The sequence below is a fragment of the Sesamum indicum genome, linkage group LG6, assembly GCF_026168435.1.
Source record: "Sesamum indicum cultivar Baizhima isolate 11 linkage group LG6, ASM2616843v1, whole genome shotgun sequence".
Classification (NCBI taxonomy): Eukaryota; Viridiplantae; Streptophyta; class Magnoliopsida; order Lamiales; family Pedaliaceae; genus Sesamum; species Sesamum indicum.
In genome coordinates this window covers 26,986,970-27,052,239 of record NC_142662.1, presented here as the reverse complement: position 1 = coordinate 27,052,239, position 65,270 = coordinate 26,986,970, and the positions used below count along the sequence as shown (strand labels likewise).

General features: G+C 36.3%; 16 protein-coding genes, 2 non-coding genes and 2 pseudogenes across 21 annotated transcripts in view; 13 read left to right on the top strand and 7 right to left on the bottom strand.

Moving 5' to 3' along the window:
• LOC105163146 (kinetochore protein) overlaps positions 1-2,538 on the top strand; it is a 4,566-nt gene extending 2,028 nt beyond the window's left edge. The window contains 8 exon segments of the mRNA XM_088881140.1: positions 231-508; positions 583-717; positions 806-908; positions 911-929; positions 1,038-1,135; positions 1,231-1,322; positions 1,626-1,759; positions 2,055-2,538. Of these exon segments, the coding sequence (XP_088737266.1) occupies positions 231-508; positions 583-717; positions 806-908; positions 911-929; positions 1,038-1,135; positions 1,231-1,322; positions 1,626-1,759; positions 2,055-2,133 (938 nt within the window). The 3' untranslated portion in view covers positions 2,134-2,538.
• A 744-nt stretch (positions 2,539-3,282) lies between these two features.
• LOC105163147 (autophagy-related protein 18a) lies at positions 3,283-7,889 on the top strand. The gene is made up of 4 exons (XM_011081393.3): positions 3,283-4,287; positions 5,446-5,653; positions 7,197-7,323; positions 7,573-7,889. Exons 1-4 carry the CDS (start codon positions 3,367-3,369, stop codon positions 7,661-7,663), a joined length of 1,347 nt encoding a protein of 448 aa, XP_011079695.1. The 5' UTR covers positions 3,283-3,366; the 3' UTR covers positions 7,664-7,889.
• A 3,677-nt stretch (positions 7,890-11,566) lies between these two features.
• On the top strand, positions 11,567-12,598 carry LOC105163148 (glutathione S-transferase). Its single transcript, XM_011081394.3, has 3 exons — positions 11,567-11,768; positions 11,855-11,903; positions 12,004-12,598. The coding sequence occupies exons 1-3, from the start codon at positions 11,622-11,624 to the stop codon at positions 12,447-12,449; spliced, it is 642 nt and encodes a 213-aa protein (XP_011079696.1). The 5' UTR covers positions 11,567-11,621; the 3' UTR covers positions 12,450-12,598.
• Positions 12,599-13,662: 1,064 nt separating this feature from the next.
• Positions 13,663-14,674, top strand: LOC105163149 (glutathione S-transferase). Its single transcript, XM_011081395.3, has 3 exons — positions 13,663-13,909; positions 13,985-14,033; positions 14,112-14,674. Exons 1-3 carry the CDS (start codon positions 13,760-13,762, stop codon positions 14,567-14,569), a joined length of 657 nt encoding a protein of 218 aa, XP_011079697.1. The 5' UTR covers positions 13,663-13,759; the 3' UTR covers positions 14,570-14,674.
• An 845-nt stretch (positions 14,675-15,519) lies between these two features.
• LOC110012166 (pentatricopeptide repeat-containing protein At5g66520-like) lies at positions 15,520-18,795 on the bottom strand (annotated as a pseudogene). Its single transcript, XR_016065870.1, has 2 exons — positions 17,279-18,795; positions 15,520-16,855 (listed from the first exon to the last, which is right to left on the bottom strand). The product of XR_016065870.1 is annotated as a pentatricopeptide repeat-containing protein At5g66520-like (transcript).
• Positions 15,900-17,006, top strand: LOC105163151 (glutathione S-transferase-like). Its single transcript, XM_011081396.3, has 3 exons — positions 15,900-16,046; positions 16,160-16,208; positions 16,338-17,006. Exons 1-3 carry the CDS (start codon positions 15,900-15,902, stop codon positions 16,790-16,792), a joined length of 651 nt encoding a protein of 216 aa, XP_011079698.1. The 3' UTR covers positions 16,793-17,006.
• A 79-nt stretch (positions 18,796-18,874) lies between the features above and the next one.
• On the bottom strand, positions 18,875-18,945 carry TRNAG-CCC (transfer RNA glycine (anticodon CCC)). The gene has a single exon. It is a non-coding gene; the product is annotated as a tRNA-Gly (tRNA).
• Positions 18,946-20,010: 1,065 nt separating this feature from the next.
• LOC105163152 (glutathione S-transferase) lies at positions 20,011-21,195 on the top strand. The gene is made up of 3 exons (XM_011081397.3): positions 20,011-20,236; positions 20,349-20,397; positions 20,526-21,195. The coding sequence occupies exons 1-3, from the start codon at positions 20,090-20,092 to the stop codon at positions 20,972-20,974; spliced, it is 645 nt and encodes a 214-aa protein (XP_011079699.1). The 5' UTR covers positions 20,011-20,089; the 3' UTR covers positions 20,975-21,195.
• Positions 21,196-21,588: 393 nt separating this feature from the next.
• Positions 21,589-22,611, top strand: LOC105163153 (glutathione S-transferase-like; annotated as a pseudogene). The gene is made up of 3 exons (XR_016066019.1): positions 21,589-21,819; positions 21,895-21,943; positions 22,022-22,611. The product of XR_016066019.1 is annotated as a glutathione S-transferase-like (transcript).
• Positions 22,612-23,485: 874 nt separating this feature from the next.
• Positions 23,486-26,842, bottom strand: LOC105163154 (pentatricopeptide repeat-containing protein At5g66520). Its single transcript, XM_020694750.2, has 2 exons — positions 25,194-26,842; positions 23,486-24,746 (listed from the first exon to the last, which is right to left on the bottom strand). The coding sequence occupies exon 1, from the start codon at positions 26,688-26,690 to the stop codon at positions 25,278-25,280; it is 1,413 nt and encodes a 470-aa protein (XP_020550409.1). The 5' UTR covers positions 26,691-26,842; the 3' UTR covers positions 23,486-24,746; positions 25,194-25,277.
• On the top strand, positions 23,622-24,898 carry LOC105163155 (glutathione S-transferase). The gene is made up of 3 exons (XM_011081400.3): positions 23,622-23,932; positions 24,051-24,099; positions 24,229-24,898. Exons 1-3 carry the CDS (start codon positions 23,786-23,788, stop codon positions 24,675-24,677), a joined length of 645 nt encoding a protein of 214 aa, XP_011079702.1. The 5' UTR covers positions 23,622-23,785; the 3' UTR covers positions 24,678-24,898.
• Positions 26,787-26,857, bottom strand: TRNAG-CCC (transfer RNA glycine (anticodon CCC)). Its single transcript has one exon. It is a non-coding gene; the product is annotated as a tRNA-Gly (tRNA).
• A 510-nt stretch (positions 26,858-27,367) lies between these two features.
• Positions 27,368-29,679, top strand: ATCOAE (dephospho-CoA kinase family). Its single transcript, XM_011081401.3, has 3 exons — positions 27,368-27,566; positions 27,674-27,819; positions 29,010-29,679. The coding sequence occupies exons 1-3, from the start codon at positions 27,459-27,461 to the stop codon at positions 29,443-29,445; spliced, it is 690 nt and encodes a 229-aa protein (XP_011079703.1). The 5' UTR covers positions 27,368-27,458; the 3' UTR covers positions 29,446-29,679.
• A 780-nt stretch (positions 29,680-30,459) lies between these two features.
• LOC105163157 (uncharacterized) lies at positions 30,460-33,730 on the top strand. The gene is made up of 3 exons (XM_011081402.3): positions 30,460-31,102; positions 31,191-31,266; positions 31,426-33,730. Exons 1-3 carry the CDS (start codon positions 31,052-31,054, stop codon positions 32,157-32,159), a joined length of 861 nt encoding a protein of 286 aa, XP_011079704.1. The 5' UTR covers positions 30,460-31,051; the 3' UTR covers positions 32,160-33,730.
• A 3,033-nt stretch (positions 33,731-36,763) lies between these two features.
• GH3.9 (putative indole-3-acetic acid-amido synthetase GH3.9) lies at positions 36,764-40,635 on the bottom strand. The gene is made up of 4 exons (XM_011081403.3): positions 40,038-40,635; positions 39,863-39,964; positions 38,824-39,659; positions 36,764-37,463 (listed from the first exon to the last, which is right to left on the bottom strand). Exons 1-4 carry the CDS (start codon positions 40,343-40,345, stop codon positions 36,889-36,891), a joined length of 1,821 nt encoding a protein of 606 aa, XP_011079705.1. The 5' UTR covers positions 40,346-40,635; the 3' UTR covers positions 36,764-36,888.
• A 4,351-nt stretch (positions 40,636-44,986) lies between these two features.
• LPA1 (tetratricopeptide repeat (TPR)-containing protein) lies at positions 44,987-49,524 on the top strand. Its single transcript, XM_011081404.3, has 9 exons — positions 44,987-45,363; positions 45,841-45,944; positions 46,290-46,425; positions 46,562-46,793; positions 46,944-47,101; positions 47,528-47,716; positions 47,954-48,054; positions 48,457-48,553; positions 49,125-49,524. Exons 1-9 carry the CDS (start codon positions 45,061-45,063, stop codon positions 49,197-49,199), a joined length of 1,395 nt encoding a protein of 464 aa, XP_011079706.1. The 5' UTR covers positions 44,987-45,060; the 3' UTR covers positions 49,200-49,524.
• Positions 49,525-52,316: 2,792 nt separating this feature from the next.
• On the top strand, positions 52,317-52,995 carry LOC148787970 (rapid alkalinization factor-like). Its single transcript, XM_088881929.1, has one exon. It carries the CDS (start codon positions 52,386-52,388, stop codon positions 52,734-52,736), a length of 351 nt encoding a protein of 116 aa, XP_088738055.1. The 5' UTR covers positions 52,317-52,385; the 3' UTR covers positions 52,737-52,995.
• Positions 52,996-54,374: 1,379 nt separating this feature from the next.
• TSPO (TSPO(outer membrane tryptophan-rich sensory protein)-like protein) lies at positions 54,375-55,179 on the top strand. The gene has a single exon (XM_011081406.3). It carries the CDS (start codon positions 54,454-54,456, stop codon positions 55,024-55,026), a length of 573 nt encoding a protein of 190 aa, XP_011079708.1. The 5' UTR covers positions 54,375-54,453; the 3' UTR covers positions 55,027-55,179.
• A 564-nt stretch (positions 55,180-55,743) lies between these two features.
• LOC105163162 (2-oxoglutarate (2OG) and Fe(II)-dependent oxygenase superfamily protein) lies at positions 55,744-58,395 on the bottom strand. 2 transcript variants are annotated; one of them, XM_011081407.3, is made up of 4 exons: positions 57,902-58,394; positions 57,784-57,815; positions 56,583-56,789; positions 55,744-56,328 (listed from the first exon to the last, which is right to left on the bottom strand). In XM_011081407.3, exons 1-4 carry the CDS (start codon positions 58,164-58,166, stop codon positions 56,020-56,022), a joined length of 813 nt encoding a protein of 270 aa, XP_011079709.1. In that variant the 5' UTR covers positions 58,167-58,394; the 3' UTR covers positions 55,744-56,019. The 2 variants fall into 2 exon arrangements, with proteins under 2 accessions (XP_011079709.1, XP_088738211.1); XM_088882085.1 differs by having other exon boundaries at positions 56,167-56,328; positions 56,588-56,789; positions 57,902-58,395.
• A 3,249-nt stretch (positions 58,396-61,644) lies between these two features.
• On the bottom strand, positions 61,645-62,426 carry LOC105163163 (nuclear transcription factor Y subunit B-1). The gene has a single exon (XM_011081410.3). It carries the CDS (start codon positions 62,367-62,369, stop codon positions 61,860-61,862), a length of 510 nt encoding a protein of 169 aa, XP_011079712.1. The 5' UTR covers positions 62,370-62,426; the 3' UTR covers positions 61,645-61,859.
• Between the last annotated feature and the right edge of the window lie 2,844 nt (positions 62,427-65,270).

Genomic DNA, 65,270 nt, shown 5'->3' with positions numbered 1-65,270 from the left:
AACAAAAGCAATAGATAAGAGATCACATTAAGCAATGTATGTTTTAACTGAGTCTTGTCGCTAAAGCAAATAAGGTTCTGTTGAAATGTGTCCTATATCTACCCCTTATTACTTGATTCTCCCTTAGTTCCAGAGTATTTGCTAATCAAATCTATTCTGGGGCTGATTTCTTCCTGATGTAGGTTGTGCCTTGAACTGATATTTCATGTACCTAATGCACAACACTGCAGGTGCAGGTCATAGTACAAAAGCCAAGCCCAAATTTTTATTCCGTTTGCATTCACGGATTTCAAAATCAGATGAAGTTAGTGCTGTAGCTGGTGAAGACATGAGCAAATTTAAGGATGAGTCTGAGCTGATTTTTCATGAAAAAGAACCCAAACAGCCAGAAAAATACATAGTCCCATCCGAACTGGCCCATAAATATGATCTGAAAGAGCATTCGATGGTTGAATTTCTAGACTGCTTCCAGGAGAGGAGTGATCTGCCACTAGAATGTCCAGAACCAGTTGAGTTCTTCTCCATTAACTATCATTTCTTCCCTAGTTCTGCATTGTAAATTAAATTATATAGATAATGCAGATTAAGGGAAGAGAACGAAGAGTGCAGATGGTTTTAAAAAGAAATAAGTCTTCATTCGGTTGTAGGAACCTGGATGATGATGATGACCTACCTGAGGCTCTGGATAGTGGGCTTCCCTGTTGCAGTGATGATGAGGTATTTCCAAAGTAACTGGTATTTTTGCAGTTACCATGAACTTCATTCATCTATGTGATCATGCTTGCCTGTTAAATGGTTGCTTCAGGAGAATCCTCAAAGTCTAAAGTCAATGATCCCTAGGAGGACTATGGCAGATCAATTTCATGAAGCTTTGGGGACAGTGTCTGCAGTTGATGAGAGGCCCCACTTGGCTTTCCAAGACCGTTCTGGTAGGTATGGACCTGGTGCTTGTGATATGATCTCATAACTTAGATAATCTAATGTGGCTTATGACTCTGATACATGTTTTTCATACTGTTCATTGATAAATTATGCAGCAGTGGGCTATATGGGAAGTTGCAGCAAGTGATGCTGAGCGAGAAAGAAAAAGATATGGATTACTTCAAGAATATAAGTGCAGGAATCAGTTCCAAAGGTAAAAGCAAATGTTGAACATTCCAGTTGTCAATATATCAGAATTTCTGGCATCTTCCTCTTCTCAGTGTTTTCCCTTTTCCTTCTTCTGTTCAGATGACCGAATGTGCATCTCCATGAGAATTTTGTCAAGGTCTCTGGAAGCAAAGCTGATTGTTTGTTCTTGCGCACCTGTTGGAGAGGGAAAGGTTTGCTTTGCTACCTGAACATCAAACTAGCTAAAGAATGAAAACCATAGTCTAGCTTTAGCAAGCAGTTGCATTTGCTGGAATCATTTCGGAAGCTAGATCCTTACATAGTCTTGTGTGTGTGTACAATCATGGAGTAACAACTTTAAAAGTTCAATTAGAAAAATACTTAAATTTTATGAAAGGAGCAACAAGTTATGTGACTTAGTGACTACATGATTGACTGAACAGATCCACTAGTTTCCATGCATGATCCTCTATAATGACAGAAAAATTACGTGATTACATGTGTTGCCTCTTCAGAAATCATATTGGGAGGATAGCTTGCGTATGAGAATGAAAGGGGTGGCAAGGACTTTGACCATCATCTTCAACCCGAGAATATGTAGTGATGTTGAGCTGGAAGTTGGCAGCCTGATTCTCATACACCCTCCTTGGTATGAGCTGCACAAGCTGTATCCTTTATATTTTTCTGGTCCAGTACACTTCCCCAGATAAGTTGGTTCTGGTACACTTTCTGTACAGTCACTCTGGTGATTTAGAAGAGCAGTGGAGTGGAGCAAAACTGATGTCACAATTTAAACTATATATTTACTAATTTTCATATTATATTTCATACTATCACCATGATTGGAAACCGTTTTTATATCTATGTTGGCAGATCTTGCTTATTCTACTTTCCCTCCCTGGGGGTAAATGCCACGTCTCATGTTGTGCTGTCTTTTGGAACAGGAAGGAGGTGGAGGTGAAGGTGAAGGGGAAAGATGAAATAATCCTTTTGTGCCTATATTTTTCCCAAGTCCAACCTTGACTAATCCTGCTTTTTAGTAAACAAAAGATAGTTGGATGCGACACAGTATTTATGAACTCAACTGGATCCTCGCACCGAGTAAGAGTTGTGAACATGTGAGATGGATGTTGCTGATGCTGCATAACTTTATTACTCGGGAACTTGGTATTACCCTGTTAAAACACTTGGTGTACTCCCATCGCACGGGGCACAGAATTTAGTTCAGAATGGGAGTTCATGGATTTGAAATCCTTTGCAACACATAATTAGCCATACAAAATCAATGGATTTGTTATCATGCATTTGAAATACTTAGTTGCAAATCTTCCGATTCAAATTCAACTTGAAAGAATTAATCTCTGACTCATTCCAATAATTCTGTTCAGAGGGATATTTTAATTCCAAATTTATGAGATTATTTAACAACCTGTTGGGACTTACTATTACCTCTAATATCTTGTATGTTTTTGAGAAAATTATGCTGATCCCATTGTTGTTTCCTAGGTTGTCTGGAGCTATAATATTATAGCATAATGTTGAAAACCTAAAAGGGTTGGATTTTAATACCACACTAAAATGATTTACATTTTCCCTGAGGTTGAAGGATGATTTTGAGTCTTATTAAAATTTAATACTGAAACGTTGTACACTACATTTGTCCATATTCCATGTTTGAAGTCCAAGTATTACTCCAATTTGATTTTTTAAAAAATGCTATTCTGTCATTGGATTCCAATTCTTTGTCCAGGTCTCAAATTTTGGCAGATTCTGGATCAAATATTTTGTCGGATGGTACCAAACTCTTGCTGTGTTTGGAATTGGGAGATTCAAATAGGAGAGCTGCATAAAGATGTATTAACCCTGGGGTCTACTTATCATACCCAGTTCGTGATCGGATCCAGAATTCGAACAATTTAGACCCAAGAGGTTATTTTAAAACCCATTTTGTAGATTGTTTTTTAACAAAACAATAACTCAAAAGTCATAGCTTTGGGGCGAAGCCACATCACCCCGTTTTGGACGAAATCCTACATTACGTGTCCTCTAATTAACCAACAAAATACACTTTTGCTTTCTTGTCCACTCTTCAATTACCCATTTTATCCCTCAATTAACCAGCCGCTGAAAGGTTATAACTGTCAATTCAGCACCCCTCGACCCCCCTTTCTCAACTTTCCTCATCCTTCCGACCTCTTCCACTCGCACGTTTAATCCGCTTCCCTTATTTCCTGTAATTCCATCTGTGTCCCTTCCATGGCCGCCATCTCCAGCTTCTCCTCTCATCCAAACGCTAACCCGAACCCCAATTTCATCTCCCCCATGCTCCAGCCATACCTCGAACAGCAGCAGGAACGGATACAACCTGAACCGCCGCCGGATGACGCAACCCCGCACGACCCCTTTTCCAACAAAGACATCGGGGATTCTTCCGCCACCACCGATGACAACTCCAACACCAGTTCTACCATCCCGAACCCAAGCGCAAACGCAAACGCAAACCCCAACCCCAACCCCAACCCAAACGCAAATCCAGGCCCAATTAAGCTCCTTCACGTCTCTTTCAATCAGGACTACGGCTGCTTCGCTACGGGTACTGATCGCGGATTCCGAATCTATAACTGCGATCCCTTTCGCGAGATCTTCCGCCGTGATTTTGACGGGAACGGTGGCGGAATTGGCTCCGTCGAGATGCTTTTTCGATGCAACATCCTTGCGTTAGTCGGCGGCGGGGATTCGCCACAGTATCCGTTGAATAAGGTCATGATTTGGGACGATCATCAAAGTCGATGCATTGGGGAACTGTCCTTTAGGTCTGACGTGCGTGGGGTCCGGTTACGGAGGGATCGAATTGTTGTTGTACTCGAGCAGAAGATTTTTGTGTACAATTTCGCTGATTTGAAGCTACTGCATCAGATTGAGACGATTGCAAACCCTAAGGGACTCTGTGCGGTATCGCAGGTTGCAGGGTCATTTGTATTGGTGTGTCCCGGGTTGCAGAAGGGGCAGGTTAGGGCGGAACATTACGCCTCAAAGAGGACTAAATTCATCATGGCCCATGATTCTAGAATCGCTTGCTTTACACTCTCTCAGGATGGGAATCTTCTGGCAACTGCAAGCAGTAAAGGAACTCTAGTTCGGATATATAACACCCACGATGGTAGTTTGCTGCAGGAGGTAACTTATTGTAATCGTATGGTCATTATCTTTTCTTAATTTTACTATTGCCTCGTGTTGGGATTGAGTAGATTTGCAGTTAGTAGAGAAATTTGTTCCATGGTTGTTAGTCTGTGCATTAGTAACAATATAAGACTTGTCCAGGTTTTATTGCATTGTGAAACATGAAAAGCATCAGAAGGCAGAAAGCAGGCCAGGTTACGAGGTTCATACAAAATTCAATAAGCTAGGGTGGAAATAATTGCACTGTCAATACATTTGTGCTTGTGATACTTGATCCATTAGATATTTGCAGATGGAAAACTTTTGATATCTTGTGTCCAACTCGTGTATAATTTGGAAGAAAGCTTGAGCTTTAAGGATAAGCCTCTTTAAACATGAGCTAAAGCGTGAGCTCTAGTTTCAGGCCAGTAGAGCTTGGATCAACTGTCAGGCGTTATTAATGCATATTGTGTCACATTGATTTTGGATACTCATTTGAAGGCTTTATTTATATGATTGATAAAGGAAAGGACATGCTGCTGTTGCCGGCCAAAGACTATGGCAAGGAGACAGTGATAAGAGGGGTAAATAGATGATATTACTACTGGGTTCTTAAGCCACTGGGTTACCCTCTCAAGTGATTAAAAAGTTCACTTATGAGTATCACAGCCATTGTATTCTTTCATACTCTATCTTTAGCCCCATCGATCTGTGTCATCTGGTCCTGAACTTATGTATATTTACTATCGCCGGTCCTTGTTGATGCCTGCTGCTAATCCAAGAGTGCGTTAACAAGAATAACTATGATTTCCTAAGTTCTGTATAACTGTATAAGCAGGGTTTATGGTTAAGCAAATTAGGATGCAGTAGCTTCTTTCAATTGGCTCTGTTTCTGGTTGCTATGCCTTCTTAATTCTTATTATTTTCTTAAAAAAAAGATGTCTGTGGTGGATGACTGTTATTTTCTTCCAGGTACATGCACTTTATCTTTTCCTGTGGCCTTGCTTTTTCCTTTTATATTTCTTTTCTGATTTTATGTCTGTGGTGGAATCGTGTGAAAGAGAGTTTGTCCTCTTTTCTTCTGTGTATTGTATTTTCGTTAATCAGTCTGCATTCTTGCTCTAACTGCAAATTCATGAAACAAAGATCTGAAAGAGAGCCACTCAAATACGGCAGGTACGAAGGGGCGCAGACAGGGCAGAAATATATAGCCTGGCATTCTCCCCCACCGCGCAGTGGCTGGCAGTCTCAAGTGATAAGGGCACCGTTCATGTTTTTAGCCTTAAAGCCAATTCTGGAAATGCTGGAAGTGAGAGATCGACTAGTCCTCCTGGTCCAAATCTTTCTGTTGCAACTTCGAGTTCCTCTCTCTCTTTCATTAAAGGTATAGAGTTTCTTGAAGTTGCACACTTTGTGCTACTGATATATTGAAAACTGTTGTTTTCCTTCATGGATTAATGACAAGTGGACTGGTGTTTGCTCATTAAATTTCACTGTCTAAAATCATTTAGAGAAGGTTTGTGTCATGTGATACAATGGGGGACTCATAAATTGTGTGCTTTAAAATCTGACTTGGGAAGGGCATCCAGTGTGTTTGGTCTTTATTAGTAGAAAGAACAATAAGAATCCTCTGGATGATAGGAGATTGTATATTATAACTGTTTGTGGCAGATATGGTAGAGAATTTCTTTAAAGTACCTGTACAATAGACTATTCTGTTACAAAGTCCACCTGGTTTGTCCAAAGACGGAGTATATGCACAAAAGGAAATGCTCGTTATTTCGTTTATGGTTTCTAAGCCAAGTAAAGCTCTGATTGTCTTCAAATGTGCATAGTTTTATTCACCTTTTTTGTTAGCATCCCTATACATGAGTATCAATTTGGAATATCTCATAAATAGTTGTCTGTAATGGTTCTTGTTAGTGTGAATCACCTTTGATCATTCAACGCATGCAACGTTGAAATCTTGATATTGTTTGGTTCAATGTTTTGAAACCCAGGCCGTCTATTGAACCGAAAAATTAAGTGGGTTACGGGTCGTTGATTCAGCCGTTGTCGAACCAGTGATGCCATATTTATGTCATAAATAATTATTAATATTTTAAAAATAATATTCAATAAAAAATAATATTAATATATTTAATAACCTATCTTTTTTTTTAAAAAAAGAATCATTGTTTTTCTTTGAAACATTAATAGTTCAATAGGATATATAATATAATAAAATAAATTTAAAAACAAACTAATAAAGATCAAATACAAGAAATAATACTGCCCATTTTTAAATCTAACAGAAAATCAGATACACTAAATTATCAAAAATAATCTAACATAAATAGCAAAACTGAATTGAGAAGAGAAATTTGGATTTTATATTTAGAAATAACATAAAATAGTTAAACTTAATAAGAATTTTCCTAATTTAAACAGAAATAATGCACATTTTAAAAAATAATCTATTATTCTTTCAGAAATAACATAAAATAATGGTACTTAAATAGAAATAATACACATTTTAGAAGAGAATTTTATCATATTACACTTTATTATTGACCCACCCAGTTCAATCGACCCAGTACCAAGTCATACGGTTCACCAGTTGTACCACTGGATCGAACGGTTTTCATGAAAAAAAGCAGTTTTTTTGGCTCCTCCGGTTTTTTGGTTTCAACTGGCCCATTTTGTGGCCTGGTTGGCGTTTTGGACAGTCCAACTGTCCGGGCGTGGGTTTCAAAACCTTGGTTTGGTTTCCATCATGTTTCTTACTTTTTGGATCTTTGGGTGGGTGCCGGTGTTAGCAAGTGAATGAACTTGCATCCATGCCTCCCCTTCCGTGGATGAATAATTGGCAGTCACGAGTAAGCAGAAGATAAACTGCTTTTTTCCTTTGGCGCTTGTTGGGTCTAAATGAACTTTTAATATGACAGGAGTGCTACCCAAGTATTTCAGTTCCGAATGGTCAGTAGCTCAGTTCCGTTTGCCTGAAGGATCCCAGTATATTGTGGCTTTTGGTCACCAGAAGAATACAGTGGTAATTCTCGGCTTGGATGGAAGGTTAGTTCTCATAATCCCATCAGGACTGCTTCAATTAGTAGGAGCTTTCCCACGTTCTAGTTCATATGCAGATACCGGCTTCTGTTATATCTTCTCTGGTACCCAGTGTCTGGAAAGTCTGGCCAGTGTACCCTTCCCTCCAAAAGTCACCCAACATGCACACCCCTAAGATCTATCTTCAAATGTCATGTTGCCAGCTGTCTCGCTTATTTAGAAAATAAATTCATTTGTAATTGGGATAATATGCAGTTTTTACCGCTGCAAGTTTGACCCAGCAACCGGCGGGGAGATGACACAATTGGAGTATCACAATTTTCTCAAGCCTGAAGAAGCTTTTTAGATGGGCTGGATAATGTGCATATTTTTGCACCGTATGCTCTGGTCATCTTTTTCCCTACTAATTTGTGGATCCATGATCATGTAAATATCGAGTGTAAAATGTAAATTTAACCAACAGTTTGAAGCTGGGTAACCTATGAGGACCTTAAATTGTGAAAATGAAAAAAAAAAAATGTCAGCTGTACAAATTTTATTTGTTTGGAGATAATCTTTCATCCAGTTCTGTACTTGGTATGGTCTTTATGGTAGTGTGGTATATTTGTGGGGAATCAATCTCTCTGGTAAGAGATATAGATGGGTCCAGTGCTGTTTTGTCATTCTTGAAGGCTGGCAAATAGGGTTTTGCGATGGATGTGTATCGTGTTATGTATTGTGAGAGAGATGGCTGAGTATGTTACAAAATTATCCTGTGGACTACATTGGAGTGCTGGCTTGAAAGTGGTGTAAGTAAATATTTTTTAAGGACAATATTTTCATTTAGTGTTTGAGGGTTATTTAATAGTATGAAATATGTATCTAATCGTTTATTGATATAAGGATCAGTTACCAGAGGAAAAAAGATCATAGTATAGCAACTAGCAACAACCTTGGAAAAGACTCGAATATGACAAGGAGGACCAGAAAGATTGTTCTGTTTAAGAGGGCCCCCAAGATCAAGAATTTTTTAGAATGAGATAAAACAGCATGTAAGGAACAATACAATAACGCCCCTGTACGTTGTTGGAATTCATGTGGATTTATGGATCAGACCACATATGATGATGATATTACATAGTTAATTATTCTACTGTCAACATAGTTGAAAACATACTTGTCAAGCAGTTGTAACACCTCTCAACCTACAAACCAAGGAAGGATTGTACTCCTTAACTTACGAACTACTGACAGTATAATATATAATCCCTTAGTGAACCATTCTGAACCTACAACGCTCCAAAAATTCAACCCTTAACTAATGCAAAGATGTTCACACCCGCACTCAGTCCACCAGCTCCAGTGAACCAAGTGTTCTCATCACACACACGTGTTCCAGCTGTGTTATTTGTGCAAATCAAATTGAAGGATCCGCAGCTCTAGTCGGAGGATTCCTATGATGAGACTACGTACGGCTTCAGTTCAGAGTGTACTCTTCACTTGAGCTGGTGGATTGGCTGGGAGTGCAAACATGTTTCCAATGCGATTGATTCAATATAATAATAGTTTGCTACAAGTTTGTGCTTACAAATCACTTAATCAGTGATGGCAATCAAGGTCCACGGACACCCTGTCTCCTCTCCTCAGCAGTACAGAGAGTTCTTCTCTGCATAGCAGAGATACATCCCGAATACCAATTTTTTTTTAACCAAAACCACCTAGAGGTGGGGGGAGCTTTTCGGAGTCCCCAGTCCTTCTATATTAAAACGCCCAAAATACCAATTTGTGCTTCTAGATATGCCAAATGATCAGCACAAAAAGGAACCCTTTATTTCAATCAATGTAATTCGCGTACTTCACCGCCTCGTACCAGACACATAATTTTTGCAACTTTTTCTCTTAATTTAACAATATGTGTTTGCTGGTGCAGCCATTAGGTCAGGTCCCAGGCCTTTGAAGATGGTGACTTGAAGCTCTTTGGTATAGTATTCTTCCCCTCAAAGACTTGATTAATTTGTATTGGTGTTAGGATTTAACAACTAGTTTTGTGTTCATTTTCTGGCACTTCAGAATCGAGGGCTATAACCAAATACATCTTACATGCATATGCTGACATGGGAACCCCACTGATCAAGTCAGAAGTATGATGCTGCTAGTCAGAAACCCAACTGTGAGATCTTGGTCAAGGCATTTAAGGGCCCGACTACTGATGAAGCTGTTGTGGAGATAATGCAGGGTGAATTAGGGAAGGTTCTTGATGTGTACGAAGCCCAATTGGATACTTGGCCGGAGACGAGTACTCGTTGGCTGATCTTCATCTTCTCCCTATCATCAACAAATTGTTCAAAAAAAGGTTAAGTCTTTGTTCGACGAGGAGCAAATTGATGATCATCAATTTGGAGCAAACTGATCTCTTGGCCTGGCCTGCCTGGCAGAAGGTTCTTGAAAGGAGCAAATTGTGATCATTATCAGGTAATTCATGTGTTCCTTACCCTTTCTTGATCAGTTTTATGATATTTATGCTTTGTTGTTTTGGAGAAATCATGCATCACACTCATTCATCAGGCCTGGTCTCCCCGATGATTGTGGGATATTGATGATCAAATAAAGAGATATTGACAAAGCAAATAAAAAAATAAAAGAGATATTGATGATCATCATGTGATGGATCGCTTTCTTTGAATTGTACACCAGTCGCACGACAAGTATGTTGTACTTGCCAGATTCGACCAAACTCGATTTTTGAACCCACTTGGCGAAAAGGAGACCAGCCTGGTACAAACAGTCCCACAAATATTTTTAACAGTATAACAAGTTTTATCCTCTTGGATCACTTACTATCAATATCTTGAGGATATGTACGGCCTACTGCACACCATGAGGTCGTGTTATTGATCTACGGTGTACATAAAATCGTACAATCCAACTGGCATATATATATATATTGGCTTTCCTACATCAAGTACAATTTTTATTACTCCAGTTCTTACGCTCTTTTATTAAGAGACCTTAAATATTCACTAATTTAAGCATTAGAAAGTCGTTACAGGAACCCACGCTGACCTAGCTCTAACCCTGTGTTCTTTTACAGGCTTATTGCATATATTAGAAAATTATTCAAGACATTCGGAATAACGGAGTCTTTAATATCCAATATAGAACATCAAGATATTTTGCGGTAATTTCTGGGCAAAACAAAAATATTTCTGTAGGGGTTTATTTACTATTAAGGATCACTTATCAGGGAAAACAAACCAAAAATAGGGAGGAAAAAAAACAAAAAAATTAAGAGGTAGGTGGGAAACCTTGGAGAAGACTTGTCTCATATATGATAAAAAGAAGATCTAGATTGTTCTGGTTATGTGGGACCTCACACTTTCTAGTGCACCCAAAAATGTAGGACCCCAGAAAACCTCTTAATAATGCATGAAAAGTTATGTGGGATGTGAGATCAAAAAATTATGGCTGGCTTTCAGAAAATGACTTCAAATCTAATGTGTAATTATGGAGGTCTTAATATTGAATTCAAGATTAATTCAACAATTTCCATTATGAAATAAATTAAAGATCAAAATCAATTCGATATTATTTACGTATAATTTGAGGTATACAGTAATAATTATCTGTCTCCTCAAAAAATAATGTTAAAACTTATTTTCATCCATGATTTTGGGTTTACAGTTATTTTTGTCCTCTTTAAAAATAATCTGTCTGAAAGTGAATTTAGTGGTTGTAGTTGGAATTGTGCATTGTTCATGAAATTTTTGGTCGATGCGTCAAACCTAATTTTGATAAAAGTAACCCAGTGATTATATTTTTATTGATTGATATATACTCAGTTAAAAAATTGTTACTGTAGTACGTAAAAGTTTGATAAAACCCCAAATTTCAAAACCAATTTTTCTACATTTAGTCAATTGTTGTAGCGCTGAAATAATTGAAAAATAATGCAACTTGTCAAGCACTCTCGCAACAACTCTCCACCTACAACGCTCCAAAACTTCAACCCTTCAGCTTATGCGCTCACACATCATTGAAAATATAGTAATCATTGTGTCTCAATTTGCTATTAATAAGTGGGAAATTCTCGTTTAAAAATGAATTTGATAATCAAGTTTGAATCAAGTATATGACAAGTACAATATAATTATCGTGTAATATATGATTAATTTGATTCGATTAAAAAAATCTGATTTTTATAAGAATTTTGACAGATAAGTTCAATTATTGACTCACTCTCCACTACTACTATAAGAAACCCAAGCTGCAAATCATGTTTCCACGACCATCCCAAACCTCTAATTTGTGCTCAGAAATTAGTGGTCATGGCAATCAAGGTCCACGGAAGCCCTCTCTCCCCGGCAGCTCAGAGAGTTCTTCTCGCCCTTGCAGAGAAAGATCTGGAATACGAATTCATTCTTGTGGATTTGAGAAGTGGTGAGCAGAAGAAGGAGCCCTTTATTTCAATCAATGTAATTACCCTACTCTCACAACCTCGTACTCCACACATGATAACCTCTGAGTTTGTGTTGATTTAACATGTGTGTTTGTCGTGCAGCCATTTGGTCAGGTCCCAGGCTTTGAAGATGGCGACTTGAAGCTCTTTGGTATGGTATTCTTCCCAATTCAAATAGACTTGATGAATGAATTCGTGTGGTTTAGGTTTTAACAGCTAATTCTGTGTCCATTAATTTGCTGCAAGTTCAGAATCAAGGGCTATAACCAAATACATCTCACATGCATATGCCGACAAGGGAACCCCACTGATCGACCAAGATCCCAAGAAACAGGCCATCATCGGAGTTTGGTTGGAAGTTGAAGCCCATAGGTTTGATGCTGTTGGTCAGAAGCTCAACTTTGAGTTGTTGATCAAGGGATTTAAGGGCCTGACCACTGATGAAGCTGCTGTGGAGCAACTGCAGGGTGAATTAGGGAAGGTACTTGACGTGTACGAAGGCCGGTTGGGTAAGTCCAAGTACTTGGCCGGAGAGGAGTACACCTTGGCTGATCTTCATCATCTCCCGCTCATCAACAACTTGTTCAAAACAAAGGTTAAGGCTTTGTTCGACGAGCGCCCGCACGTCGGCGCCTGGTGTGCCCATCTCTTGGCCCGCCCGGCCTGGCAGAAGGTTCTTGAAGCCTGCAAATTCTGATCATGCACCTAACTCATATACGTTGGTTTCCCTTTCTTGATCAGTTTTATGCTTTAACTTGGAGGTTTGGAGAAGTCATGTATCACAGTATGAGTTCCCTCATGATTATGGGATATTGATGATCAAATAAAAAGAGATCATATTGAAAAGTTGGTTTTTCCATTACCACACATTGATTCCTTTCATTTTCTAGCACAAGACTTGTTCAAGAAGTGGGCACTGGGCAGTATATATTTATATGCAAGTTGATGGGAAAATATATTAAAATTTATGGGATATAATCGAGTAAATTAAAGAAGAGGGTAACATATACTAAAGAAAATGCAAATTTTGCTTCAAATTGACAATAAAACCCTGGAAGCAGCACAGCAGGCCTGTCAACTACTTGGCTTGAGTGGTAGGTATTGGCTACGCCATAATTTCTTTAATTTCCCAACTACCACTACTGACCGACACCGCCCGCTTCATAAATGCCACCGTTTGTTTGAGTTAGAATAACACAACACAACTAACCCGTAATAAAAATTTAGATTCTTAAAAAAAAATTATTTAATACTAATATTTTAACGAAATTACATAAAAAAAAATTTAAACTATTTTTGGTAGAGTAAAATAAAGAAAATAAATATAGTGCAAAATCTTCCCCCTTTTAAAACTAGTAATGCTAATATATGTTGAAAGATATTGATCCACAAAACGCCACTCATCATGGAAAGAGTTTGAGCCACATCTTTCCACCATATTCACACAACCATTCCTAACAAAAATCCTCCATATCTTTATTTTTTCAATTCATCGTCAGATATGTAAATACTTCCCTAAAATATCATCTCATTTTAAAATGCAAAATTCATTCTCGGTTAAAAAGCAAATTTCTCTACTGTATAGTTGATTGACACTAAATTGTTCATTTCTATTAGTTAGAATTCAGAATAACACATAAATCAATTCTTTTTATATATTCAACCTTTTCGAAAATATTTTTTTATAAAATAATATATCAACGAATTTTACTCGATTTATTCTTGAGTAATACTTCAAATTTGGTTCACTTGATGATGTTTTTTGCGTTTTCTTTCTTGTCATACCTGAATAAAACCCCAAGTACGAATTATTATTGATGCCGAATAATTCTTTATCATGTTATTTTTCAAGATATTATTATTGTTGCTATATTTATTTATAATAATAATAATAAGTGCCCTCCCACCCACCCACGTACACACACTCACTGATCTCTCTCTCTCTCTCTCTTATATACATCAAAGTGGGATTGCTTCTCTTTCTTGAACAATTTTGTTTATAGAGTGATGGGAACAATGAAGCTGCACGGGCACCCTATTTCTCCAGCAGTAAGAAGAGTTGCTGCCTGCCTTGAAGAAAAGGGCCTTCCCTATGAGTTTGTGTTTGTTGATTTATCAACTGGTCAGCAGAAGAAGGAGCCCTTCATCTCACTCAATGTAATTAAATCATCATTTTTTCTTTGTTTAAAACTAGTGTTTGTTTCTTGACAACGTTGTAATGGGTTATTGCAGCCATTTGGACAAGTACCAGCTCTTGAAGATGGAGACTTGAAGCTCTTTGGTAAAAATTCGCCTTCAATCCTTTCCCCTGCATTCCTCATCTTTCTCATTTAATTTCCTTGATCAATGTCTTTGGCAGAATCAAGGGCAATCACTCAGTACATCACGCGCACCTACGCCGATAAGGGTACCCCACTGCTACCAACTGACCCCTTGAAACAGACAATGGTCTCAGTTTGGAGTGAAGTGGAGTCCCATGCATTTGATGCTGCTGCATCAAAATTATCATTTGAGATCCTGATCAAGCCGATTCTGGGGATGAGTACAGATGAAGGTGCTGTGGAAGTGCAGCAGGGGAAACTAGCCCAGGTTCTTGACGTGTACGAGTCCCGTTTGGGTAAATCCAAGTATTTGGGAGGAGAAGATTTTAGCTTGGCGGATTTGCATCATCTCCCAATCATAAACAACTTGCTTGGTACCAAGATTAAAGCCCTGTTTGATGCCAGGCCCCATGTCAGCGCGTGGTGCGCAGATATCTTGGCCCGCCCCGCTTGGCAGAAGGTATTGGCGTCCATGAACATGAAGCTCTCCTCTTGATCCGCCCGTTTTTACGGGTTCTATGTAATCAGTAAGTACCATTTATGGAGTTAATAAGCATCTTGTGCTTCTCCAAATAAAGATATGGATTTTGTGGTGTTGGAAGATCTAAGCTCACGTGGTTTCACCTTTCTTTTTCTGCTTCTTATGATTTCTTTCCTCGATTTTCTAACGGAGGAGAACGGAGATCAATCAAGTGCATTTACCTAATCATCTGTTGAGAAATTTTTTACTCAAATCAAATTTAGTTGAATCAAATCAATCACATCACAAATAAGTGTGATATATTTGCTATGTAATTAATCACTTTCTCCAAATTACACACAATCACATGCCAAATGTATTACACTTATCATCACATAATTGGATCAAGTTCGACCAAACTCAATTTGAATTAAAATTTCCCACAAATCAATGGATTTCTTAAAAATAATTAATATATTTTTACGGACTAATATGTCCTATTTACGTTACCCAAGCTAATATTTTTAATTTTATTTTTATATTTTCTCATATATTTCATTTTAAATATAAAAAAAATAAAATAGTAATTTCTTAGTCACGTTGACATACTATATAATTGTTTTTCATCAAAAAAAGGTAATTGTACCTTACCCTTTATTTTATTTAATAAAAAATATATATGTAGCACATTTATATTAAATGAATACAAAATGTAATATGACACGCAGCAAAAAATTTTAACCCATTCATATACGTTGTAATCATTAACAATTTTAAGAATCAATTTGCAACCAACAATTTATAAACTAGTATTAAATAGACAATTTAAAATCTCTAAAACACCACGACTCCTAATTTTACTACATTTAAACAATACATTTCAAACATGCTCTTACTTCATTCGTCAAAACCAAGAAATAGAAAAATAATATTTGGCAGCGGGTACTTGGGAATTCCAGGACATTTGTTCACCTTTACCCAACCACTATTTTTCCAATATTCTTCCATTAATAACACAAAAGACCATTTCTCAAGGAATTTGAATGACATGGGCACTTATGTAATAGATCCCATGCAAATAATACACATACACCTCCATATAAGAATGACGTGTGCACACATGCAATTCTCCAATAGAATTTCATGCAAAATTAAAGGTACACGATGTCTACTGCTATTAAATTATATCTGAGAAGGCAGAAGGAACCTACTTTTAATTAAATTCATTGATTATCAAACTTGGAAGGCTCCCAGCATACTAGAACAAGAAACATCACTATATATAAATACCTGCTGCATATCTCCCTTCCATCTCATCCTTAACAAGCACTTCATCATTTCAGTTTTTTCACCTTCTCAGCATAAAATGGCAATCAAAGTCCACGGCAGCGCGTTCTCGATTGCAGTAATGAGAGTGTTTGCTTGCCTCAATGAGAAAGGGCTGGAGTATGAGTTTGTTCGGGTTGACATGAGGGCGGGTGAGCACACAAAGGAGCCTTTCCTTTCCCTCAACGTAAGCATGCTTCAACTATGAATGCTATTCTCCAGATCTTTGAATGTTTTCATTAGTGGAAAGCTTTCAACATCTTCTCCTTGGTTAAGATGACTTTGCTTTGCTTTCTGCAGCCGTTTGGTCAAGTCCCAGCCTTTGAAGATGGGGACCTGAAACTCTTTGGTAAGTTTTCAAATTTGCAATTACATCATGAGCTATCGGATCACATAAGGTCTCCGTGAATGTATTGGGTCATGTAAGAGAAATCTTCATTCAACAATGTCTTTGGCGTTTTAATGATTTGCAATGCAGAATCGAGGGCAGTCAATCAATACATTGCACATGCTTATGCGGACAAGGGAAACCCATTGATATGCCAGGATCCAAGAAAGATGGCCATTGTATCTTTGTGGATGGAGGTGGAAGCCCAGAAGTATGATGCTCCAGCTGCAAAGTTAACCAGGGAACTCATCATTAAGCCATTACTGGGGATGTCAACAGATGATGCGATTGTTGAAGAGCAAGAAGTTCAGCTGGCTAAGGTTCTCGATGTGTACGAAGCTCGATTGGCACAGTCCAAGTATTTGGGTGGTGACAGCTTCAGTCTCGCAGATCTCCATCACCTCCCCACAATGAACTATTTGATTGGAACACGCGTTAAAGCAGTTTTTGACGCACATCCTCATGTGAGTTCTTGGTGTGCGGATATCTTGGCAAGGCCAGCTTGGCAAAAGGTTGTTGCCATGAAAAACAACCAGCGACTTTAAAGAGTCTTCACGGATAGCACAATAGCAGCTTGTTTCACTGCTCAGTGTTTTTCCTGTAATTTCCTGTTTCACATCTTAAATCAGAAAGGCATATAAAGGGTCTGTCAACCAGTCATAGAACTAATTGTCAGCTTGCTGTCTTTCTAAAATAAAGTTCTACCTTTGTTGTTGCATTTCTATGGAAAATAAGAAATACACCCAACGTTGAGATTCAGATGTAGAATGGCTTGTTTTTTTCAGCATATTACATCCAGTTCTTAGATTTTCTAATGGAGAATCGAATTTCACGGAGGAAACAAAAATGACTGCTATGGCGGAAATAAAAGTACTAAAGCAAGAGCTACAGTAAGAGAGGTGATAATTTTGAAGGTGACTTGACTAATTTTATGTAATATTTCTGATTTAAAGCATTCCCCTTAAGATATGGAAACCGGTTACAGAGTCGACATCAAACCGAAAAGTAAAGAAAATGGAGAATGCTAATACCTGCAAAAACCAGAGAAGCTAAACACAGACATCCATGAACAACATGTTGTTTCTTTGTCCGAATGTCAAGTGCAAGCAAACACTTCAGATTACCAATTCAAGGCAGCATTCCTGATTCTCGAGTTCGACTGCCCTGCTACCAATATCCTTCTTAAGTCCTCTCCCTTTCATCAACTTTCGGACTTTCTCCACATCAATCCATCTTCCCATTTCTGCATACAAGTTAGACAATACAACATAGTATGCAGGATTTTGTGGCTCCAACTCCACAAGTTTCCAGGCAGCAGTTTCACTTAATTCAGAGTTTGCTTGAGCTCTAGAACCTGCAAGCAGAGCCCCCTAAATACTCACAGTAGGCTGAAAAGGCATATATGTGATCAACCTGAGCGCCTCATCCAAAGACTTAGAACGTGCTAAAAGATCGACCAGGCAGCCATAGTGCTTCACACTAGGTGAAAATCCATACTTCCCATCAGCCAAGAAAGAAAATAACGTCGCCCCATATGCACAAGACCGGAATGCACACAAGCACAAAGCACTGTAATCAAAGTCACCTCATCAGGTTGGAACCCTTCCTCTTCCATCCTGAAAAACCACCTAACAGCTTCCTTTCCATTCTTAGATAGAGCTAGACCTTTAATTATGGCATTCCACGTAAAAACATTCTTCTCACTCATTTCCTTGAAAATACGCAGGCCTTCCTCAATCTGTCCACACTTCCCGTACATAATCAATCAAGGAGGTACCCAAAATCACATCCAACTCCCACCCACTCCTTTTCACATGCTCATGGATCCCCACACCAATATCCAATGCCCCATAACCCGCGCAAGCAGCCAAAGCATTCACTGCGGTCACCTGATTACGCATTACGCCTTCGCTTCTCATCCTCTCAAGTGCAATCAACGCATCATCAAACCTCCCAGCCTCATTAAACCCCGAGATCACAACAGTCCATGATACAACATCTCTCAGAAGCATTTCATCAAATAGCTTCCCACACAATGCCATATTCCCAGTTGCAGCGTACAAATTCAGCAAAGAATTTCCAACATAAACATCATTCGTGAAACCCAATTTAGTTACCTGGGCATGCACCGACGTGCCCTCTTTCATAAATCTCAGGTCCGCCAAAGCTTTCAGAACAAAAGGAAAGCTATAATTATTCACAGAAATAGAATTTCTATGCATGTGAGAATAAATTACTGGAGATTTCTGAGGAGCACTGGAATGAGAAAAGGCTTTGAGAAGAGTTTTGCAAACGAGAGTGTTGGGGGGATTGTGCGGTTGTTTATGTAAAGGGGGAAGGCTGCGGAGGTAAGGAGGTTCAAGGAATGGCAAGCGGTGATAAACCGGTGGGCGACGGTGGTGTCAGAGCGGAGGTTCTGGATCAGTAGCTGCGCTAGAATTTGCTGGAGGTGGGATGGAGTTTGGCAGCGAGTGGTTAAGAGGTGGAGGATTCTTGCAGCGGCGGTGGTCAGATTTTTCCGGGTGCTTATTCGTAGATTGTGGACTGTTCAATGACAACAACGGTTTCTCTCAGGCGAACGAGCATTGATACAATGGATCAAAAAAGAAATTAAGAAAAGCGAAAAATGCGCATCCGGGGAATCGAATCCCGGTCAGTACCGTGGGAGGGTACTATGATACCACTACACCAGATGCGCTAGTGTTTGCTCTTAAAATTTGGTTATCAATTGGGAAAAATTCTTACTCAAATCAAATTTAGTTCAATTAAATTAATTACAGAACAAACAAATATAATATATTTATTATGAGATTATTTTTTTTTTCAAATTACACACAATTACATGTCAAATATATGACACTTATCACATAATTGATTCAAATTCGACTAAACCCAATTTGAGTTAGAATTTCCAATAAATCAAAGGATTTCTTTAAAAATAATTAAAATATTTTTACGGACTTATATGTCCTATTTACATTACCCAAGCTAATATTTTTTAATTTTCTCAAACACTTCTTTTTAAATATAAAAAAAAAGTAAAATAGTAATTTCTACGTGACAGACTACATAATTCTTTTCCATCAAAAAATGTAATTGTACTTTACCCTTTATTTTATTTAAAATATTTATATATATAGCACATGTATATTAAATGAATACAAAATGTAATATGACACACAACAAAAAAATTAACCCATTCGTATAGGTCGTAATTATTAACAATTTTGACAATTAATTTGCAACCAATAATTTATATTTAACAACTATTAAGAATATATTATTAAACTAGTACTAAATAGACAATATAAAATTATAAATTTTCTAAAATACCATGACTCCTAATTTTACTACATTTAAACAATACATTTCAAACATGCTCTTACTTCATTTGTCAAAACCAAGAAACAGAAAAATCAAATTTGGCATCGGGTACTTGGGAAATCCAGGACATTTATTAACCTTTACCCCACCACTTATTTTTCCATTAATCCGAGAAAAGACCATTTCTCAAAAAATTTGAATGACCTGTGCACTTATGTAATAGATCCCATGCAAATAATACACACACACCCATATAAGAATGACGTGTGCGCACATGTAATTCTCCAATAAACTCTAATGCAAATGAAAGGTACATGATGTTTACTGCTATTAAATTACATCTGAGAAGGCAGAAGGAACCTACTTTTAATTAAATTCATTAATTATTAAACATGGAGGCTCCCAGCATACTAGAACAAGAAACATCAATATATATAAATACCGCTGCATATCTCCCTTCCATCTCATCCTAAAACAAGCACTTCATCATTTCAGTTTCTTCACCTTCTCAGCGTAAAATGGCAATCAAGGTCCACGGCAACGCGATCTCGACTGCGGTAATGAGAGTGTTTGCATGCCTCAATGAGAAAGGGCTGGAGTACGAGTTTGTTCCGGTTGACATGAGGGCCGGTGAGCACAAAAAGGAGCCTTTCCTTTCCCTCAATGTAAGCATGCTTCAACTATGAATGCTATTCTCCAGATCTTTGAATGTTTTTATTAGTGGAAAGCTTTCAAAATCTTCTCCTTGGTTAAGATGACTTTGGTTGGTTTCTGCAGCCGTTTGGTCAAGTCCCAGCCTTTGAAGATGGGGACCTGAAACTCTTTGGTAAGTTTTCAAATTTTCAATTACATCATGAGCTATCGGATCACATAAGGTCTCGTGAATGTATTGGGTCATGTAAGAGAAATCTTCATTCAACAATGTCTTTGACGTTTTAATGATTTGCAATGCAGAATCGAGGGCAGTCAATCAATACATTGCACATGCTTATGCGGACAAGGGAAACCCGTTGATATGCCAGGATCCAAAAAAGATGGCCATTGTATCTTTGTGGATGGAGGTGGAAGCCCAGAAGTACGATGTTCCCGCTGCAAAGTTAGTCCGGGAATTCATCATTAAGCCATTACTGGGGATGTCAACAGATGATGCCATTGTTGAAGAGCAAGAAGTTCAGCTGGCTAAGGTTCTTGATGTGTATGAAGCTCGATTGGCACAGTCCAAGTACTTGGGTGGTGACAGCTTCAGTCTCGCAGATCTCCATCACCTCCCCACAATGAACTATTTGATGGGAACACGCATTAAAGCTGTGTTTGATGCGCGTCCTCATGTGAGTTCTTGGTGTGCGGATATCATGGGAAGGCCAGCTTGGCAAAAGGTTGTTGCTATGAAAAACAACCAGTGAGCTTAAAGAGTCTTGAGGGATACCACGATAGCATCTTGTTTCACTGCTCAGTGTTTTTCTTGTAATTTCTTGTTTCACATGTTAAACCAGAGAGGCATAGAAAGGGTCTGTCAACCAGTCATAGAACTAATTGTCAGCTTGCTGTCTTTCTAAAATAAAGTTCTACCTTCGTTGTTGCATTTCTTTGGAAAATAGAGAAATACACTCAATGTTGAGATTCAGATGTAGAATGGCTTGTTTTCTTCAGAATATCACATCACTACAGTTCTTAGATTTTCTAATGGAGAATCGAACTTCACGTAGGAAACAAAAATGACTTCTATGTCGGAAATAAAAGTACTAAAGTAAGGGCTACAGTAAGATAGAGGTGATAATTTTGAAGGTGACTTGACGATATTTTTTTGTTTTCAAATCAGTTGACGATATTTTTTTGTTTTCTTCGTGTCATACCTGAATAAAACCCGAATTATTAATTATTATTGATGTTGAATAATTTTATTTATAATAATAATAATAATAATAATAATAATAATAATAATAATAATAATAACCACAACAACAACAATAAATGCCCTCCCACCCACCCACCCACATACACACATTGTGACACGCACAAACACACCTGATCTCTCTCTCTCTGTATATATATCAAAGTTGGGATAGCTTCTCTTTCTTGAACAATTTGTTTATAGAATGATGGGAACAATGAAGCTGCACGAGCACCCAATTTCTCCAGCAGTAAGAAGAGTTGCTCCTGCCATGAAGAAAAGGGCCTTCCCTATGAGTTTGTGTTTGTTGATTTATCAACTGCTCAGCAGAAGAAGGAGCCCTTCATCTCACTCAATGTAATTAAATCATCATTTTTTCTTTGTTTAAAACTAGTGTTTGTTTCTTGACAACGTTGTAATGGGTTATTGCAGCCATTTGGACAAGTACCAGCTCTTGAAGATGGAGACTTGAAGCTCTTTGGTAAAAATTTGCCTTCAATCCTTTCCCCTGCATTCCTCATCTTTCTCATTTTATTTCCTTGATCAATGTCTTTGGCAGAATCAATGGCAATCACTCAGTACATCGCACGCACCTACGCCGATAAGGGTACCCCACTGCTACCAACCGACCCCTTGAAACAGACACTGGTCTCAGTTTGGAGTGAAGTGGAGTCCCATGCATTTGATGCTGCTGCATCAAAACTATCATTTGAGATCCTGATCAAGCCGATTCTGGGGATGAGTACAGATGAAGGTGCTGTGGAAGTGCAGCAGGAGAAACTAGCCCAGGTTCTTGACGCGTACGAGTCCCGTTTGGGTAAATCCAAGTATTTGGGAGGAGAAGATTTTAGCTTGGCGGATTTGCATCATCTCCTAATCATAAACAACTTGCTTGGTACCAAGATTAAAGCCCTGTTTGATGCCAGGCCCCATGTCAGCGCGTTGTGCGCAGATATCTTGGCCCGCCCCGCTTGGCAGAAGGTTTTGGCGTCCATGAACATGAAGCTCTCCTCCTCTTGATCCGCGCGTTTTTACGGGTTCCCCGTAATCAGTAACATTTATGGAGTTAATAAGCATCTTGTGCTTCTCCAAATAAAGAAATGGATTTTGTGGGGTTGGAAGATCTAATCTCACGTGGTTTCACCTTTCTTTTTGTGCTTCTTATGATTTCTTTCCTCGATTTACCTAATCATTTATGGACCGATTGAATTTTTTTTTATTTAAATCAAATTTAGTTGAATCAAACCAATCACATCACAAACAAGTATAATATATTTGCTATGTGATTGATTCGTTTTATCTAAATTACACACAATCACATGCCAAATGTATTACACTTATCACATAATTGGTTCAAGTTCGACCAAACCCAATTTGAATTAAAATTTCCCACAAATCAATGGATTTCTTTAAAAATAATTAAAATATTTTTACAGAATAATATGTCCTATTTACGTTACCCAAGCTAATATTTTTAATTTTATTTTTATATTTTCTCATATATTTCATTTTAAATATAAAAAAAGGAAAATAGTAATTTCTTAGTCACGTTGACAGACTACATAATTCTTTTTCATTAAAAAAAGGTAATTGTACCTTATCCTTTATTTTATTTAATAATATATATATAGCACATTTATATCAAATGAATACAAAATGCAATATGACACGCAGCAAAAATTTAACCCATTAATATAGGTTGTAATTATTAACAATTTTAAGAATTAATTTGCAACCAACAATTTATATTTAAACTAAGTATTAAATAGACAATTTAAAATTTCTAAAATACCACGACTCCTAATTTTACTACATTTAAACAATACATTTCAAACATGCTCTTACTTCATTTGTCAAAACCAAGAAATAGAAAAATCAAATTTGGCATCGGGTACTTGGGAAATCGAGGACATTTATTAACCTTCACCCCACCACTTATTTTTCCAATATTCTTCCATAAATCCCAGAAAAGACCATTTCACAAGGAATTTGAATGACATGGGCACTTATGTAATAGATCCCATGCAAATAATACACATACACCTCCATATAAGAATGACGTGTGCACACATGTAATTCTCCAATAGAATCTCATGCAAAATTAAAGGTACACGATGTCTACTGCTATTAAATTATATCTGAGAAGGCAGAAGGAACCTACTTTTAATTAAATTCATTGATTATCAAACTTGGAGGCTCCAGTGCAGTCCAGCATACTCGAACAAGAACATCAATATCTATAAATACCTGCTGCATATCTCCCTTCCATCTCATCCTTAACAAGCACTTCATCATTTCAGTTTCTTCACCTTCTCAGCATAAAATGGCAATCAAGGTCCACGGCAGCGCATTCTCGACTGCAGCAATGAGAGTGTTTGCTTGCCTCAATGAGAAAGGGCTGGAGTATGAGTTTGTTCCAGTTGACATGAGGGCTGGTGAGCACAAAAAGGAGCCTTTCCTTTCCCTCAATGTAAGCATGCTTCAACTATGAATGCTATTCTCCAGATCTTTGAATGTTGTAACTAGTGGAAAGCTCTCAACATCTTCTCCTTGGTTAAGATGACTTTGCTTTGCTTTGCTTTCTGCAGCCGTTTGGTCAAGTCCCAGCCTTTGAAGATGGGGACCTGAAACTCTTTGGTATGTTTTCAAATTTGCAATTACATCATGAGCAATCGGATCACATAAGGTCTCCGTGAATGTATTGGGTCATGTAAGAGAAATCTCCATTCAACAATGTCTTTGACGTTTCAATTATTTGCAATGCAGAATCGAGGGCCGTCAATCAATACATTGCACATGCTTATGCGGATAAGGGAAACCCGTTGATATGCCAGGATCCAAGAAAGATGGCGATTGTATCTTTGTGGATGGAGGTGGAAGCTCAGAAGTATGATGCTTCAGCTGCAAAGTTAACCTGGGAACTCATCATTAAGCCATTACTGGGGATGTCAACAGATGATGCCATTGTTGAAGAGCAAGAAGTTCAGCTGGCTAAGGTTCTTGATGTGTATGAAGCTCGATTGGCACAGTCCAAGTATTTGGGTGGTGACAACTTCAGTCTCGCGGATCTCCATCACCTCCCCACAATGAACTATTTGATGGGAACACGTGTTAAAGAAACTTTTGATGCACGTCCTCATGTGAGTTCTTGGTGTGCGGATATCTTGGCAAGGCCAGCTTGGCAAAAGGTTGTTGCCATGAAAAATAACCAGTGAGCTTAAAAAGTCTTCAAGGATACCACAATAGCAGCTTGTTTCACTGCTCAGTGTTTTTCTTGTAATTTCCTGTTTCACATCTTAAATCAGAAAGGCATATAAAGGGTCTGTCAACAAGTCATAGAACTAATTGCCAGCTTGCTGTCTTTCTAAAATAATGTTCTACCTTTGTTGTTGCATTTCTATGGAAAATAGAGAAATACACACAATGTTGAGATTCAGATGTAGAATGGCTTGTTTTTTTCAGCATATTACATCGGTGCAGTTCTTAGATTTTCTAATGGAGAATCGAACTTCACGGAGGAAACAAAAATGACTTCTACGGCGGAAATAAAAGTACTAAAGTAAGGGCTACAGTAAGAGAGAGGTGATAACTTTGAAGGTGACTTGACTAATTTTATGTAATATTTCTGATTTAAAGCATTCCCCTTCAGATATGGAAACCAGTTACAGAGTCGACATCAAACAGAAAAGTAAAGAAAATGGAGAATGCTAATAGTTTGATGCTGTTAATACCTGCACAAACCAGAGAGGCTAAACACAGACATCCATGAACAAGATGTTGTTTCTTTGTCCAAATGTCAAGTTCAAGCAAATACTTCAGATTACCAATTCAAGGAAACATTCCTGATTCTTGAGTCCGACTGCGCTGCTACCCATATCTTTCTTAAGTCCTCTCTCTTTCATCAACTTTCGGACTTTCTCCACATCACTCCATCTTCCCATTTCTGCATACAAGTTAGACAATACAACATAGTACGCAGGATTCTGTGGCTCCAACTCCACAAGTTTCCAGGCAGCAGTTTCACTTAATTCAGAGTTTGCTTGAGCTCTAGAGCCTGCAAGCAGAGCCCCCCAAATACTCACAGTAGGCTGAAAAGGCATATCTGTGATCAACCTGAGCGCCTCATCCAAACACTTAGAACGTGCTAAAAGATCGACCATGCAGCCATAGTGCTTCACACTAGGTGAAATTCCATACTTCCCATCAGCCAAGAAAGAAAATATCCGTCGCCCCATATGCACAAGACCGGAATGCACACAAGCACAAAGCACTGTAATCAAAGTCACCTCATCAGGTTGGAACCCTTCCTCTTCCATCCTGAAAAACCACCTAACAGCTTCCTTTCCATTCTTAGATAGAGCTAGACCTTTAATTATCGCATTCCACGTAAAAACATTCTTCTCACTCATTTCCTTGAAAATACGCAGGCCTTCCTCAATCTGTCCACACTTCCCGTACATATCAATCAAGGAGGTACCCAAAATCACATCCAACTCCCACCCACTCCTTTTCACATGCTCATGGATCCCCACACCAATATCCAATGCCCCAAAACCCGCGCAAGCAGCCAAAGCATTCACTGCGGTCACCTGATTAGGCATTACGCCTTCGCTTCTCATCCTCTCAAGTGCAATCAACGCATCATCAAACCTCCCAGCCTCATTAAACCCCGAGATCACAACAGTCCATGATACAACATCTCTCAGAGGCATTTCATCAAACAGCTGCCCACACAATGCCATATTCCCAGTTGCAGCGTACAAATTCAGCAAAGAATTTCCAACATAAACATCATTCGTGAAACCCAATTTAGTTACCTGGGCATGCACCGACCTGCCCTCTTTCATCAACCTCAGGTCCGCCAAAGCTTTCAGAACAAAAGGAAAACTATAATTATTCACAGAAATAGAATTCCTATGCATGTGAGAATAAATTACTGGCGATTTCTGAGGAGCACTGGAATGAGAAAAGGCTTTGAGAAGATTGTTGCAAACGAAAGTGTTGGGGGTTGTGCGGTTGTTTATGTAAAGGGGGAAGGCTGCGGAGGTAAGGAGGTTCAAGGAATGGCAAGCGGTGATAAAGCGGTGGGCGACGGTCGTGTCAGAGCGGAGGTTCTGGATCAGAAGCTGCGCTAGAATTTGCTGGAGGTGGGATGGAGTTTGGCAGCGAGTGGTTAAGAGGTGGAGGATTCTTGCAGCGGCGGTGTTCAGATTCTTCCGGGTGCTCATTCGTAGATTGTGGACTGTTCAATGACAACAATGGCTTCTCACAGGCGAACGAGCATTGATACATTGGATCAAAAAAGAAATTAAGAAAGCGAAAAATGCGCATCCGGGGAATCGAACCCCGGTCAGTACCGTGGGAGGGTACTATGATACCACTACACCAGATGCGCTTGTGTTGCTCTGGGAATCTGGATTCATATTTGACCAAGAGCAATTTATGATATTAGCGTTCTTAATCTAAATTACAAGATTTACTAATTATTTAATTATAAAAACACTTTGTATATATAGCTATCCACGAGTCTTGTGGCTCACCTCAGACTAGTTCCCACTAATAAGTAGCTTCGGCTTTCTTTCTTTAAAATAAATTTTACTTGAGAGCTAACCTTTTATTTTAACAATGAGAGAGAATAATATCAACTTTAAAATAATTGTTTACATTCACATCATTTATTAGCAAAGACTATTACTGAGAGGCCCTGTGAACAAATATGTGGTTTAGCAGTTGGAGTTATTCTAATTCAGTTTAGATTGGGCCACTGGGCTGGGTCCAATTCAGTTAGTCCAATATGTACAATTCGATAAGTCCAGATGGTTAATTGGGCATTTTGGTACCATAGGCCCAAATGTTTCCTTCATTTCGGCCCAAACCATCTCTTCTTTCGAGCTGCCAGTAGCTGAGAACATCTCTTTAAACGCCAAAATCACGCTCTCCTCGTTATTCTCCGGCGGATCAAATCGGAATTCAATTTTTCGGCTTTGTGATTTAGCATGAGGATTATTGGATTGACAGGAGGAATTGGTTCGGGCAAGAGCACAGTCTCCAATCTGTTTAAAGCTCATGGTATTCCCGTAGTTGATGCTGACGTCGTTGCTCGCGTATGCCCTACTTTTTTCCACTTCTTAGGTCTTGATTGAACCAGATTCTGAGATCCTTAGTTTACTCTATGTTGTCTCACGTAGTTATGGGTTTTGTGGAGTTGTAGAGTGTTCTGAAGAAAGGCACTGGTGGTTGGAGAAAAGTGGTGGGTGCATTTGGGGACGACATTTTGCTGCCTAATGGAGAAGTTGATCGACCGAAGTTGGGGCAGGTCGTATTTAACGATCCTGATAAGCGCCAGCTGCTTAATAGGTACTGCTATTTTTAAGTGAGATGCATCGTTTATTCGGATCAAAATGTTTGGATTTTGATTGCCATTTTGATAAATTTCTTTATAAATAGAATTAGGGGCATAATGTTTTCTCATTCTTAGAATTCAAATTACCATTGATCCCACTGTTTCCTGAGATTCATCACAATGACAATTTTACATGAATGCAATAATTGTGCAACAGGCACTCTAACTGGAGTTTCTCTTGGTAAATGTTGTAAGAAGTGCAAGAGATATTGAATTATCATGCTTCTAGTTCCTATGCAAAGTCCAATGGAGTGGGACAATGGATTTTCATTGTGGAACATCTTCTTATCCTGATTCTGTTTAGGATGCAGTTAGGATAGTTAAATGTATAGAATAGAGACGAGGGTTGAAGATAGTCGTTCTGGTGTTTCTACCATGTGAACCTATCTTCTCGTATTAATGTCACTTAAATATGGAAAAATATATTTTCCACGTGTAATGTCATTTAAAAGCTACCCTTGCATATTGACTGTAAATTCCATATCATGTACGCAAGGCTTTAAACGTTTAGTTAATTTGTTTTCAATTTGTAAAGAGATGTGAACTCCAAAGACATGCCTTTGTCCTGTCTTCCTAGTGGTCACTGTGGTACGCTTAGAGTTGTATTCTGCTTGGTTGAAGACAAAGTAGCTTTGCATTGAGAAATCTAAGCTTGTCGATTTAATGGTTTAGAATTACAACTAAGTATGGTGGCTTTATGATTGGTTTTGTCAAAGTCCTTTGCGTATATTTAACTATAATTCAACTTAACGCAATATGTAGTTGTAGTATTTATTTTGTTTTATGTTATAGAAACATCATCAGACTATGATACCAAACAAATTGTATCTCTCTCTCTCGTCCCTGACTCCCTATATAGCTTTTCGGTAACTTGGATGCTTGAAAAAGAAACCTCTGTGAGCCTTTTCTTATTCCTGGAAGCTTGGTAGATTAAATATCTTGTGGCTTGTCTTTTATTCTTCCCCAGGACTAACTGCAAGAATCACTATCACTTATTATATAAAGTAAAACAAGATAGAAATAAAGTTTAGCACGCTCTTCGTTCTTTTTCTGTTTTATTAAGAAATTCTTTTGGTAGTAATGGGTATTAGAATACTTTGATATGTGCCTGATATTTGAGTTTTATAAATTAATCTTTTTGCAGGTTGCTGGCCCCCTATATTTCATCTGGGATTTTCCTGGAAGTGTTCAAGCTGTGGATGAAGGGCTATAAAATTATTGTTCTTGATGTTCCTCTGTTGTTTGAGGCCAAGATGGATAAGTGGACTAAGCCCATTATTGTGGTATGGGTTGATCCTGACACTCAGCTTCAGCGTCTCATGGAAAGAGATGGAACAACAGCCGAAGACGCAAAGAGTAGGATCAATGCTCAGATGCCTCTGGATTTGAAAAGGACTAAAGCCGATATTGTGATTGATAACTCAGGATCATTAGAAGATTTGAAAGAACACTTCAGAGAGGTACTAGTCCATGTGCGAAAACCGTTGACGTGGACTGAGTTTGGGCTTTCTAGAGATGGGGCTCTTGTGGCTTTTGTTTCTATTCTTTTTGGTGTCATTGTATGCCGGAAAGCTTTGTGATTGACATGATCTCAGCCATGGTGATAAGTTTATAAACTTTTGATGGTTAAATTGGCTGTCAGATAATTCTTATGTGCTAATGATTTTCTCATGGACAGCATTATCTAATATGTGAACTGTACAAATGCTAAATATGTATGTGCTTACATGTAGTGACTTCATCGATCTGAGTTTTATGGACCTTTAAGTTTCATAAATAATTGTTATTTCTTGCTGGTATGAGTGATCAAGTAAGTTGTTGAGTACTTGCACTTTTTTTGGATATTGGAGATGGCATTTTCTTTTACTCAAGGTAGAGACTAATTTCCACCGCCAGCTTTCAATTATATTCTTTGAGATGACAACCTGTGATGTGAAACAGAAGCTAGGATTGAAACTGGAAGCTCATTTCCGGTCATCATCAGCATGAGCAGTTGAGGGCTAAATGTTGTCAGACATCATTCTCAGCTTCAAAGTTGCCTCTTTCAAATAGCTTAGTGAAACTTATGAGGTTCTGATGGAGGCTTCATTTGTGGGATTGATGAATGTTTTGGAAAATTTGAAGGAAATGTCATCTTTTTATTAATTTTTCTGGCTTGATATTGTTCTGTCAGAAGGGACCTGTTTTTCCATGTATATTGTTCTCTTTCAGCATTCTGTCCATGACATCCAAAATACTTGCATAACAAACAAGCATTTCCTTTATTTATAGCTTATCTTTTGCTTCCCCGCTTTGCTTCAACCTTTTGATGTGATCCTTCTCTTTAACTTTTGAGATACTCTTCTGCATGGTATACTTGTTCTAGTGAATTATTCAAAACCGTATCCAACTGGTCTTCAAAAGAAGGCACTTGTGCTACTGTGCACCATGAGCGATCTTTCCTGATTCTGGTTTATTGATTTGTATGTGGAATTGCTGCAATTTCTAACATTTGTTAAGCAGATACTTACTGACATCAGGATCATTGATTTTCCTGGAGGACAACCCACCCACCCACCACCCCCCCCCCCCCCCCAAAAAAAAAAAAAGGAATAAAAGAAAGAACTATTGGTTAGTGGACAACATAAAGACGATTGAGATGAGGGGTTTGAGATTTCGTTTTCCTTCTACCTGCATCAGTTTATTTCTTCTACATAAGATTAATCTATACAAGTTCTTAGTGAAAGTTGGCAAGTATGCATGTATATTTACTTTTTATCACTTGAATTAAAAGTAGTGACTGTTCAGAATTTGGTCATCTTCTTTATCAAAAACAAGTCTGTGAAAAGGGCTGGGACCATTTTTATGTGGCATTTCCTATTTCTTCACAGAAAAATAATTACTCCAGTGTGAGTGACTGAGGGGAAGGAAGGATTGAACTTCTGTACTTGGCCTATTGTTGAGTTCAAATTGCTTTCATGATATGTCGAGTCCATATTGGCCCTTCACTTGTGCTTCTGATGTGGTTTTCACAGTCAAGGGGCTGATCAGTCTTTTACCCTTCTTGCGGGCTTTATTTCTTGATACTAGATTGCCCATTTTGTCACTCTCTTTCACTGAAGCAAGAACTAGACCAGGAGAGCTCTCCCTATTCTTTCCTTTTCACTCTGATAAACCAGCTCTCTTTTCCCCCTTACACACACACTGATGGATAATGAAGCAGCTGGTGGTGACAATTCCGAACCCCTCAAGTACAAGGTAATTGTTCAAACTTTTTATGCATATATAATCATTTCTTTTATTATTAACTCACTAAACCATAGATTCTTTGTATACTCCTATGCAGACATGGGCCTTGAGAGTTTCTATCCACTGTGGAGGCTGCAAGAAGAAAGTAAAGAAAGTCCTTCAAAGTATTGAAGGTAACCTAATAGTACATACTAACTTTGTGTCATTGTGTGTGTATGGATAATTAGCATGCAGTATTTCTTTGAAAACCCTATATGGTGAATTTTGTGCTTGTTGCCTTTTCTATTTTGCTTAGGCTTATCCTTGAGTTTCTAAATCTCTATATGCAACAGGGGTTTATAAGATAGAGATAGACTCAAAACAACACAAAGTTATAGTCACGGCGAATTTGGAAGCTGAAACCTTGATCAAGAAGCTGTTAAGGTCGGGGAAACACGCCGAGCTTTGGACAGAAAATTCTGAGTCAAAAAAAAATCCGAAGCAAAAAGACTCAAAAGATGATGAAAGTGCTACTGATATTGATCAGAAGAAAACTGAGGAATCTGAAAATCCACCAAAGGATAATGGCACGGGAAAGGAAAACCAAAAGGAAGGCGAGGGCACTTCCGGTGATGATCACACAGAGGAACAGGGCGGAACAGCAGCGGTTGCTGCTCAGAGTGGTGGTGGAGGGGGCAGTGCAGGTAAAAAGAAGAAGAAGAAAAAGAAAAAAGGAAATGCAGGATCAACAAATGGTGCTGGTGTCCCTACAGCTGCAAGCAATGGATCTCCTCCAGCCACCGGAATCACAGCCTCACCTGTTGATCAAATGAATCTGAACCCTCCACGTCAACACATCTTCTCTTATCCACAGTTTTACTACCCTGCTCCAGAATATGGGATGAGTTACAATACGACACCACCTACTGCAAGTATTTCTACTTCATATTATAACTTGCCCATGCATTCATATACATACTTGCTCCCATACTCTTACCCGCCACCTCCACCATCCGATCCAATCCGAGATGGTAGTCGATATGATGATTACTATGGTGGTGATGAAAGTGGTTGCTCAATCATGTGAAACAATCATTAGTATACCAACACGTGCCTTTTGGGTGGGGGGTGGGGATATTATTTAAGAGATTATGGTAATATAGTGTAACAATCAGTCGTTTTTCTATGTCCTATTGAAACTTTAGGTATCAGTACATTCATGAGGTTGAGGATGATAGCTATGTTATTTGTGATATAGAGTAATTATAAAAGAGTTGGTGTTGGAGTCTTGTAGTATTCAACAATTAGTCTCAACTTATTAGGTGCATTGATTTCTTTGCCACGTGATGTTGTTGACCAGTCGACATGATTAAATCCCAAAGCATATGGTTAGCAGCTCAGTCAAGTAAGTATTTTATAATTTTACGGAACTACTTAATCAGTATTAAGACTTAGAAGTTCAATAATCGTAACTGTCAATAAGGTATGCATTTAGTTAGTCAAAAGTGCTCATAGCGTAGCAAAATAAGCATTTGTCTTGCAAGAGGAGGAAATGTGTCTGCATTTACTGTTGATTGTATGTGATTTGAACACAGTTTCCATGTGGTTTGTTCATTGTCTTGGATTTCATCAAAATGTGCCCACAAACCATTGAGCTTTTGTTATGCTATATGCTTGTAGACCTAAAAACCTTCTTTTCTCTTCCCTCTCTTGTATATAAACAAGTTTTTTTGTTCATAAAGCTCAATCACATGACAGAGTAAATGACAAAGGATGGAAATGATGAGATTTTCTCTTTGGGAAAGTGAAAGTGAACTCTTTCATTGGTTGATGCCTTTTATCTTTTAATGTCTTCAGCTTTAATGGTTAAGTATGTAGGTGGGGACATCCAACTTTAGGTTGAAAGGAAGTTTGTGTGATCAATTGAAACATTCTGCTTTCAATCTTGAATGGAATGTGCTCAATAATGGACCCATCCATATACATGTACTCATAAGCAATAGTGGTTTGTGTTGAGATCTTGAGGATCTTACTTTGAAGGCACGAGAGGGTGGAAAGGTTGCATTTTCATGGTCCACATAAAGATGGGTGTGATGCTATATATATTTTTGTTAAGATGTTGCCTTTGTCTTCTTCTCTATTGACAATTTACTCATGGAAATTTCTAGAGATTATGTTAATTGTGAAAGCTAAAACAAATTCTATTTAAATAGGTACGTTTATTTAAATGTGCGAATTCTGTCTGTAGAAGGTAAAGATAGGCTCCAAATCCCTTGAACTTCTGGCAGTTTGATTAATAGAGAATTCCTACCAAATAAAAAAAAAGGGATGTAAAGAAAAAGAAAGAAGAATAAAGGGGGGTTGCTTATATGGCTTTTGAGCATCCACTTGGGACTGGGGCAGTGTTATATCTCCTATCTCTTTGGAATATTCACTTTGTGACATGAGAGAGAGTATATTGTTTCGTTTTTTTATCAAATGAGCACATTCTCAGCATGTCTTGGGGGGAAAAAATAAAAAAGTAGTGATTCCTTTGTATGTATATATTTTGTACTACATTATGTAGACATGAAAGTGTGCATAATTCATATCGGAAGATGTATCCCCTTTGAGGGGAATGATGTACAGAATCCACAAATAAAGTTTCTACTTTTTTTATTTTTCTTTTCAACAAGAGTTGGCAGCCCAAGGCCTCTGTGCACCTTCACCTCTTTATCACACTTTCATGAAAGTTCCCCCGCAGGATTACCTTTATCTTCACCCCACCCCCAACCCCCCCAATTAAAAAAAAATAATAAAATAAAAAAAGTGTCCTTTGGCTGTAAATAGAGGGGAAATAAGGGAGGCATAAAAGAGTGTAATTAATTTTATCATTTTTATTTCAACATCTTTTTAACATGTTATAAAAAGAGGACGTGCATAATTATTTAGCATGCAACTTAAAATGCAAATGACCAATGCCCCAAATAAAATAACCATTTTCATTGGATCGGACTGTAATTGGAGGCCACAAGTGTCTCAAATCAATGATGTTGGGCCCAATGAACCAACGGCCCGAACCAACTTTCAAAATAATAAACCCAGCCCGATTCGGATATATCAACTGAACAACCAACAACCCGCTTAATCCCATTTAGCATATTAAGTAAATATTAATTATTGCTGAATTATTAAAACCCACAAGATTGCCAGAAAAGCGAACTAAGTGGTATAATGTTAGATGCAATTATACAGCACATAGAATATACGAAATCATCAATGACTTGTATAAGAATTTAATATTGTATGGGATTTGATTCGATTTTTTATTATTGTTCATTCGTTTTAAGGTACAATCAGTTTAAGGTGTGCAGTGGGCCGTGCCGACTCAGGATTAGTACACACAGTCATAAAATATTCGACCCAGAACCAGTCCTGGGCCTTTTAACGGGTTCCAATTGGGTTCATTTATAAACTCAGATCCAACCCGTGAACTGACCCCATTGAGAATCAGACCAAGCTTGAATATGCTATTTTGCCTTATTTCTTTATGAAATAGAGGTTTTGTTTTGAACAATTATTTAAATATGGTAGTATTATGAAATAAAATAATAATAAATTAAATCACACCAAAATTCATAACTAGAAAAAATAATAGTTAAGATTATGTAATGAACTTAGATGATAATAAATTCAAAAAGAATTTATAATAAATTTTAAAAAAATAGACAAAAAGTATTAAAAATTTAGAAATAGAACAATAATGATAATAATTTTTAGAATTTAAAAAATATAAAAAAAGCTACTAGAATATTTAGTTAAGGAGAATAAAAATGAAACTTATATGTTATGTATTATTATTATAGAAAAAAAAAATTAGCCCAGCAGGCACGGCTCAGAATCAGGTGATCCTGGATCACTGGGCTAGTCCTAGGTTTCAATACTTGGGACCGGTCCGATTTCAAGCGAGCCTGGGCCAACCCAACTCATTTTTTTTTTATCCAATCCGTCCCTGACCAAATTAGTCCAGCTCGATCCACTGTGCATCTTGATAAACAGTGTTAAGATACATAAGAATTTTCATGTATTCTGTTCTTTGATTGGCATTTGGCTTGCGATAGCATATGCTGTAGCTCACTTTATATTCGATTTGAGGCAAGAAATGTTACTTGGTTGAATTCGATCCCTTTGTTCTCCAAAATGCTCTACCTCAAATACCCACAAGCATCTTCTAAGCCTCAAGGGTTCTACTCTCTACATGCAACGTTATGCTTGTGCAAGTTGGGTATTCTAAGGTATTCTTTCACCAAAAATTCTCACTACCAAGTTTGATCAAATCAAACTAATTATATGATTAGTATGACACAGTTGTTATATGATTGATCATTTTTTTTTAATTGTATATCAATAACATGATAAGTGTATGATACTTGGTATAGAATTGGTTCTATATAACCAAACTTAGTCCAAAACAAAAATTCTCATAACTACTTGTCTAAATTTGTGGCTTGTTGTGTTTGTCGACTATATATCTATGTTTATACTATTATAAAGAAAATATTTTAATCATACCAATTTTTAATTACTTCAATTTATCCTTTAATTCATTCTATTTTTTTAAAAATATTTGTCCACAATAATAATTTTAATATTTTTTTAATTATTTTATAATTACAATTTTTTCCCTTCTCAACCACTACTTCATATTTCTATATCACATCTCTTCTTCACATTCGTTTTCTCACTTTCTTCTTTTCACAAACTTCCTTCTTCTCAATCCACTAGTTCATGTTTCCCTCTCACCTTCTTCATGGTTTTTTTTTTCACTTACAAACTTTATGATTCCACAAATTATAATTTATCTTTTTGTCTCTCACTTTATACTACATTTATTTCTTATCACAAATTTCATTCTTTTTCCTCAACTTACACTATGTTTATATCTTTTCACATTTTTTTTTAATCTCACACTATAATTTTGTTTCAGAGATGATTTTCTTTTTTTCTTTTCCAAAATTTTGAATAGAAAGATGATTGCAGGAAAAGACAAAAGGAATATAAACAGAAATCAACTGGCAATAAGCAGATCATTCCACCACTAACTGGGAACGAATATGCGCTATCCCCACCATCACCCCTTCAACTTCTCTAATCAAATGCTCTTATAAATTTGCTCTACTTACCTTAAGAATTTCCATTCCAATATCTTATAACCCCGTGATCAGCTGCAAAGGATTTGTTGAGAATGAAGTCTCATGATCAAGTGTTCCCAAAAAACAACTCTTTCTTTCAGGAGTCGAAACAAGTGTTTGGGGAGAAATTCAGACAAATATGCGAGAGATCTACTGTGTCCAAGAGACGTGGTGGGATTTCTGTGTCTAGAGAGATTGAAAGACGAAACAAGAGAGGTGGCGTCCAAGATGATCCCATGAGAACTATAATGTTCTTGGGTTCTTGGAGCCACACTTGAATAACTTTCTAGTGAAGTTCATCCTGAAGATGGTGATGATTATCAAGAATTCAATAGTATGTAACAATAATTAATTTGTCAATTACAATGGTGTTCTTGTTGTGCACATAATTATTAGAACAAAAGGTGATAGTTACTATGTCTGTTATACGGTTCAAGGAGTGATTACTGTAAGATTTAAGTAAATGCAAACTAAATAAGTGTAATGTAATTACCGTGTAAATCAAGATGAATTGTGGATGTAGACTCTCAAATGCAAAATTGTTATTTCGATATTGGGCTCGGACAAGATCGTGATCCCTTGATCGGAGTCAGCAATCAACTCATTAAATCCTCAAGTAAATTCTTTATTTTCTCCACTCCAATTTCAAGCATCCCAGGCAGGATACCTGGGACTAAAATAGCACGAGCTCACGTTAGCATTGAGCAGCTTCAAAGCCGCTTTCGACTTAACACACCTTGGGGTTTTGTACTGATTAATCGACGCGCCACCTTGAGCAATGAACAAATCCATCAGCTTCTCAAAAGTCCCCGCCTTCACCACTCTGATCTCCAGTGGCCCCACCGACTTATCATTCGTCCTGCACCGCCGGTACACGTAATCCAGCCCCTCCTCCACCGCGATGCAGCACTCTTCCACTGCTTCGGCGGAGACTGGCGGCTCCTGGGGGTGGATTGTGTTGTTGATCTCCCAGTAGATGACGTAGTGGCCGGGGACGGAGGAGGTGTCGGCGTAGCTGGTGTACTCGACGAGGAGAGCGTGGCGGGGCTCCAGCAGCCTTTTCACGGCGGCGGTGATGCTGCGGTGGAGGTCTTCTTCGTTCGTCTTGTCGTTGTCGATGCTGAGCACGACGTTGCGGCGGCAGATGAATCGGAATTGCGGCGCGTGGTTGTGGAATCCGGTGACTTGGAGCACGTCGCCAATGCGGTACCGGTTTAATCCTGATTAATTAATACTCCCGTGCCATTAACAAGTTATTGTGATGATTGCATGAAATTGCACACAAATTAATATAGCAATTGCAACACCAAATTAACTGCCTTTACACACACACACACACCGAAAACGTATTTTTTGTGTTTTTGGACATTTCCAGCTAACTATGGGCTTATACACGGGAGCCCAATTTAGTAAGTTATGGGCTTATACATTGGATAAGTAATGGGCTGATCCACTAGCAATTCTATGGACTTTCTTAAGCGAACTTATCCACCTAGAGCTTGCCATCGAAACTGCATACCTCTGTCTGCGTAATATAAGTGTTTTTCTCTAATTAAAACTGCCATCAAAAGTGTTTTTCTCTAATCTAGTAATATGCGGCAAAATCTGTCTGTCTGCGTCATCCTTTAATATTATTTAATATAAAAATTTTGTAACTTTTTTTATTATTTAATAAAATATATGTAAAATTACGTGTATAAGAAAATAGTGATAAAACAATATATATAAAATTAATGACATAATATTAGAGAGTAAACTAATGCATGAAAATAAAAGAAATAGTGGAGACCGAGAAATAAAAAGTTCGAAGTTGAATAAATAAATTAATTAAATATTGAAAATATAAAATGATAGACCAAAAAAGATTATAAATTTATGTGTTTCTTTATCCAGAGTCCCTATGATGGTAAATATTCATCCCACTACAGTACTAAAATTCATGATCTACACTTTGTTATGATCATTACCCTGTAGAATATAAATGGAATTTTTTTTTATAATATGGATATCTTCGTGGTTAATTAGGACTATGAATCTTCTCATCTTATTGGTTCAATGTATGTCAATTTATATATATATATCTATTCATCACTATAATAGTTTTAGTATATATTTATATACAAGTTTTTAATTTAAAAGAAATATTTGAAGAAAATAATTCAAAAAATTGTTGGATTTTAAGAATCCACTGCAATAACTCAAAAAACTAATTCAAAAGGTAGGAACTTAAAGATTTATAACATATTATAATTTGAATTAAAAAAAAATTCGCCTCGATGCACCAAGTTGACCAAATAAAATTAATCATATTAAAGTGTACATCAATTACACTTAATTAATAATTAGTTATTATCGAACCTATCAATAATAACTTATTCTTTCAGACTCCATCATTAATCTTTATTTTTTTTTTCTAGAATTTGAAAGTTTTTAAAATATTAAATTATTTTATTTTAAAATAAAGACGAGAATGATTTAATAGTCAAGATTTTTTTAAGTAAATTAACTTAAATAAAAAATGTGAAAAATGAAAAATTAGGTTGTGATATATTAGTACATAGGTGGTGTGGGGGGGCTCACCGGAAAATGTAGTGACGACGAGTTCATAGTAACAACCCACTTTGACATGCACGAGATCCACTAGCTTACTCTGAGGCACTTCTTCCTCTTCATCTTCTTCTTCAAAATCCATAAACAACGACCCGTTTTCACCCAACGGTATAAACTCGAAGTAGCCCATATTCGGCAACAGCGTAAACGACACCTCCGACGGCTCGCACAACGGATTCACATTGACTCCGAAATAACACTCCGACGATGCGTACATCGTACAAACCAACGGCAGCTTATCGTCGCTGTAATACTTCAATGCCGGCACGTACTGCGACATCGACCCCGTCACCACCGCCTCAATATACTTGGCGTTCGGCCACAGCCTACATATGATCCCCTTCCACGACGTCGTCTGGCTGCAGATATCCTCGATTTCCTCCGCCAGATCAGGGTCGAGCGGTCCGATAAGATCCAACATGGCGGACCTGCACCCCGAATCGGTAATTCCTTCATTGAGTTCCCCGGAGCGAATATCCTGGCAGAAATCACGCCAGTGGCGCTCGAGGAAGGAGATGGAGCGGAGGAGGGCGGAGGCGAAGACGGCGCCCAGGCGGAGGACGCGTTGGCGGTGGATGAGGCCGGCGAGTAATTGACAGTACATGCTTTGATCGCTGTCGTAGCAGAGAATTGCGGCATCGGGGCTGGTGAAATCATTGAAGGGATCGTGGGGACGGTGCTTGAAGTGGGCGCTCTTATAGTAGCTGGTTAGCACTGTGCGAGCCGGTAAGCCGCATGGAGTCGACATTTCTGCTTTCACGAAGTAGAGGTACATGGCTTTGCCTTCATCCAGCCCAGGGACGTGCCTGGTATATGTTAATAATTATAACATATAGATAAAAATAATGATTCAATAACATCTTATAAATCAAAATCTTCCTCCTACTCAAGATTCTTGAACCCCTAGGTCATGCAAAAATTCCTACTACACAATGATAAACTGGAAAAAGTATAAAGAAAAAAAAAAGGGGGGGGGGGGGGGGTCAAAATTAAGGATATAATTCTCAACTGGTTCATTATAGGCATGATGAGATTGTATAGGAAAGTACGGCGATCAAGATCCTCCGCGATGGACGGCATCAACTTGGGCTCTCCGGCCGATGTTCCGGAGCTGCAACGTTGTCATCAATTATGCATCACTGAAATGATCATGCATGATGAAGTTGCAAGTATAATATATATACCTGCATATTATCTCAGTGATGGGGTGGGCAGTAATGAGATTGGAGTCTTCCCCACTAGCAATTCTGAGAATGTAAGGTCGAATATCCTTGTAAGTGATAACAGGGACACGCTTCTTGAATTGAGACACTGCATCCCCCATACCCCCACCCCCGCCCATGTACAAGTATTTATTCAAATACTGAGTACCCCAATTTTGTGCCAAGATTTTTCTCAAAATTTCTTCTTGCACTTCACCTGCTTTTCTTGTTAGTCTCTCCAGTTCCTTCACTGCCTCTCCACCTTTGTACTCCAATTTCTTCCCGTCCATTTCGATCGATCAAAATCCTGTATTTTTTATGATATATGATTATATAATTACTTGTTGTGGTTGTTGTTTGAGTGAATAGTAGAGGCTGACTACTGAATGGGTCTATATATAAGGTGGAAGCTAAGCAGCCATGTCATGGCGTAATTAATATATATGTTATCTGCACAGTGGCTTCTTTTTGGGATATGATGATGATTGGCTGCCGCTCAGACATTGTCGTTCCTACGGATTCCACCACGAGCCCCACCACCCAATTTGCTCTCCTGCTCTACCATCATCCTAATGCTTACTTAAATCTTCAATTCTCTACTTCAACCTTAGCTGCTCCGATTTGAACCATATAGACGCACTTGCATATTATAAGATCCAACGAAAATACAAAATTCATCATTTTGATTTGAGTAAGAGTTTTTCAAAAAACTTTCAAGGAAATGATTAACTTCTATTAATTAAAGTGGTGGCAACAATTATTTAACGGATTAAACCTTTGTAATGACAAACAGCCGTTTCCAGGACAGACTTTATGTTTTACTACTGGTGTCAAGTTATATTGTGCTTTTGCAAAAACATGGGTTTAATGGGTTCTTACTGTTTTTCCCACTCTTTTAACACTTAAGGCAGACAGCATCTGATGCATCCATTTCTGATTAGAAACCCCCTTTTCAAACGCCTCACCTCAATATGCTGCTCTGCGAGACCTCAATATTAAAAATCTCTGCTGATCACGTATGTCATAAAATTTATATTTTTCACTTCTGTATTATGTATTTTGTCTAATTTATATTTTTAAAGTATGAAAATAACAAAAACATCCATAACAAAATAATTTGGCATTTTTTACTTTTTACGCACTATAGGGTGCTAAGGGTCATAGGAATCGACCCTGCAACGACCCTCAAATTAGTAAAGTTGTTAAAAAAAAACAACAACAACAACAACAACAAAATAATGGTTGTATATTAAATGCATACACGTTACTTAAATTTTAGCCTGGTTATTTATAAATTTGGTAAAATACATAGATGAACATCCTTCAATCTAATGTTATTAAGAACGCAAGAATCTCGACATGATGATATTCGAAAACTCTAGCAACCTCAGCAAAATGAATAAGTGCATGCATGAGAAAAGACAAGTGAATCAAATTTGTTTGGTTTTGGTATCAGTTCCACATCTCTTTCTTTATGATGGATAAAGAGTGTGATATGACGTGTAATACATAACGACAACGTCCAATTCTATCTTTTTCCCTGATTGCAACCTCTCACCCTGTGCCTCTGCCTGTGCCTGTGCCCAACAACTTGCACCAAAAGAATAATATCGTATCATCATCATACCAATACCAATACCAATTTGCTATACTATGTATCTCAAGTACAGTACCTTCACCACACTTCCACTCATCAATTAATATACACTCCTATCTACATTAATTAACTAATTTATTCCCTTAACATACATATCAATCACAATTCAGCATTTTTTTTTTTGGGATTGTATGATTTCACGTGAACTACATATTTTAAAATAATTGAGTGGTCATCATGAATTCATATATTTTTGAATTTAAAGTCGGGCGAGGACCGAATTGGTGCACCACCAAAATGTAAAAGGCATGGATCTTAACCTGTTTGGTGATTAAGAGAAGAGTTGGGGATACTTAATTGTGTAAATTTTCAAGACTTTGAGGTGTTCCTAATTTAATCAAAATCATTCTTGAATACTAGTTCCAAACTAAGAGGGTGTTTGGACAATCTTATGAAACATTTTAAAATATTTTGTAAGATGTTTGAGGCCATAATTTTGAGTATTAGTGTCTGCGCGCGTACTCCATAACCCGACTCGATCCAAACTCGAGTACATACGGAACAATCACACGTGAAATCGTACAATTCGAAATCCGATTATACACATACATAACATGAAGAATTTACGTACGAAACGATCTCAGCCAGAGAATGCAATTCGATATGCCTGAGAGGAATTTCTAAACGCAATCAAACAAGTAGAAAGTAGAAAGAGAACACAAAAGGAGAAAAGAAAAAGAGATGGATGGAAAAGAGAGAGAAGTTCCATAGTACATATGTATGAAATTTTGTCCATTTCGATTTGATATTGATAATTAAGTAGCTGGAGGGATGACATAAGCCACAGATATAATATTTCCTTTTGGGCAGCAAGTGACAGACATAAGGTTTTGGTGATGGAGATGAATTTTTTCCCTTTGGACATATAATTGTAGACAAACAGTTGAGGACTGATGCGGAGTACTTCTTTTTTCACTTTCTCATAATGCACCCAGAAAGCTACCTCTTTTGCCTCCCTCGTTTTCCATCACTGGATATGGAGACCGCATTCGCGTGCCCCCCCTTGCATCATGTTGTCCTCCATTATATATATTTAGGAAAAAACAAATTAATTCTAATTTTAACCAATTATATGACAAGTACAATATACTTATGGTGTGAATGGCCTATAGTTTAAAAAGTGTGAAGAATTACATTTGTTTTATGATTGATTTGGTTCGACTAAATTTGAATTAGGTTAAAAAAATTCTATACATATTGTATAGTTAACCTCATTCCAACTGCACATATATATACATTTATCAATATATATGTATAATTCAGCTCGAAGATTACCTCCTTGTTTAATTTAGTCGTTACGATCCCAGATTTATTAAATATTCTATTCAAGACCCACAATCGGAAAAGCATTAAATAAACTTTAAAAATCGCCCTCCAACAATCAAGTCAGTATGATCATTTTGAGTAGAAAAGGATAGAGGAGAGAGCAGTAGTCCACTTGGATTGTTAAACGATCCTTTAAAAATTTAAGTTGTTAGAGAGAAGTCTGGACGTGAAATATGTTTTAAAAAATGAAACAATTTACCTCTCTATCTAAGGAGGTAAACTGCTTCATTTTTTAAAACACAGGGGGATAAATTGCTAGTTATTTTTTATAAATAATAATTAATTATTTATTTCAATATCACATGAGAATAAATTGCTATTCATCCTAATAAAAAGGCATGAATTTTATACACATCTTGCAATTTTCTTGTAATATATACCAGTGATGATCTTTGTATATTATATTTTAATTAACAAGTCAATATATGTGGTGAGTGGCGAAGCAACGTTGACAATTATTACAACATTGTACTTGAAAATAATATATATATATATATATATATATATATATATAATCAATGATCTATCTCAAATGTTGATCTAATGAGATTGTTAGGATAGTCAACTGCGTAAACTAAAAGCAAACATTACAGTGATGTCTAAAGAGTGGTAGGAGATGTTTTTTTAGGAAAATCAGGTTTCATCAAATTAAATTAATTATATAATAAATATAATATATTATGTAATTGATTAATTTTTTAAAATTATACATAAATCACATAATAAATATGTTATATTTGTCGTATAATTAATTCTTATATGATCATATAATTGATACCATGGCAATTTATATGCTTCAAAAGAGGTTAGTAATTATATATATTGATTGCAAAGCGCTGTCCCTGCTATGTTTTCTTCTGAAAGTTGTGCGGCTAAGTACCAAAAATACTCTTGTTTATTAGATATATGTGTAATAAATTATAATGAGCTTATCTGAGATTTGGTATAATTATATATGAAAACTCTCTTGTTATTTAAAAAAATTATTAATACTTTCCTGATTTTAATGGACGTCTAATAATTAGCCAAATTTGTTAGGTTTTCATCTATTTTTATGGTGAACCGATCAAAATGTCCTTATGGATTAAAAATTATAATTTTATTTATTTTTTAAAATTTTTTGATCTTTTATGGATTAAGTGGATGGTGTTTTTTATGATTTTCCCATCCACCCCATTTGATTTTTTTTATAAATTTTTTATTTTTTAAGGAAAAAATAAAATAATATTGTAAAGACAAAGTTGATAATTCTATACTTCCATCCAATATATAATTTCATCAAACTTTAGAACTGTATTTATAACTTTTCAAATAACAAATGAGTATTTATATTATATCAAATCTCAAGGAAAGATGGTTGTAATTTTCGCGGTGACGAAAAAGAAATAGAACCCAAAAACAAAAAGTGAGCAAACACTTTGACTCAGCGTAATGCACATAAAGGAAGCAGCATTTTCAACAGTAATCTCAACTGCAAAATGTGGCACATGAAGTGAAAGCCACTCCCTTTCTCTTACTTTATTTTCCTGAATAAGTGAAGAAAGTTGCACAAAATTAAAAGTGCTTTATGCAGCTTGTTAAACGATCATCGTATTTAAAATTTTAAATTATTTAATATTAATATTTTAACATAATTGTGAAACTATGTATTTATGCAACACCAACATTCTTTTCCAATTTAGATGTACGAAAAGTGTATTTATGGAAAGTCTTCGCTGTGTATATATTATTGGGTCATGTGAAATATTTGAAGCCCAAGCCATTGGACTAACTGGTGGCCCAATTTGGGTCCAATTATGGTGATGTGTTGGGAAAATTAGTTTCACAGCCCAGCCCATTTATTTGACAAAGCCCAAACAAATGGGCTTTCTGTGGGTTGGGCCCATGCGGGGAACTATTTGAAAAAGACGAGAAACAAAAGGATTTTTATATTTAAAAAAAAAAAAAAAAGGGGGAAAAACAAAATATCGAGTGGCAACCGTTGGCACCGGATAAACTGATAATCTTGCCCATGAATTCTCAATGGCCGCGGCAAATTTTGCACCACCACTCCACCACCGCCATCGACATCATCCGCGGCTCTACCTGTCCGGTTGCTCACCCCCAAATTCAAGTTCATTGCTGATATCAAGAGCATGGTTTCTCAGGAGAAAACCAGCACTCTCCTCTTCTTTCTGGGTCTTAATTGAGCCCACGAGAAACACTCATGGCCAGCTAACCCATTGCTCTCCCTCCCCTTCTTCTCCTTCTACTTCGCCGGAAGTTAGTGCCCCCACGGCTGAGTCGTGTATCAACTTGGGTCTTTCCCTGTTTGCCAAAGGACGGGTACTTTTTTTAGTTCTGTTGTTTTTTATGCTTTCTTCGAGTTCATCGCGTATTATTCGAGACGGAGGATGTGTAATAATTTCCCCTACATGTTCGCTAGCGGCAGTATTTCTTTTTCATTGATTATATTAAGATGGACGCACGCACGAAATCACGCTGATTATAGTTTTCTTTAAGTGATGACGATTGTATTATCTACTTCTGTTATTCGGTTTACAATGTGCATTCATTGAGATTTAGGGTTGAAAATTGAAATTAACTGCTCAATTCAACGTGAAATCAATCATCTGAAGCTCGGAGGAGACTAGTTCTCGTCCCTATATTTCTGTCTGGTGTAAAATATGGTGGTCTGGAGTTCTTTCACTGATAGTTAACGAACATGTCAAGGAATTCCCGGTATACGTTCCTTTGTATTTGCTTTTTGGGGGAAGCCAGTGCAAGAATCAGTATAAATGTCATTCAAAATTTGTATTCCAGGTTAAAGATGCTTTGGCTCAGTTTGACACTGCTCTTACTTTGGATCCCAACCCTGTGGAAGCTCAAGCTGCTCTGTACAACAAAGCCTGTTGTCATGCCTACAGGTAAGATTTAAGTCTTTGTCAATCTCTGATCTGAAATTTGGAGGGTTTTTACAAATTCTATACAGTAGAAGGTTCCAATTCTAGTTGGCAATTTGAAGGATGCTATAAATTCAATCTAGCAGGACAAATTCTCATGTCGGAGATATGAACTATGTATGCAAAGGCAACATATTATTTCAGGCACCTCAACGAGAAATATGTAAATGCTGCAAAATGCCAGGTCTCAAGATGGAGCAAGACCACTCTATTGTGATCATGATTTTTACATGTCACATTCAAGTATTTTCTATATTTAACAATTGTAAATACCAGGATCTTATTTTTCTTGTTTACTCTTTGAGGCAGGGAGGAAGCAAAGAAAGCTGCCGACTGTTTGCGCACAGCTTTGAGAGAATACGACCTCAAGTTTGGCACCATATTAAATGATCCTGATTTGGCCTCATTTAGAGCAATGCCCGAATTCAAGGAGTTGCAAGAAGAGGTTAGCTGCTCAAAGCTGGCCACATCTTCTCATTTTATCTACTTCTGGACATATGTAGATAACTTTTAACCGTCTTTGATCATGATGTGTAAGCTTGCACTGGTATTCTCCCCGCTTTTTCTTTTACCATCAACAGGCTAGATTGGGTGGAGAAGACGTAGGCTACAGTTTCCGGAGGGATCTTAAACTCATCAGCGAGGTCCAAGCTCCATTCCGTGGGATAAGGAGATTTTTCTATGTGGCACTGACGGCCGCTGCAGGAATTTCATTGTTATTCACCATACCTAGGCTGCTCCGTGCTATTCAAGGGGGTGATGGTGCTCCTGGCCTATTGGAGACTTCGGGAAATGCAGCAATAAACATAGGAGGTAAACACTGGCATATTTTCCTTTATATGAACCATGTGTTATTTTCATATTTACATGTTCACATAATTGGATGATGTAATTATTTGTTTGCATGAATCGCGAAATACTTGTTACAGAAATCAATTAAGTTTTTGACTCAGTATGGTGCAGGTATCATTGTTCTTGTGGCTTTATTTTTTTGGGACAACAAGAAAGAGGAGGAACAACTTGCACAAATTACAAGGAACGAAACTCTATCAAGGCTGCCTCTGCGCCTTTCAACTAACAGGATTGTGGAACTTGTTCAGCTACGAGACACAGCAAGGCCTGTTAGTAACTCTTCTTCTCTACCCTTTTGCATTCTTTCAGTTCTTACGTATTGGTGGTAAAATTAGGAGGGAGAAGAAAATTCCACTGGTAACTCTAGTTTTTTGGCATATCAACATAATATGTACTGAAGCTTCTTGTTTGCACCTCAGCTGGATTGTTTTTACACCCTTTTCTTTTGTAAACAAATTGCTTCCATTTTTTAGATTTCTTCTCTTTATATCTCTTAGATGAACATTTTCTCTCGTTTTTTGCTTTCTCCTTGTGGTGGCATTGAGTATCTGTCCTTTTATTATATTCTATTGTTGTGTAACCCTTGGAAGCTGTTGCATGCTCTCGAAGCGTGAATAGCTCTCTCTCTTTCTCTCCACCAATTTTGCCTTATGTCAGTTTCTTAAAATGATACTATAGCTGAGTATTGATTGTAGGTTATTTTGGCTGGCGATAAAGAAACAGTTGCTTCAGCCATGCGGAAGGCTGAGAGGTTCCGAACAGAGCTTCTTAGGAGAGGAGTTATTCTGGTTCCTGTTGTATGGGGCCAGGGCAGAGAACCACAAGTGGAAAGAAAAGGCTTCGGCCTTTCTCCAAAGGCAACTGCATCACTTCCATCTATAGGGGTAATACTGTGTAGAAAGTTTAATTTCTCATTCAATTATGTACAATAAATTGGTCTCTCTTACATATCCTTATGATTGCCCGTACCATGCTTAACTTGAAAAACAATAAACCACATTGTACATCACATATTTCTAAAGTGTTCTCTCTTCTCATGGATCCACAATAAAATATTGGACATCTACTTGTGTCTGTTTCTGTATGTGTTGGTTGATGAATTCTGCTCTTTTTTTCCATAGGAAGAGTTTGATAAGCGAGCTCAGTCTATAGTTGCACAATCAAAAATTAAAGCAGAGATTCGATTCCGAGCGGAAGTGGTGTCACCTGCTGAATGGGAAAGGTCGGTAATTGCAAGGTTTTATCAAGTATATGTTTAGTCTCATACAGTTTCAAGGATAAGAAAAGTATCTCTTACTACCTGTATCAAGCTTTGCCTGGTTCTGGAAGAAGACATCAAATTCACTTCTGAATGTATCTTGTATCAAACTCTTTTGATCAGTTATTTTAATATAAAGTGATGTACATAATCCTAAATAATCAATAAATCTCTTTGCAAAATGTGTGAAAAATCTCTCCACAAACATTGGCTGTACATGAGTTCTCAATTCTCCTCCTTCTCTATGTGCGTACTTTTAATGAAACAGAAAGTTTATAAATGGATTGTATATGTTATTTCCATGCGTAGTTTCTACACTACATAAGGCTTTGACTGCATAAGGCCTTTTGGATTTCTCCTTTCCAGGTGGATCAGAGATCAACAGAAGTCTGAAGGCATAACTCCTGGCGAAGATGTGTACATAATTCTCCGTCTAGATGGTCGTGTTCGGAAATCGGGGCGGGTTAGTGATCCTTTGTTTAATTATAATCATCAAACAGTAGAATCAATACAAGCATAGTTAGCATTTGATTATCGTGTCTAATATGCTGTTGAAATTTACAAGTCGCTATTTGTCCACCAAGTTGATGAAATTATATGTAAACCAAGTTGGTGGAAATTTTGTCAGCAGTGATATGATGCACATTTCCTCGGAAAAGTCCAGTGAAGAAAGACAACATTTTTTGGGCTCCTCGTCATTAAAAGTTGACGTCTTCCTCACCTATTTTGCCCTTGTTTTAAATTTGATGATCACAAGGTTTTCTTACATCAGCCATCACGAATCCAGTTAATTTCTTATAGGTTTCTGCTCAGTTGAAAAATCTGTTTTATCGCATTTTTTTTTCCCTTCATTATTTATTGCATTTGTTGAAGTGCTGATGTCAAAATTGAGAACTAAATAAATGTTGATATCATAAAAAGCCTGTGAGACACGAAAGCATTTAGGGACTTCTTGATACGTCGTTGGTGTTTCTATGCTGGTACAATATAATTAGGCTATGTTGACGGATATGTATTGCCATTTGCTTTTACAGGGGATGCCTGATTGGCAAGAAATTGTGAAGGAAGTACCCCCAATGGAAGCATTTTTGAGCAAGCTAGAAAGATAATGCAAGTTCTACGGGATTGTTAGTGCATTCAAGGTGAATATACAGATCACTTAGCTTAATTGGTCTTCTATTCAACTTATGACTATATATCTGAATTTCTTCTGACAAATCTCATAAATTTGCTTCCAAAATTGATCTTTCCCGTGTGCACATTGATTTCTTCATATATTCAGATTTGTAGAGTGATTGTAATATTTTTCTATTAGTTAAAAGAATGTGATATCATTTATTTGAAGCCTTCTCTGTTTACCAAACCTCTTGAGCATTGGTAAGCACGAGACTTAGTCCATTTCTGTAATTAATTTGTTTTGGGACTCTTTAGAAATCTCGACTATCCACACATTTCTTTTTTACTATTACACTAAAAATTTCTAGATTTAAGTGATGAGGTTTAATTTATGCAGTGAGGTTGAGGTCTCATTATTATAAGATTGTGATTAAATCCCACAAATATGTGGATTTTTGTCTATTTTAATAATATTTATTTATTTTAATAATAGTTGTTCGTTGATTATAACACATTAATTATTGATATGTTGATTGATATCTATCGGGAAAAAAGAAGTTTTTCATATGTTGATTATTACAGTGTTAAGGATTGAAATTCATGAGGTAATTTATACATAATCTATACACTTTAAAAGAAAGAGAGAGAAAAAGAAAATCCTCGATTTGATTGGTGAAGGACAAAGTTTGAATGGAAATGATCCTTAGTGTTATAACTTATTGAATTTCCATATGAGTATTTATTTAAGGTGAATGTTTGTATTCTTAAAAGGTTGGAGATTAATATATAGAAAAACTATCATTTTCGATGGTAGGTATTGAAAGATTCATGGCATTGAGGTTGAGGGATCCAACTTGTGTTCTGGTTCTGGACAACAATGAGGACACGGTTGAACCGCTACAAAACATGCATATAAAAACCACCTTCTCTACTCATTCAAATATTATTATTATTATTATTATTATTATTATCACCGCCTCCTAACTATAAATTCCCAACTCTCTAATCTTTGTGGTAGGTTTAATTGCTGCTAATATTTTAATAGGTTTTGGGGGGTGGGTTTATGATGGTTCTTTCCCTATATCATATCCTCCTCCTCTCCTCATATATATGTTGACCAACACTTTTCAACTCTTCAAACTTACACATTCATTAATTAATATACTTACAATACAAATTTATCTGTTTCGGAATATAAATTTCTATTTATTTGAAAGGATTTTATAATAATATTTTAAAATAACTAATTCTATTTATCAGATAGTTAAATAACTTTAAATTAAAAATATTAATATGGCGAGAAATTTCAGTAATGATGTCATGAATATTTACTTATTTTTATTAAATAATAATTGAAATAATGAAAATTCATTGTATTTTTTATAATTATTATCTCTTGTTTACTCAAAAGGTGTTCATATTTTTTATAATTATATTTGTATCATTCTCTCTTGTTTTTACTTAATTGGAAGACGAGGTTTTAATTGCAATATATCCTAATAATAAAGTTGGAGAAGCAGCTTTAATCGGAAGAGGGAGTAGAATTTTGAAACAATAAGATATATATGTATTAGCCAAAAAGTAGTAGTGATAGAGATGAGCAAGTTTTTTTATTTAATTACTTGATATATATGACAGCTGATTTTATTCCCTTCTTTTCATATATCTACTTAACATGTTCTCCACTACATACCAACATTAGTCAACACAATTATTTTATTTTTTCTACAAAAATTATATTTTCATTCCCATTAAATCTAATAATAAAAATTCTCATCTGTATAAACCATAATTCAGACCAACTCACAAATTTGAAAACTAAAGAGGTTGCAAAAGTTGTGACTTTATATTAACTTTAGTATTATTAATGTATTAGACAATTCTAAAAACAATTTCAGATTAATTAATTGATGGTTTGCGTTGAAATTTGTGAAAGCATGATTGGTAAGTTCAACTACCGCACAACACCCAAATATAAAATTAGTGTGGACAAAGGTTTTCAAAATTCCTTCTACAACAATATAATTATGATTAAATTATTGATTTTCAAGAATTCATATATATAATTAAAGACCAAAGTATCCATCTCTTCAATTTATTCATATCTTAATTTTTTCAACTTTCTTCATTTTTCATAATTATCTTTTGCTAGTTTTTTCTCCTCATTCATTTTTCTCTTATGTATATATATATATTTTAAGTTATTCTTAAAAGTTCTTTAATAAATAACCATTTTTTTAACATGTAAATAACATTGTACTTAAATGTATACCCACTAAAATACCCTGAAACATATAATTTATTTTAAACAAAATTACCACTTCTTTTGAATGTTTCTATCATGCACATTTAGGAAAAAGATAGTTTAGTTTTACCTTTATTATTTTATATAATTAAATAAAAAAATAAAAATTATGCAGACGCATCAAGTGTGCTATAATAACTATTTTTAAGAGATAATTACACTCTCTTCCCCTGAGATTTAGTGTAATTATCCATAGACTCTATGTGGTTTAGGAAATTACATTTAGCACTCTTGAAGTTTGTTTTCATCTAATAAATAAATTTCTCTATTAGTCGAAATTCACTGAATTTGCTGATATTATTGAATGAAAATTGATATTTATCCTTAATTGACTTATTACTAACTTATTGCAGTCAAATAATTTTTTTCGAACTAAACTATCCTTATAATAGTAAAGATATACCTCCTCACATGCATTAATATGTGAAGATGTATGAGGGTAATTTGATCATAAAAAGGCAATAAATTAGTAACAAGTAAATCGAAGGTAAGTATAAACTTTTTTTTTATTTTCTTGTTAATATCAGCATATTCAGTGAATTTTGACTAATGAATGGACTTATTTGTTAGACGGAAGTCAAATGTGCTAATGTAGTTTCTCAAACTATAAGAAATTTTTGTGTAATTATATGAAATCTCAAGGGGTGAGAGTATAATTATCCCTAATGTGGTTACCTAAAAACAACTATTTTTGTGATTACCATTATATTAGGGTGACGTGTAGTGGCAATTTGGTTAATACGGGGAATATTGGAACCAAATTCTTAATCCCCCAACTACTTAAAACGGCCTTGCAGCCCGCTCAGTTTTCTTTCTCAATTAAACAAAACTAAAAGGAGCTCTTCCCTTTTTGAACCTCTGAAACAATTGATAAATGACGAAATCTCGCCTTTTCCGCCTCCTTATCCCCGCCGTGGTGGTGGCCGCTCTCTTCCTCAGCACCGCGGATGCAGGAGAGGACTTCAGCTGGATTCCTATGAGTAAACCGGTTACTTGCCAGGGATCACTCGCGGAGTGCATGGCCGATGGTACAGGGGAGTTCGAGATGGACTCCGAAGTCAACCGGCGGATATTAGCAACCACTAGGTACATCAGCTATAATGCTCTCCAGGCGAACAACGTCCCCTGCTCCCGGCGAGGCGCTTCGTACTACAACTGTCGACCAGGTGCTGAAGCTAATCCCTACACACGATCATGCAGTGCTGCCACACAGTGCCGTAGTTAAATTGGTTTTTTTCTTTTATTTGTGGCGTCTTGTTTTACATATATGTGTATGTATTATAGCAGGTATGATGTTGTAATAGTTGATTTTTCTTGTTTGAAGATCTGAATTATACACTCTATCCTGCGTGTGGTGTATTTTTGGCATGTGTATTCTTCTTCTTTCCTTTTCCCTTTTTCCTTTTCTTGGATAATGTTTACACGTTTCTTCTAAATTAACTGATTTACAGAACTATGTTATAGTGGTACTGATTTATCCATCAGGACCGGAGAGCTCCTATTGTTTTTGCTCAATATCTATATTTCTTTTATGAACATTGTTTCTACTGATTTACCAATAGGAAGTTGGATTGAACTTATGTTAATTCATAATCTTGAAAGGAGACAGCATATATATTATTTGTATATTATTTCTCTCCCTTCCCCCTTCTACTGGAGATTGCGTCATAGGAGGGAAAGGGAAGAAAGAAAAGATTCATTTGGTTGGCAGGAAAAACCAACGGAGAAGGATCGAAGAAAAGGAGCTGTTTGAAAGAGACAAATTAGCAATTAATGTTTGGCAATTTGGCAGTAAGGGGAAAGGGAAGGGAAGTTGGAGAGGGAGAACCTCTTTTTCGCTAGTTGCCGGATATCCAGTGGTTTTTCCCTCCTACTATAAGCAGAAAGTTCAATGAACATTGGATCCAGTAAACTCAATCTGTTTTTTTTTTATATACTTTCTCTCTCTAGAAAACAAGCCAATCTTAATTGAACCAGTCTGCTTTCAGCTTCGGTCGCGCGCGTAGGTAGCAAATATAGCTTAATTATTTGGTGAGGGAGAAAACAAAAGAAGAAAAATGGCGAAGATTTTCATGTATGAAGAGAGTGAAACAGGTAGAATAAGTCAAAAGAGGAGAAAGAATAATTTTTTTTTTTCTTTTTTGTTTTTCCCCGGAGAATTAGGCGAATGTTCCCCAGATCTTCTTGCCAGGACTCGTCCTCTCCAACTCCAACAACTTTTAAAGATGCAACAGTAGCTCACCAAACATCAGTTCAGTGTACAGCATAGATAATACATATAGGATTCTTCTTCACGATATTAACATTTTAATACATGAATAACTCTAGTTTACATCCAACTTAGTCATGTTCAAATTAATCGCATGCCAACTACAGTAGGCTAGCGATTGCTAAATTTAACATATAACTATTCACATCGCAATTATAATTATATTACTAGAGTTAGTACTTTTGATTGTTATAATTTAGACAGACTGCAATACTCTTTAATTAATATATTTATTTATGTACCAACATAATTATATCTTAACCAATTTTTTCCTTAATATTATTTTCTAGCCATGCATATTTTATAATAATTATATTGATATTCTAACAATTCAACACAAGCATATCAGCGACAAACTCTAATTAGTTCAACATTTTTATTTGTCCTGAAAATTTGTTAACAGAAATGAAGTTATAATTCATCAATCCTGATGCGGATAGGATAATTAGTTCACACCGGATCCTTCAAATTGTGGGTCAAATGACCAGTCACTTCACCATATCCCCCCACGTGTAAACATTCTCTCCCCCTCCCCGCCGCGTGGCCTCCTTCTCCATGCAAATCTACCAGATAAACACGCTCTGCTCTATAAACTCTCTACCTCTCCGCCATCTCTACCGCAATCCCCTCTTCTCTCAACCTTAATTTCGACCTCCCTCACAAAACTCTAACCATGGCCTCCCAAGATCTCAAACACCGAACCAAACAACAAGAACAAACCCAACCAGAAGTGATTACCGCTGACACTAGTACTGGCGACGCAAAGCAAAAGAAAACCGGCACGGCGCGGCGGGGCCTCCGCTCATTGATCGTCGCCGTCGCCTTCCCATTATCCCTCGCACTTCTCGATATCTTCTACTTCGGATCCAGCAAGCGCTACCGCAGCCTCCACAAGCCCTTCTACTTCCCGCCTCTTTGGGCCCTGCACGCCGCCTGTCTGGCGACTGCGTTCCTGTCGGGCCTCTCGGCGTGGCTTGTCTGGGCCGAAGGAGGATTCCACCGCAATCCCACCGCTTTGATTCTATACTTGGGGCAGCTGGCGATCACCCTCGGATGGTACCCGGTTGTGTTCGGGGCGGGGGCGATACGTGTCGGGTTGGTCCTGTGTGGCGTGCTGTTCGGAGTGCTGGTGGGGTGCACGAGGATATTTAGGAATATGAACCCGATTGCTGGGGATCTAGTGAAGGCGTGTTTGGTGTGGGCGGTGCTTCTTTCTGTTGTGAATGTTAGGCTTGTGTATCAATGATGAGAGAAATTCTCTCTTGTCATGGTCTTTTCATACGTGTATGCATGCAGCAGGTGGTTCTGATCTCTCTCTCTCGTTGATCAGCTCTTTCTCTCTCTATATCTATATGTAAAAATATGTTACAATTTGGGAATATTAGGACTGTTAGATGAACCATATCCGTTAAGACATGAATGCGGTTTTACAGTTTGTCTGTGTAGTGTGTGTAAAACAACATGCATGGTGTTGAGCAAGTAGTGTAACCATTCGCCAGGTTGATGGCCGAGAAGAATCCCTTTAAAATCTTTGCCTACCACCATTTTTATATCATTTTCTCATTTCCTTGGTAATGAAGATTATATTATATGAAACGAGGACATGTACGTGGGATATATAAATAGTGGGTATTCATGGTAACTTCTCTAAGAAAACTCAACTCATTATAATTATCTGTATACAGTTTGGGTAAGAATGCAATCAGATCGAACTGAAATGAGTTGGCACTGGTGGCAGTAGCCGTACAAAATTTTAAGCTTTGTTTTAACAGTGTCTCTGGCAATCAACTGACGCAATAGCAGTAAATGAAGTCAGTTCGGTTTAACAGCGAGTGAGTTTGGGCTGTCCTGTACTCGAAAAGACATTGAGGAATATTCAGATTTTTAGTGCAAGTTTGCCAATAACAAATCTAGAGGTGTCTAAAATTTTTTAGTCAAATACCCCGATTTTGTGAACCGCCAATTCAGAAAATCCAAGTGTGGGAACACAACCGAACAGAAATCATGTAACGAATACACGTCTTCCAAAATTGAAATAAATTGGACACGCAACGCGTCATCCTCGCGTCGTGGGCGCTCTCTCTAACCCCACAACCAACAGCTCCCATAGGTTTTATGGACAGACAAATACGCTAAGAGCCATTTTGCTGATTGGAATTCTAAGATAGAATATTATGCGTTGTACATGTGGCGTCGCTGCATTTATGATTTGCTCTAGCTCAATTGGAGCTGTTTGCTTCTATCTCGTTGGACAGAGCCGCCTCAGAGTCACAGATATCCTCCTCTTCTGGTTGATTTCTTGCCCTTCCCATGTCTGAAAACCAGGCTTGCGATTTATCTCATGCTTCCACATATACCGTGCCTCTCCCCACATCAACACTACAGAACCTGGGGTCAGAAGTACTGGAATCTTTGCTTCTTTCTTGACATTTTCAAGATGACTGATTTCAGCTTCTGCTGGACTAAAATGCATGACACATGATGACTCCAAGGAGATTATCGCTATTCCATCTTCGAAACGCATAAGGTCAACATGTGCACAAATTCCCTACATTCCAACGACAAGACGATATGAAAGAGCGGAAAAACGCATTAGCAATCTAGTTCAGAGGGACAAAAGAGACACCAGTACTTTTCTTTCTCAGGACAAAAATTCGCAGTTAACTAAGAAAGATAACTAGAACCTACAACTGTCATCCATTAGAAGCAACATTTGACAGTAAGTTAGCCAAAGATAAATATATCGTCACATGATGACACTGTAAACCAGATAAAATGAGCAATACAAGAACCAAAACGCACCTCACCTGGTTGGTATATGTTCACTATCAATTGGTTGAAAAGAGGTTCTCGCCACAATAACTCCGGTGGAAATAGATGAGATTCTTTACTGTTATCACTAGATATAAAGTCCATGGTTTCGGAAAAATAACCACTTAATAAAATATTCTCACGGATATAATATGAGAGTTCAAGGGCCCAAGTGGGAAGATCGCCAAACCTCATTGCCTGCATTCAATGAAATCGCTTAGAATAAAAGCTTTCAAGGATGTTATACTCAGGATAATCACTTGTAAGCTAATCACCATGCACCTCAGAGAAACAAATAAAGATGAGCAAAGAACCAGCTCCAAAACCCATGAATGGGGAAATACATACAGAATAGAGAGATGAAGGTTCCCAGTATGTAAATTTAACCAGTGTAGACTAGGTGCCCAGAGTGATGCCATCCTCTGACACAGGTACTTCTATTTTGAGTACAGCCTTAGAAGGAAACTGAAGCTAACTCATATAATCCCACTTGCGAAGATGGTGAACTCTTCTAAGGAAAAGAGAGGAAACCAAGACACCCTCTTCTGACACAATACCTTTTATCATTGATCAGAGGGTTATACTTGGTGTTCATCTGGAGCATTTCACCTATGCACTCGATACTACCATTTTAATTGGAATATTTCTGTAAATAATGATTGTATCTTGAATGGTCTAAACTCTGAGTCTTGAGCCATTATGGACTCTTTTCGTTTGATGCAAGTCTAAGAAAAAGAGTTTCCTCCAATAAGAGACACTATCAACATTCACCAGTACAAGACACCTTACCAACTGCCACATTCCACAGGGAAAGAGAATTGCCTTATGCTTTTCCCTTCTCTATCCCTCCATGTTTCCTCAAAAAAAAAAAAAAAGAAAAGCAAAGAGTTATACTGTCCGCTTTCATCATTTCTTAATTAGAAATTCCAGCAATGAAACTCATCTATTGCCAAAAAACGTACTTTAGGGGATACCAAACCATCCATTTTAAGTTCAGCAAGCAAACAACTTATTTGGCCTCCTTAGCAAACTTATGCTTCTCATCTGAGCATACAACTCCATATTCAACTGTTTCGCCGCATTTATTCATAAACCAAACAGTTCATTGCATATGCCAAACAACAAAAACAGTTGGCAAACTAAAACGTAAAGAAAAATTAAGACTAAGAAACGAGGGAAAATCTATGAAAACCTGATTTTGCGAGGCTTCAGTCAAATATCCCTCTGCATCCAATAAAATCCAAGCATAAATTATTCTCACCATAAGGTGTTAATCATTGTTTAAGAAAAGCGCAAAATAACTGGATCACCTTTCTCAAGAGCAGAAATCAAGGAGGCCTGCTGATCGGTAGACAAAAAGTCCCTGCCGATCCAGAGGCCTTTGATTTCAGTAATCGGCTCCCAAATATCGGTATCCCCAAATATCGTATGATGCTTTACGACTTCATCCGTCGAATCACTGACTTGAACTCGTCCTTGCCGATGATGCGAAGATTCGCCGTCGCTGTCCGATGATGAATCTCCAAATGCTTCCCTCAGAATCGCTTTTAGCTCCTCCCCCTCCTCGTCCTCCATTTCTCCCCTTTGTTCACCTGATTATTCTCGTTTATCTTCTCATCAACACAATTGATATCCCAATCGTTTTCTCTTTTGCAATTATCATTAAATATTCTGTCAAGTATTTGAAGGTTTTAATAAAATCTCTCGAACAAACCTTAAACAGAAAAATGATGAATTTGCAATCAGTGTACTGTTCACACACGAACCCTAATCCCAACTCTAATTTCTGGTAATAAAAATATATTAATATAATATATAATCTTAAATATGAACTATAAAAAGAAATTTTAAGAGACATATTACTATAATATGTTATTCCAATATTATGAATATAACTTCATTATTACATATCTATATACCTTTTTTTAAGAGCATATCTACACTACTTTAGTAGTAACATGATTGGTAAAAATATACACATAATTTTGGGAGTATTTGCAAAAATTTTTGCTTTTTAGAGAAGTAATGTTTATAAAAGAAAAAATAAAAGTTGTAGTAGAATAAAAAATAGATAATATTTACTAAAGAAATGTGAAAAACAAATAAATGACTATTCAATTCATACATATTAAAAAAAGATATTAGTTAGTTTCATATTTATTTTTTTTAAATATTACCAAAAATTTGTTTGTTATCGAAATAATATAATTAGATGATACAGCAGATAAAATATAAAAAATTTTAAAATATTAAATATTTGAAAGTGTAAATTCGATTATTGTAAAATTATTCAAATTATTTAAAAATTTAATATCAACTTTAAATATATAATTTTAAAAATAAACTAAAAACGTAAAATTGATTAGAGATTATTATAATAAGGGTAACAATAAAAAAAAAAATCAAAGCAGTTGAGGTATGCTTCTAACTTTTGGCCTAACAATATTTTTTTTAGTCTTTTCAGAAGTATAATCTGGCATCTCAAACCATTCAAAAGTATTTCTTAAGAATCATAAGTTGAAAAGTATTTTTCTAAAGCGCTCCCACATACTTCCTTTATATAATTAAATATTTACCAAAAAAAAAGAATAACAAAATATGAAAAAAAAAAAAACTAATAATACTTATAGCACGTCATTATAAAAATACAATTGGTCAAATATTTTTAATTAAATTATATAATATATTAATTTTTAGTAAAATCATAATTTTTATTTATGAGATAATATTATTCGATGATTCAAAGGATAGACAAAGACAATAAGAGAAGGAGAGCAACGAATAGAAAGTCAATTTGACGAGACCACCCAATCGGTACTAAATCTAAAAACCCCAATGAGATTTTTCATTAAGGTTTTTGCATCTCTACATTTTTCTATAAATCGCGACTTTAAGTCATTTCTTTCATTAATTTTTCAATAGATCAAATATTCAAAAACTTTTCTTTTGTTTTAGCCCGTTTTTGCTTATATAAATTATTATACTATTACAATATTTAAATAACTAATCTAACATGATTTATTCAATATATTTGATTCTTGAATCATATAAAATAAGCGATCCTCAGTAGAAAAATCAGTACTACAAAATAATAAATACATAAAAGTATTACTAATAATAAAAAAATAATATGAGAATGTTATTAACAGGACAGGGACAAATTTTAATCACAAAATGTTAAAGGAAAGATTGGTAGGGTTGGAAAAATGCACAAATTGCTATTTGCATGAAAAGTTACGGCGAAGCTAAGTCCTCATGATTTTAGATATCGTGGGTTCGAACTCCGCTATTTGCATGAGATGTTGTCTACTGCATAGTAGGAGTTGTTGTTTATTATTATTGTAATAGTTTTTGTTAGATATTGATGTTGCATGGATGTTGCCTATTGCGTATTAGGAGTTATTGTCTGTTGTCTACTGCATAGTAAGAGTTGTTATTTTCTGTAATAGTAGGTATTTTTAAGCAGGATATGATTATTATAATAGTTTTTATTAGATAATAATGTTGATAGGAATAATTGTTATTGTAATCGATTTATTTAAAATATATATATATATATATATATATATATATAAATGATGTAGTAGATGCTATTACCATTCACCTTGTACCCAATTTAGCCATGGTGTTCTCAATATGCTTTTAACTATAAGAAAATAGATGTGAAAATGGTAACTGACAACTCCAATGTTTGAAAGGCCCAGATCAACATGGATCTTCATTGGCCCAAAACAAGAGCTATTTATTATATTATTTATTTAATATCAAAGTTGTATTGTACATAGAAATAAAGATGTATGGACAAACCTCTCTATTTATTATTTATTATTATAGAAATGTTAAATTTCTGTATAAAATTGACATATTCTGATCACTGTATTTTGACATAGAATGTGAAACACGATTTTAATGTTTTGATTTAAGCTACTACTATTTGATTTAACCTCATCATTCTACTGTTTGATTAATTTCCATAGTTAGCCTAAACGTTATTTCATGTTAATAATAATTAATCAAATCAGATTATTATCACATCCAACAGTAATTTCGCACTAAAAATATTATTAGAAACCTTTATTTTATATTATGTGGTTTTTGCTTAAATGCATTTTTTGTCTCCTAATTTGGAGTTTTTCTCCTTTAATATTTTATGATAGTATTTAATTTGATCCTATATATTTTTAATTTCCACAATTTTATTTTATTTTTTTGTCGGAGTTCACATTCTCCGAACATATATATTAATTAATGCGTAGAACTATTCATTTTAACAAATTAATAGGTCTAATGCTTTATAATATAATAATTTTTTTTATCATCGTCCACTTGTTTTGGATGTATTCGTCAATTTGAATTATCAATATAATGAATCAGTATTAAAATTTAAATGTATTAAATGAAATAATGAATCGCTTATTTAAAAAAAGAAAAAAAATCTCCAAAAAGATGGAAGTGTATATATCTCATTTTGGCTGTCAATTTGTGGGATAAATATTTTTTATATATTAATATTGTTTCAAGTGATGATCCAGAGTTGTGGGAATAAAGAACGGAGGACGTCGTGGAATCTGATTTGGTGAATACATCCAATATACATATTTTGTAGATTTTAAGAAGAGAAAGAAATAGGAAGGTAGGTGGTCCCCCTGCCCTGCCCTCCATGTAATATATCTAGGGTTTCTCAAACCCAAAGCGCGCAGTGGTAAACATATACATATACTGTCTTGAACAATGCCAATTCAGCATATCTAGGAATTACACGTGTGTGTTTCCATTGGGCTGGTACTGGTAGACAACAAGTAGCTACAAGGGAGACCCTAATTACCACCAAATCCGATTTGCATTAAGCTATTGAATCTTGTAATTTATTTGCCACTATTGGAAAAATCTTAGAAAACCCCAATTGGCAATTCCGGATCCACTATATATATATTATCATTCAACAAAAATATCCATCCTACACATTTAGTACGTACACATATTACTTAACAATGCAACAAGTTAATTTAATTTATTAATTACACACTTAATTGACCAACACAAAACAAACTACTGATCAAACCTCCAAACCACAAACTTAATTTGTTCTTGTATTACAACATCAGATTATCTCACCCTAATTAAGTTACAACCAAGTATGAAAAACACCAGAATCCTATTTATATAGATTCATCCACGAAATTATACATAAAAGCAAATCGGAGCTACTATTATTATTAATTTTTGACTTACTGTATCTTAACTTTATGCATATATAGCTAGCCCTAATTAAGCTCTTCTCTTTTCCCTCAGATGGAAACTGAAAGGTGGCGGAGAATTAGGCCCCCTTTGCTGTCTCTCCTCCGTCTGGTTCTCCTCCGGGCCAGCACCGGTCTTGTTCTGATTGGCCCTCTCTCCTTCTGCCTCTCTATACCTGATCAAATACCTCTTCAAAGACTCAGCGTAGTCGTCGAATCCTAAGTTCCCCAAAGCCCAGCAGATGTCATCTCCATTCACGGTCTTCCTCTTCTCCTTGTGGCATTTCTCAGATGCTTCGCCCGTCACAAAGCTGATGAACTCCGACACACATTCTTGCATGGTTTCCTTAGCTTCCTTGGAGACTTTGGCGTTGGGGGGCAGGATCTGCTTCATGATTCGCCCCACATTTGCAATCGGCAGCAGCCGATCTTGCTCCTTGATCAGCCCTGATGTTTCCTCCTCAGCGTAGTCATTACAGCAGTATTTGAACCCTCTATCTTTGTGTGAGGATGAGTTTTTAGGGCCTATGTTGTCTACCATAATTCCTATGGTATATAGAGAAAACCTATTGATATATATCCTCTAATACACAGACACGTTGCGTTTCTCATCATGTCCCTTACTTCACTTTATATAGCCTCCTACGCACGGCCTTACTTTTATGTATGGATGTATATTTGATGGGACGGAACCCATAAAATTTTCAACCAAATTAATTAAGTAATAATCTTTTAAATCGTAAAGAATTCTAATACATTTTGCAATAAATATATAATTCAATTCTTAAACAAATCAATAATCTTCTTGTAATATAGAGTGTGTAAATCTGATAAAATTATAAGTAGTTTTACATATAATTAAAGAAGGAAAACGTGTAGGTCACAAACATTTTTTCGGCTATTTTTTACCTTCAACATACGAAAATTTTCAAAAACGCCAAATGAAATTATAAAAAATAAATTTGTACAAAGCTAGAATTGCAACCTTCACATAATTGAAATTGGGATTTTTCATTATAAAGAATTAATATATGTTTTTGACGGAATTTATAATAAAGCCTAAAACTGTAACCCAAAGAGAATAATAAAATACAAAAATTCATCTAAAAAGCAATAAGAAGAGAAATTAAAGTAGTGCACTTACAAAATTATTTCAATAACTTTACTAATTATTCAAACATATTATAATAAAGTCCAGTCTGAGTTTAATTTGATGAGGGATCCATATGATTCGTAGCAGGTCATCTGAAATTTTAACTAGTGTGTGTGTGTTTTAACAGGTCTCAGAATAAGCAAACTTGAGTCTAGAAAACACACTAATTATGAGTGTGATCAACTTGTCATAATATATACACTATAAGAAAATGGTTAAACAGCTACGGAAAAAAAATCAGTATTAAACTAATTAATAAGTAAAACTTTTGTTGTTAATCTTTATTATTTAACACAAGACTTTACTTGCTACTAAATTCAGCAACGGAAGTTTATTTGCTATAACAAATTTAGCAAAAAATTATTTAAAAAATATGTTAAATAATGTAGATTAGCAATAACAATTTTACTTGTTAATTAGCTCGATATTAATTTTAGGAATAAAGTTTTTCGTAGCTATTGAGTCATTTTCTTATTGTGACATATATATATATATATAATGAAATCAAGAGCTAATTAATTTTCTCTCCTCAAGACAAAAAAAAATATAGTAAAATAATTAAAGTGTTGGTATTAGGAAATAATATGATGAGACAAATAATTAAACCCCTGATCTAATATATGTGAATGAATCATGCATTTATATATGTATGGGGGTGAAGATGAAAAGTGGGGAAATTAGTGGCAGGCAAAATTTCCATTGATGGTACCGAGTTAGGTCACTTTTCTCATGGTTTTGAGAACTCTAATTAAAACCCTAAAATTTAATTAAAGAGAAAAAATCACACCTTTTCCAATTTTTATTCAATTATTATATATATGTAGTACTTCACACACACATATGTATATATATATACATATGGTCCCCCCCTTCTCACTACTCTCATGCATCACTTAATTTACTGATTACCCTAATCAGTAGTGATGTTGTAAATCAACAGTAATTGGAGGACCCTATTTTTTTTTTAATTTAAAAATAAAAAAGAAGAAGAAGAAGAATTGAGAAAAATTATATATATATATATATATATATATTTGTTGTGTGTGTGTGTGGGGGGGGGGGGGGGTGAATAATTAGGGAAGTCAAATTGTTGGTGCAATTAAGTTATATATAATTAATTAATTGTTGGAAGTGAGAGTGTTGCAGGTGATGCAATGCAAACCTTCATTATTCCTGAAAAAGGTCAACTTTGGAAAGCCAATGAATGGGAATTTATGTGAAAGGGATACTTTTTAGGGTAAAGTGAAGTAGATACCTCTTTTCTCCTTTTGGAATTCCTCCAATTTATTTATTTATTCATATTTCCAAGAATATATACCTACCATTTTTTTATTTATATATATTCCTCACCCTACTTGGAATATTATGTGGTCCAATCCCTACATTACATTCTACAACTAATATTAATTACTTTCCTCTTATTAACTACCATTAAAGCTTTTGGACCACAAACTAAAGTTGCTGCTGCTCAACTCAACGGATCATCATCTGCTTCAACTTTACTTCATTTTTCATTATTATTTTTTTTAAAAAAATTAAATCATTTCCCAAATACCCCACATATGTTTTACGTTTTTAAGTTAGAGTAATAATATTAATTTATGTCAAACTCGACACCCATGAACCTCTATCATATAGATATGCACTAACGGCCATGAGGTCTAGCTCCTGCAATCTCAATATAATTTAAGCAAATTGATTTAAAATTCAAAGAGTTTTAGCTAGAGGGACACCCGGACAAGGCTAACGTATTGTGTTGTAGGCTAATTCACAATCTAAACAAAATAAAAAGTAAACCCCACCTCAAATAGCAAATAACTAACTTAATGCAGCTCATCACTTACCTCGGTCAAAATCGGGGTTAAGTCTCAGTTAATTTGTGATATTATGAGTAGCAATAGTAGTTTGGAAAGGTAATGAATTAGCGTTACCTACCTGGATGAGTTAAGCATTCACTTGGAATGTTGGACGCAAAAAGGGATTCTGTCTCAACTACAACCAGTGTGTGTTTTTATATATATACCTAAGACATAATCCTTTGACATGGATGTGGATGTGGATGTGGATGTGAGTGCAGGCATTCAGTTCTTGAAAGCGACTCTAAATTCGTCACCTCCTTCAGAATATTTCACAATTTGTTTTTTTTTTTTCCCAGATTTCACCTTACCCACTACTCTTCACTTTCTATTTTATTTATTAATATTATGTATTTATAATATTTCTATATCTATTACATACGAAGGTAAAATTATCAAAAACAAAAAACAAATACTACATATATAAAAAGTT

What these genes read in the sequence shown, in the direction of transcription:
- LOC105163147 (XM_011081393.3), top strand. Translation starts at nt 3,367, where the DNA reads ATGGCCGCCATCTCCAGCTTCTCCTCTCATCCAAACGCTAACCCGAAC. An exon ending in CTCTCTCTCTTTCATTAAAG is followed by an intron (nt 5,654 to 7,196) that starts GTATAGAGTTTC and finishes TTAATATGACAG; the next exon opens with GAGTGCTACCCAAGTATTTC. An exon ending in ATTCTCGGCTTGGATGGAAG is followed by an intron (nt 7,324 to 7,572) that starts GTTAGTTCTCAT and finishes GATAATATGCAG; the next exon opens with TTTTTACCGCTGCAAGTTTG.
- LOC105163148 (XM_011081394.3), top strand. Translation starts at nt 11,622, where the DNA reads ATGGCAATCAAGGTCCACGGAAGCCCTCTCTCCCCGGCAGCTCAGAGA. An exon ending in AGCCCTTTATTTCAATCAAT is followed by an intron (nt 11,769 to 11,854) that starts GTAATTACCCTA and finishes TTTGTCGTGCAG; the next exon opens with CCATTTGGTCAGGTCCCAGG. An exon ending in TGGCGACTTGAAGCTCTTTG is followed by an intron (nt 11,904 to 12,003) that starts GTATGGTATTCT and finishes CTGCAAGTTCAG; the next exon opens with AATCAAGGGCTATAACCAAA.
- LOC105163149 (XM_011081395.3), top strand. Translation starts at nt 13,760, where the DNA reads ATGGGAACAATGAAGCTGCACGGGCACCCTATTTCTCCAGCAGTAAGA. An exon ending in AGCCCTTCATCTCACTCAAT is followed by an intron (nt 13,910 to 13,984) that starts GTAATTAAATCA and finishes GGGTTATTGCAG; the next exon opens with CCATTTGGACAAGTACCAGC. An exon ending in TGGAGACTTGAAGCTCTTTG is followed by an intron (nt 14,034 to 14,111) that starts GTAAAAATTCGC and finishes TGTCTTTGGCAG; the next exon opens with AATCAAGGGCAATCACTCAG.
- LOC105163151 (XM_011081396.3), top strand. Translation starts at nt 15,900, where the DNA reads ATGGCAATCAAAGTCCACGGCAGCGCGTTCTCGATTGCAGTAATGAGA. An exon ending in AGCCTTTCCTTTCCCTCAAC is followed by an intron (nt 16,047 to 16,159) that starts GTAAGCATGCTT and finishes TGCTTTCTGCAG; the next exon opens with CCGTTTGGTCAAGTCCCAGC. An exon ending in TGGGGACCTGAAACTCTTTG is followed by an intron (nt 16,209 to 16,337) that starts GTAAGTTTTCAA and finishes TTTGCAATGCAG; the next exon opens with AATCGAGGGCAGTCAATCAA.
- LOC105163152 (XM_011081397.3), top strand. Translation starts at nt 20,090, where the DNA reads ATGGCAATCAAGGTCCACGGCAACGCGATCTCGACTGCGGTAATGAGA. An exon ending in AGCCTTTCCTTTCCCTCAAT is followed by an intron (nt 20,237 to 20,348) that starts GTAAGCATGCTT and finishes TGGTTTCTGCAG; the next exon opens with CCGTTTGGTCAAGTCCCAGC. An exon ending in TGGGGACCTGAAACTCTTTG is followed by an intron (nt 20,398 to 20,525) that starts GTAAGTTTTCAA and finishes TTTGCAATGCAG; the next exon opens with AATCGAGGGCAGTCAATCAA.
- LOC105163155 (XM_011081400.3), top strand. Translation starts at nt 23,786, where the DNA reads ATGGCAATCAAGGTCCACGGCAGCGCATTCTCGACTGCAGCAATGAGA. An exon ending in AGCCTTTCCTTTCCCTCAAT is followed by an intron (nt 23,933 to 24,050) that starts GTAAGCATGCTT and finishes TGCTTTCTGCAG; the next exon opens with CCGTTTGGTCAAGTCCCAGC. An exon ending in TGGGGACCTGAAACTCTTTG is followed by an intron (nt 24,100 to 24,228) that starts GTATGTTTTCAA and finishes TTTGCAATGCAG; the next exon opens with AATCGAGGGCCGTCAATCAA.
- LOC105163154 (XM_020694750.2), bottom strand. Translation starts at nt 26,690, where the DNA reads ATGAGCACCCGGAAGAATCTGAACACCGCCGCTGCAAGAATCCTCCAC.
- ATCOAE (XM_011081401.3), top strand. Translation starts at nt 27,459, where the DNA reads ATGAGGATTATTGGATTGACAGGAGGAATTGGTTCGGGCAAGAGCACA. An exon ending in ATGCTGACGTCGTTGCTCGC is followed by an intron (nt 27,567 to 27,673) that starts GTATGCCCTACT and finishes GTGGAGTTGTAG; the next exon opens with AGTGTTCTGAAGAAAGGCAC. An exon ending in AAGCGCCAGCTGCTTAATAG is followed by an intron (nt 27,820 to 29,009) that starts GTACTGCTATTT and finishes ATCTTTTTGCAG; the next exon opens with GTTGCTGGCCCCCTATATTT.
- LOC105163157 (XM_011081402.3), top strand. Translation starts at nt 31,052, where the DNA reads ATGGATAATGAAGCAGCTGGTGGTGACAATTCCGAACCCCTCAAGTAC. An exon ending in CCGAACCCCTCAAGTACAAG is followed by an intron (nt 31,103 to 31,190) that starts GTAATTGTTCAA and finishes ACTCCTATGCAG; the next exon opens with ACATGGGCCTTGAGAGTTTC. An exon ending in AGTCCTTCAAAGTATTGAAG is followed by an intron (nt 31,267 to 31,425) that starts GTAACCTAATAG and finishes TATATGCAACAG; the next exon opens with GGGTTTATAAGATAGAGATA.
- GH3.9 (XM_011081403.3), bottom strand. Translation starts at nt 40,345, where the DNA reads ATGGACGGGAAGAAATTGGAGTACAAAGGTGGAGAGGCAGTGAAGGAA. An exon ending in ATCACTGAGATAATATGCAG is followed by an intron (nt 39,965 to 40,037) that starts GTATATATATTA and finishes ACAACGTTGCAG; the next exon opens with CTCCGGAACATCGGCCGGAG. An exon ending in ATCATGCCTATAATGAACCA is followed by an intron (nt 39,660 to 39,862) that starts GTTGAGAATTAT and finishes AACATATACCAG; the next exon opens with GCACGTCCCTGGGCTGGATG.
- LPA1 (XM_011081404.3), top strand. Translation starts at nt 45,061, where the DNA reads ATGGCCGCGGCAAATTTTGCACCACCACTCCACCACCGCCATCGACAT. An exon ending in TCAAGGAGTTGCAAGAAGAG is followed by an intron (nt 46,426 to 46,561) that starts GTTAGCTGCTCA and finishes TACCATCAACAG; the next exon opens with GCTAGATTGGGTGGAGAAGA. An exon ending in TCACCTGCTGAATGGGAAAG is followed by an intron (nt 48,055 to 48,456) that starts GTCGGTAATTGC and finishes TCTCCTTTCCAG; the next exon opens with GTGGATCAGAGATCAACAGA.
- LOC148787970 (XM_088881929.1), top strand. Translation starts at nt 52,386, where the DNA reads ATGACGAAATCTCGCCTTTTCCGCCTCCTTATCCCCGCCGTGGTGGTG.
- TSPO (XM_011081406.3), top strand. Translation starts at nt 54,454, where the DNA reads ATGGCCTCCCAAGATCTCAAACACCGAACCAAACAACAAGAACAAACC.
- LOC105163162 (XM_011081407.3), bottom strand. Translation starts at nt 58,166, where the DNA reads ATGGAGGACGAGGAGGGGGAGGAGCTAAAAGCGATTCTGAGGGAAGCA. An exon ending in GATTTCTGCTCTTGAGAAAG is followed by an intron (nt 57,816 to 57,901) that starts GTGATCCAGTTA and finishes TATTGGATGCAG; the next exon opens with AGGGATATTTGACTGAAGCC. An exon ending in ACATATACCAACCAGGTGAG is followed by an intron (nt 56,329 to 56,582) that starts GTGCGTTTTGGT and finishes GTTGGAATGTAG; the next exon opens with GGAATTTGTGCACATGTTGA.
- LOC105163163 (XM_011081410.3), bottom strand. Translation starts at nt 62,369, where the DNA reads ATGGTAGACAACATAGGCCCTAAAAACTCATCCTCACACAAAGATAGA.